The sequence below is a fragment of the Gossypium raimondii genome, chromosome 11 (genome assembly GCF_025698545.1).
Source record: "Gossypium raimondii isolate GPD5lz chromosome 11, ASM2569854v1, whole genome shotgun sequence".
NCBI lineage: Eukaryota > Viridiplantae > Streptophyta > Magnoliopsida > Malvales > Malvaceae > Gossypium > Gossypium raimondii.
Window position 1 is genome coordinate 160,315 of NC_068575.1, and position 68,585 is coordinate 228,899.

Here is a 68,585-nt window from a genome sequence, read left to right on the forward strand (position 1 = left end):
CTAAAAATCATACTTATAAAATGACCCATAAGTCAATCAGGGGCGGACTGCTTTATACCCTGAAATTCATAAAATCTTAAAATAATATACGGTAAAACTATAATTTTCCTCTAAAAAAAGGCTAGAATTTTATTTTCATTCTTTTGAAAACCATAAAGATATAAGCTAATATAATGGCAAAATTACATTTTAGTTCTCGTAAAAATATAGAACTCAATCTCAAGTCAACCCAAACAAATTTATGGCTTTGACATTCCATCCCAATAGTTGTATTGTTACATATATTTCAAATCTTGTACCAAAAAGCAAATTATTTCAAATCACATGTCCTATTTATATTTTTTAAAGTGTTACATAGCATGACATCCATGCATGACTTGTTAATGGTTTACCAACTAAATGAAGAAAGAAGAAGAAGCTAAACACGTTTACATGTCTAAACCCTAATAGGAATAACGAAAATTGAACAATATAGAAAGCCTTTATAAAATAAGGTATAAACATGATTTATCTATTAAGATTTTGTTTCAACCATAAGACACGTTACATCCTCAATAAGAACACTCAAATTTAGACTGTGAAAATAATCTTATTGTGAGAAACGATTACAAACTCGAAAAAAACTAATCTTCATAAAATAGAGTTGTTAAGAATAAATTTTGTAATTTTCAAGATGATGAAAGAAAAGAGTTGATATGTAGTTTGCCCTTCACCCTATCCAAAAGTACGTAGTTGTTACTTGAATTTTTTTTGGTACCTAGTCGATACCTGAAACTGTATTTCGTCACTCAGGTTGGTACCTCCACACTAATACCGTTAGTTTGTTCTGACATGAAATTGGTGGCCAATTCTATGGTGACACATGGTAGTTTCTTAATATGATATGTGATAGGCATAAATGAAAAAAATTAAAAATCTTTTTAAAAAGCATAATTTTTGGGACAAGTTGAAGTGCTAATTAAGTACTTTTGGACAAGTGCAGAGGGTAAACTATACATGTTAACTTTTATAAAAAAAATTAACATTGTTAATAAATTGGGGCAATGCGTATGACAGAATATAAGTTCGGGTACAAACTAGGTACTATAAAAAAAATTAGATACCAACTAGATAATTATGAACAATTGCATATTAACCCAAAAGAAAACTTCCAACTCATATTGGTCAAAAAAACAAGGACGAGAATTGAATAACCTTTTTTTCCCAAGGATGTTTAATAAACTCATTGGTATAGTGATAAGCCAATGTCAACGTACTCATCCATGCATCAGCTAAAAGAACGATGTTGATGGCATGCACGTTGAGATGTCCGACACAAGCCATGCATGCATGCACGATCATGTGGACATTGGGATTTGGTACGGTGTTTTGACGATGGAAGAAGATGAATGGAGGTAGCACATGCAAATCCTCTGTTCATATTAGAAAAGCAGATTTGTCGTGGATTCTGTTAGATCTGGTTGGTCGGTGATTGAGACATCTCTTTAGCTTCATCACCACCATTCCTACCCCTCAATATTACAACCTCAATATCATGAAAAACTTAAAACTTAACCATTTCCCCTTTTTTACAAAATTAATATCATGTCAGGATCGACCTGATTAAGCAACAAGTAAAAAAATAGTAGAATAAATTGATAAATTAAACACGTGGAAAAACCCTTTTAAAGATAATAATAAACTACGGGTAAAGATAATTTTACTATAATGACAAAAGAATAAAGAGTACAAAAGATGAAGATAAAAAACTAAACCTTGAAAAACCCGAAAACAAAGAACCCTCAAAACGTAAACACAAAATTCTCTAAATGTGTTATGAGTTCTAATCTCCAATGGGTGTATTTTCTAAGATTGTAAAATAACCTATTTATAAGCTAAATTAGTAAGTCAAATAAACTATGCTAATAAATGCTAAATATATTATACTAATAATTACTAAATCTTTTAGAAAGAAAATATATTTTTTTAACTTGACTTGCAAGCAATCTTTTAGAATTTGAGTCATACAACTCTAACATCTCCTAATTCTCAACAAAGAATCATGGGATCCAATCGAAGATTATCATGTAAAGACAAACACTGTATATGTGTAGAGATAAGAGATTACATAAAATATTGAACTAAATACGGGCATTGAAACATACCCTCCATCTCAATTTCATGATTTTTCGAATCTAAATAAAGTTTAGGGTGTAAAATTTAAATATACCATTATGTATATATCTTCTTTGCTCAATGTGGGATTAAAATTAACTTTTTAATGAAAACAATAAAGAAGTGAGCTATTGGAGCATTCTTAGCTCAACGTGGGATTAAAATTAATTTTATAAGGAAAATAGTGAAGAAGTTGCAAATTATGTTTTGGAGTAAATGTGAGACCAAAATTCACTTTTTAATGAAAATAGTGAAGAAATTTTCGATGTGAGATATGAGGCGTTCTCTAATCAATATTAGATTAAAATGAACTTTTAATGAAAACAAGAAAAAAGGGCACTTATTTATAGGATAAGTTAAGCATTAAAGTATTTTTTAGCTAGTATGGGACTAAATTTAAGGGATTAAAATTAATGTTTAATGGAAATAGTGAAGAAGCGAATTATGGTAGTATTCGCTAGTCAATGTGGGATTAAAACTAATATTTTAATGAAAATAATGGAGAAGTGAGCTATAAGAGTATTCTCTAGTCAATATGGGATCAAAATTAACTTTTTAGTGAAGAAGTAAATTATGGGAGTATTTCCTAGTCAATATGAGATTAAAATTAATTTTTAATGAAAATAGTAAAGAAGTGAATTATGGTAATATTCTCTAGTCGATGTACGATTAAAATTAACTTTTTAATAAAAATAGTGGAAAAGTTAGTTATGAGCGCATTTTCTAGTCAATGATTAAAATTAACTTTTTAATTTCTTAAATTATATCTAAAAGTATTTATCTTTTTTATCTTATTAATTTTGCTAAAGATATGTGACCCAAATTCTTGCTAAATAAAAATACAAGTGGCAAGATAAGGGGATCTACGAGGGCGAAGGCTGAGGGCCGGAAAATGCTTTTTCTATTTGATGTTAATTAGAATAAGGTGTTTCAACCTTATTGCATTATTTCTATTTGACTTTGATTAGAATATGATTTTATAAACCTATAAATAGACGTAGTCGTCTCTCCTCTTGTATCATTGCCTGGTTTTAGCTAAATCAGAACAGTGGTTTCAAAACCACAAATCCAAAGTCGTAAAATTATTTTAATATTATTTTTGGTGTTTACAGCATGTGAATTAATATGTGTGAAAGTTTCGTGTAAAAATTTTATCGTTTGTGTGCTCAATTTGATAAAAGGACTTAGTTGCGTAAAATGCAAAAGTGGCTAGCTATTTGTTAAAGTGCTACATTGTTATGGCTTTTATTATGTGGAGTCCTTATGTTGTAATTGACCATTAAATATTTGAGTGGACAAATATGGACAACCATTATATAGTTTCTAATTAAATACTTAAGGTTAAAATAGTAAAAAGTATAAAAACATGAAATAAAATAAAACAAAAACTAAAATGGCCATGCATTCATCTTTCTTGGCCGAAACATAAGAAGAAAATAAATCTTTGAATATTCGGCACCTTTGGAAGCTTGATTCGGATCAAGAAAAGAGGAAATCGGATTTGGATCGGGGGAAATCAAAAGTTCTTGATTAGTCGTTCCGGTTCGTTCGTCTCTATACGAGGTAAGTTCATAAGTGAATAAATGATGTTAAATTGAATGTATTTATTATGTACATAGCAGAATTGAATTGTATGTATAACTACATTGCCAATTTTAATTTAGCATGGAATAATTTATTACGAGCATGAATCGATCGAATTACGATGTCCGAAAGCCCCGTACAAACCTTAGGAATAATTAGGATACTTATGTCATGACATAGGACTCCGATATGTGATTTCGTGTAAGACCACGTCTGGGACGTTGGCATCGATTTGAGATTTATATGTAAGACCATGCATGGGACATTGGCATCATATATGATTTCGTGTAAGACCCTGTCTGGGATAGTGGCATCAATAGTTGATTACATGTAAGACCACGTCTGAGACGTTGACATCGTACGAGCTTTTTGAGTTATCTGAGTATCCTTATTGATTCTGAATGGTTTAACGGGCAATGTTGAGATAAGATCGAATGTGAAATTGAGTTAAATGGTTCAGGTACGTGCAAAGTTAAATGTTGATGAAAATAAGGTAAGTGTAGTACTTGTAATGATGATATAAAGTATGTATGATAAAAGAGTGATTTATATGTATATGAGATTGTTCATATTCGGCCTAGTTGAAATTATAATGCTAATGTTCATTTAATAATTTTATTTGCTTATGACTTACTAAGCTATTTAAGCTTACTATGTGTGTGGTCTTTAGTTGTTTTATAGATTTTGGAAGCTAGTTAAGAGCTCGGGGATCGTCAAGGAACTTTGTCACACTATCGATCACTTTTTCGGTATTTTATAAGTTTGAACTTTGAACCTATGACATCTATAGGCTAGATAATATGTTTGATCTTGAAGTATGTATATATTTAGCCATGCGAAAATGACTTGATTATAATGCTAATGATTGTGTAAATTTGGTCATGTGTTTTGGCAATGAGGTAAATGATGGATGCTTGTTGAGTTATAGTATGTAATATATTAGTAAGTAATATGCATGTCATATATGTGTGGTGTGCTTGGTATATGCTTACGGTTTAAAGTAATGATATGTATGGCTTATGATTGTTCATTATGGTAAGCTTGACATATTGGTATGGTTTGCATTTGTTGATTTTTATGATTCGGCTCAAACGAAGTAAACATGGTTGATGGATATATATTTCGGTTGTGGCTTAATATTGGCTTATTTGGAAGGTATGGTTTGTAATATGAATTATTTCAAGTTAGTAAGCTTAATATTGAGTATATATGTTTGTGATGTTTGTTATATGATTCGGTAAGGGGTAATGATAAGCATAATGTATATCCGGCCATTATTCTAATTTATTTTAGAAGTGTGTTTATGGCATATGTTATGGAATGGAATGGTATGATTATTGTGCTTATATTTGATGATTGAAATTATGACCATTTGGATAGTTAAAAATGTTAAGTTAATGGTTATAATCGGCTAGTCATAAGTAAAATAAGTGTGCATGCCAACAATATGATCATGTGTAGTTGGTTATTTAGATTCGGCTTGTGATGGTTAATAATGATCATGATTTGTAATGGCAAAGTTAGCTTAATATTGAATGGTAAATTTTCTGTGCTACTTTTAAATCTAAAGTTGAGAGCCGAAATAGGTGTGAAGGGAATTGGTTAGGTGAGTGCAATTTATGCATGATAATTAGCATGCGAATGGGGTGTACTATGGTTTGTATTTTGTGCTTTTATAATGGTTCATAGTGATAGGCTAAAATGCGCATTATTTATGTTACATTAAAGATATGTTCGACTATTTGGTAATGATACTAAGGTTGCATATGTGTTTGGACAATAATTGGTGTGTAATAATTTATTTGGTTTTTAACATATGCATATGCAGAGTTAAGGAATTGATATTTTTGATATTATTCAAAATAAATAGATATATTGGCATGTATTCGATATATATTTGAACGTCTTAATGTATGCACATGGAATTTGTCATGTATTAAGCTATGTTATAATTTGATTATTTGAATGCTATAAAGGAGATGTACATCTGATTCGTATAATTGAGTTTATATTACCTAAAACATGAATAGTAATGAATGACTCTCCTAAGCTATGCATTGTTCGGTAATGCCTAGTAACTCTAATCCGGCGACAAATACAGGTTAGGGGTGTTACATTTGACATAGAGAATTTTCTTCTCCTTTGCCTATGATTTTTCCCAAAAGGGTTTCCACATAAAATTTGTGTGTTCTATTTTTTCTCATTTTTCTTGCCATTATCGACATTCTATTTTTACAAATTTATTTATAAATTTAAAAAAATTCCATTGAGGATGTTATCAAAACTTAAGTATGTATCCTTTTCTTATTAATACATCTGAAAATTAAAAAATTATTAAACTTGAAAAAATAAATGGTAGTTCTAATTTTGCTTGAGCCAATAGAAATAGGGGCAATCTAAAAATATTTTAGCAGCATCAAAATTTAATTATAATTTTTTATAAATTAAAGTATAAATTTATTATGTATTAATTTATAATTTCATATTTTTAAGGACTGTTTTTTTTTTCATTTCTAGGGCCTAAAGTGCAAATTTACTATATTTTATTTTATAAGTTATTTATTTATAAAAGTATTAAATTGAAAATTTTTCATTTTAGTGTCTGAATAGAAAGATTATTATTTCCCTTTTATATAGTGTATATTATTATATATAAATAATATATAAATAATTCTAAACTATAAATTATTTCTCATAAATTTCTTTAAAGGAAGAAACTCTAGAGAGATTATGAAAAGAATGAAGAAATTTACTTTTATTTATAAGGTAAGCGTGAGCTATGAGATTGTTTTCTAATTGGCATAAGATTAACAATTGATTATATAAAGAATTGTCATATGTCAATAAAATTAGTATGCCATATGTCAAAAAATTAAACTATCCACATCAGCTAGGACCCTAAGGGTGGGTTTGGATGGACAGTGTGTTTATTTACGGTTAGTGTAAAAACAACAGTGGTGGTAATATTAAATACTATAACAATATTGTAGCGTGAGATAAAAAGTAAGCTAAACACATCGTACCGCACTTCATCGTCCATCCAAACCCACCCTATATATATATAATATAATATGCAAATAGAAAACATTAATAAATAAGAAAAATAAACATTTATTAAGTGGAGGAAAATAATATATATTTTTTATAAAGCAATAAGTGAAGGAACATGGTGGTGAGTTATATAGCCCTATAGATTGGAATGGGAAAGAGTTTTTAAGGAAAACAAGCAACCAAAACAATAATTCTAAACACATGTCAAGGAGTTGGGAAGGGATTTTTTTTTTCTTTTGTTTGTAAATTATTATTAATGTTATTATTATTTTTTTTAATAATATCTGTTTTTAATATAATATATAAAATTACTTATAACCCCTCTTCAACCCATATATAAGAGGATAATGCGCTTCAGCATAATATATTATGCCACATGGCACGATCATGATATGTTATATGGTAAAAAAATCCAAAAAATGGTTGTCGTTAATATGTAATAGTTGACTATTAATATTAATAGCTAAAGGGTTTAATTGATTAAAATTTTAATGTTTAGAGCTCAATTGAGTGTAAAAAATATATAAGAGTTTAATTGAATTTATTTTACAAAAATTTAGAGGCTTTAAAGATTCTTTTAGCATTATAAGAATAAAATATAGGCTTGAAAAATGAGGCCTATTTTCTAAATGGGTCGGGTCTCGGGTAAACTTTTGTTTGTTCGGGTTTAGCTCGGCCTGAATTTGAAAAAAAAATATGTTGTTTTGTTTTGTTGATATTTCTATTGTTTTGTTGTTGTGCTTTGTTGTTATTTTGCTACCATTTTGCTATCATATTGTTACTATTTTGATGTTGTTGTTTAGATATTATACAATTCTTATTTCATTGTTAATTTTTCTATTATTTACTTGTTGGGAAACATTTATTTTAATGTTTTTAGTGTATTTGATGTATTATATTTTTTAAATTTGTTTTATATAAAAATAATATTATAAAAAGTTAATACACGCAGGCTGAACCAAACTCGGGTTTTAGCACTTTTATCCGGGCCGAGCTTAGGCAAAATCTTAGACCCATTTTTCGGTTCTGAGCCTAAAAAATAGTCCTAAAATTCTGTTTAGACTCGGACCAACCTTGATTCGACCCATGATCACCTTTAATTATATTTCATGAAAGGAATACCATTTATACATTTGTATAAGAATAAATCACTACAATGTACAAATAGATATATTGATATTGTAATATATCTAAACTTACACCTGATAAAAAATTTAAAAACTCATCTATAATTTAAGTGAAGTAAGACTTGAACATGATATCTCACGATTCTCGTAATTTTAACTTGTTATACTATATGTCGACAATGGCAATAGGGATAATTGCAAAACAATAAAAAAATAATAATAACATACATATTTTACGTGAAAAACCATTATTAGAAAAAACCACGGGTAGAAGAAAAATTCACTAATGTTGAAAAACCACAATACAAGAGGTTTTCGACTACACACATTTTAAGGGTTAAACAACCGTATTATGACCAATGTCTAATAGAAGAAGTATAGTCCTATACGAATGCAATTTATGCCTCTCTATTTTATTTCTTTAACAAGTGAGTTGCACCTCGAATATTTCAAACTGGATCAAACGGGATTCGAGTCACACGACTTTATCATTAAACTATCATATTTACCATTGATAATTTAATTTTTTTTATAATCACATATGTTATAAGTGGTAATTTTTTTCAATTTCCTTTTAAAATAAAATTTGGTACGTCTCAATAATTAACCCACATTAATTATTTGCATTTAACTTTACTCATTTTAATAAAAGTCGATGAGTCCATTCCCAACTCACTAGTCGATAATAAAGATCACATGAAAAGGCTAAAAGATAGGGGTCTTTCAAAATAATTCCTCCAAAAAGCAGAGACCAACTAGTCACTTTTATTAAAAAATGGAAATTGCGTTTTGCTCCCTTCATTTAAAAATTGAAGTTTTAGTCCCTATGCATTAAATCATAGAATAAACTAGTAAAACTTTCATTAATTTCTATTGTTAAAAATTAGAATAACTAACAAAATAACTAAATAGTGCCACGTGGCGTGCCACGCGTATCTTTTGCTAACATATAATGATTGATTTTTAACAGTAGAAATGAATGAAATTTTTAACAGAAAAATCAATTACTCTCTGATACTCTTTGATCTAACGTAAATAAATTAATTTACCAAAATTCTTAGTAAAAGGAGCATAACACAATCTATTCTTACGTAGTGTCTGGTATGATGGAAAGTGATAACTTACCTAGGAATTTAATTAAATGCAAAGTGATCCTGACGTTTAGTATGTCAAATTTTTTATTTTTTTTTACTTTCTTTGCAAATTAACTTTCCATTGGGAATTATTTTCCCATAAACACGGCAATGTAATTTCCGTGACAAAATGTGAGAATGTTACTTTCCCATTTAAGATGAAAAGTAAAAAAGATATTAAAGACAAAAATAACCTTATTTTATTCTAGTTTCCAATATTAATCTATCAAATGATAAAAGAAAAGGTTATATCTTCTTCCCACTACTAACTCTTTTGTTATTTAAACTGATTATTTTTTATATACATATTTAATCATCTACATAAGCAGTGGCGAAGTAAGGGGGCTGACAGGGGCCTCAGTGAAAATTTCCTTTTAATCCCTTTATAATTTATAAATTTTTAAATTAGTATGGTAAAATTGTACTTTGACCCCACCAAAATGATAAGAATTTGATTTAATCTTTTAATAATTATAAAAATTATAGACTATTAAAATAGTAAAATTATATTTTTATTATTGTAAAAATATACAATTTAATTCCGCCAAAAAAAACGAAATTGATTAAGAAATTACATTAATTACATTTTTCATGGGGACCCCCAAAAATTAACTTCTTAGATTATGTTTTTCAACCCCTTTAGTTACCCCACCTTCATTTCGGCTCCTCAATAAGTACCCGCCCCACCCACCTCAACCATTACCATTCGCCCCCCAAACAAATTCAACACACCCGCCATTTCTCTCTCCCTTATCTTCCACACAATGGCTGCCCCCAAATTTTCCCTCGCTCTCCTCTGTTTCACTTCATTGCTACCATTTTTCACTTCGGTGAACGCAAAGATCCCCGGCGTTTACTCTACCGGCTCTTGGGAAACTGCCCACGCCACCTTTTACGGCGGCAGTGATGCTTCCGGCACAATGGGTATTTCACAAATTACACTCCCAAGTCCCCCATCAAAATCTCACATTTTCATGACCCTCCATTTGATTGTTTTTTTCTTTTGTTGTTTTTTAGGTGGTGCATGTGGGTACGGAAATCTGTACAGCCAAGGCTACGGTGTCAACACGGCGGCTTTGAGCACTGCGCTTTTCAACAATGGCCTTAGTTGTGGTGCTTGTTTTGAGATCAAATGTGCTAGTGACCCAAGGTGGTGTCACCCTGGTAGCCCTTCTATTTTCGTCACTGCCACTAACTTTTGCCCTCCGAACTTTGCTCTTCCAAGTGACAATGGCGGTTGGTGTAACCCTCCCCGTCCTCATTTTGATCTTGCCATGCCTATGTTCCTTAAAATTGCTGAGTACCGTGCTGGTATTGTCCCAGTCTCCTTTCGTAGGTGAGTCACTGTTCTCTCGCCATTGTTTCTTTTTTTTTTTCTTCATATAATTCCTGAAGTTGGTTGAAAGAGAAAAAAGGAAAATCGGGTTTCTATTTTCTTAGGAATCAAACAGACTTGTCACAGTTCTCCCGCCATTGTTCTCTTTCTCTCTTTTTTCTTTTCATACAATTCATTAAATTGGTTTATTTTGTGGGAGAAAATGTGCGGAAATGGGAAAAGGAAAAAGGAAAATTGGGTTTCTATTTTCTTAGGAACCAAACAGATTTTGGTATAATTATGAAAATTTGTTTTTGTTTTTTTCATCGTTTCCTTGGGAAGGCAAAAAAACGGGGGAACTCAAAAGAAGCGCCTTCTTGAGATTTCATTACCGCGGTCAGTTGAGTTTTAACGATATGACTAAAACACCCTTGCCTTTAAAGTACGCTTCAGCTCATAGTCATAGGTCTACTGAGTACTGATTTTTATTGGGTAGTATTGTAATTATAAGGTCCATTAAGAATTTTTTCCGGAAAATCCGAAAAAAGAACCCAAACGACAAAAATCACGACATCCCACGTTTGGGTTCGGCTACTCATAAATGCGGAGAAAAGGTTTTAAAGTTCTTTGGTTAAATTATGGTTTTGGCCCTTTCACTATATTCAGATTTGGAATTTAGTTCTTTATTTTTTATAATGTTAGGACATTATTAAAGTGTAAGTAACTTCTATGTACTTAATTAGAATAAAAAAAATTAACATTGAAACTAAACTAAGTAATTCAGTACCAAATTGAATATTGAAGTTAAACTCAGGTATCAAATAGTATATTAACCCATTTCTTTTTGCAGAGTGCCGTGCCGAAAGCACGGGGGAATAAGATTCACGGTCAACGGATTCCGTTACTTCAACTTGGTTTTAATCACCAACGTAGCCGGTGCAGGAGACCTCGTGAAGGTTAGTATCAAAGGAACCAAAACCGGTTGGATGAGCATGAGCCGTAACTGGGGCCAAAACTGGCAATCAAACGCCGTGCTGATCGGTCAGGCACTCTCTTTTAGAGTCACCGGCAGTGACAAACGCACTTCCACTTCATGGAATGTGGCACCACCTAATTGGCAGTTCGGCCAAACCTTCACCGGCAAGAATTTCCGTATTTGAAAAAAAAAAAACACAAGACAAGCCGTTTGAAATCAAACTTTTTTGTTCTTGGTTTCCCGCCTTCAATTTTCCTTTATTTTCCCGGAAAATCTGAAGTGGGGTAAAAGAAAGTGTTATTATTAGGATTTAGGGAAAGGAAACCTAAAAGCTTAGGTTATAAGTTTGTAAACTACGTGTGTGGCGTTAACTTTTTTTTACTGTTGTTTTTATTTGTGAATGAGCTGGTGGTAATAGTAAAAAAAATTCCAGCGAATGGTAAAAAAGCAAAGGTGTCGTGTTTAGGGCTGAAGTGGCTGCAGATTAAAGAAAGCACGTAGTACTAGTGGCCCGCAGCTCTTTTATTCTGTGTTTTTCATTCATAGTAATATCGACGCTACTTTTTATTATATAAATGTACTTATAAGTGTTATGAGATATCCAATTGTCAACTTGAAACCCGTTTATTGATCTGTGATCCAAGTTTGGGTTTCATCTTTTGGAGTCGTTAAGGGGCTCGTGAGGTGAGCTGGTAGGCTTGGTTCGCACATCCATGGATGTTCGTGAGTTGGGGCATAAGGACAAACAAATGAATTGATGAGCACCCAAATTAGCGAACACGTGTTAATATGCATGGAGTATACTTAAATTGTCAAATTCATGATCCGTGATTATACTATATAAATATATGATCTCCTTTACTAAGAGGACATTAGCAAAAACACTTAATAATAAGATTTTTTACTTTTATTTTTATTTTTAAAATTAAAAAAAAAGTAAAAAATGAAAAATTTTAAAAATAAAACATTAAGGACTAAATTTTAAATTTATAAAAAATACAAAAGGTAAATAAATTGAAGACGCAAAGGGGATGCGTAAAGTAGGGCTTTACAACACACAACCACGCATGTGATGTGAGAGTAGTATTACTATTAGTAGTATCACTGCCACTCCGGTACTGCCGCTGTCTATTTATGTTTTCCATCCTCCACCGTCATTACAAGTTTTCTCTCTCTTTTTTGGTTAAATTATTATTCGAGGCTTGAATTTGGTAATTATCTTCATATTGAGACCTAAACTTGATAAATGTTTTTATTTTAGGACTTAAATTTAGGGTTTTCGTGGAAATATGAATGATTAACTTGGACAAAAAAGTTTCAAGCCTTAACAAGAGAACAGTTGTCAAGTTCAAAGCTCAGTTGTCAAGTTCAAAGCTTAACTTGGGTATAAAAAAAAATTCAGGCTCTAATATAGGAAAAATTACCAAATTAAGACCTAATTTAGACAAAAAAAATTCAGACCACAATATACAAATAATTATGAAGTCTAAACCCAAAATTAATTTAATCCTTGAACTCAAGGAAAAAGCTTTCTCGATATATACATTTCTCAACCTTATTTATTGTCCTTGTAATTTAATTTTCGAGTATGATAAAATAATAAAAGTTTAATTAATAGCTATTGAAGTGTTGGATTAATGAGAAGAACTAATTGAATCTTAACTCGATTGGTATGAGCATTGTTGTCAGTGTAGGAGGTTGTGGGTTTGAGTGCGTTGAAGCGCATTATCCTCTCCTTTAAGGGTTAATCATTTCAAATGACTAAAAAAATTGCTTTCAAAGTTCTTCAACTTGTTTGGAGAATTGGTATTTTAGAATCTTCTGTTTTTATGGGTTTAGGGTTAGTGGACATATGCTTTTTTATCATGTTGTATGTCAAAGCACACCCTCTCTCTTCTAAACCCAAACTCTTTTTTCTTTATCGAAGTTGTAAGTATTTAAAATTTTGTTGATAATTAAGTACTGGAAGAGGTGAAGCCAGAAATTCTTTAAAGAAAGGTCGAGATTAAACTATATATTTTTATGGGAGCTAAGATACAACTTTCTCCTTGCATTAACTTATATCTTTATGGTTTTCAAATGAACCGTATTGAAATTCTAACATTTTTGGGAAGGGTCAACCTATAATTTTACCATATATTAACTTAAGATTTTATAAAATTTTAAAGGTCTAAAGAAACAATTTCCCATTTTAGGGGGGTCTCGGTCCCAAATTTAAACCTAAGCAACTCTTTTTCTTATCTTTGATCAAAATCATAATAATGTATATCTTTTTGTTAGCATGTTTTGCTTGCTGGGCAAGAAAATATTGAAGCCATGGTCCTAAATATCACAATGAAAGTAACCTTTGGCCATGTTTTAAATTGCACAAGCATCCCAATTTACTGACCTAACTTTATGCCATTATTTATAACTTGTTGTATAGATGCTTTTCTTTGAGGTAGCTCTCCTTTTCTTCTTTTAACTATCTTTCTTTCAAACCTTTTTATTTTCTTTTTACAAAGAAAAATTATCACATTGTATGTCTTTCTAGGTAAGGCCGGTGGAGCTAAGCCATGTTTGACATTCCAAGCTTGAAAAAAGAAATGGGTAAAAAGCATTTCTTTTATTAATTTTTTTAACGGTTTTGATCATATTTGTTTTTTATCCTCAACCCATAAATAGGAGGATAACGCATTTCAGCGCACTCGAACCCACATCCTTCTGCATCCAATGCCCATTATGTTCATTAGTAGAATTATGTTTTAATCATCCAACTATGAAAAGTTATAAAATGGGTCAACCGATTAATCGACTTTGTCTATTTTAATTATCAGCTTTTAAAATCGGCACAATGGCGATTTTAACTCTTAATATTTATACACCGTATCGATTTAGTTTTGACTCTGAAAAATCTAACCCTTCAACATTTACACTAGCTGATGATAGAAATATATGTAATATTTTTACAATGGAGTGAGGTTTGTAGAGGAAGAGATGGAAATGGAATATGTACCAAAAGAACAAGCATTGGGTTGCTTGATATTGAAGAATCCTCCATTTAGTTGATGACTGTCCACTTTGCATGAAACTTTCTGCCATTGCAAATTGGTTAAAGGTAAAGTGGCAACTTTTTAACAAATTCTGCGTACAAGAATTGCTGCCAGCCATAGAATTAAGATTATATAATTCTGAGAATATTGAGGGGGTTAAAATTAACAATGTACCAAAAAGGAAATATTGAGGCGGTTAAATGGGCCTGAACCGGGTTTAATCCAGGTCTTCTGTGAACGACGCCGTCTTTCATTTGTATTCGTGAATGACTGAAACTGAAAAACAAAAAGAACGCCGTCTGTGGGAATCGAACCCACGACCACGTGGTTAAAAGCCACGCGCTCTACCGGCTGAGCTAAGACGGCAACTTTGAGAATGAAACATAAGGGACAATATTCAAAAGGTTAAAACATGCTCCAAGTCCTCCTACCCTACTTTTAATCCCCACTTTTACTTCAAGGAATTTAATCAAGCTACATTTCTAAGTTAAAAATGCGAGTTTAATTATTAAAAATTGGTAAAATTCTTTTGCTAAATTCAAGTTCTTTACGAGAGAAAATACCTAGAAGATCTCGATCAAATTAATCTCCCTATTATTAAATGGATCAATTTAGTCTGTACTATTAAAATAATCAAATAAGTCCAATTTGAAATAGAGTTAACATTTATTAAATGTTTTGCAAATGAGACCGTTTGTTTTAAATTGAACTGCAATTGGAAAAAAATTCAAGAGTTTTTGTTATATAGAAAATGTTAACTTTATTACAATTTAGACTTTTTGATTATTTTTAATAGTACAGAGACAAAATTGATCTTTTAATAATATAGAGACTAATTTGATACAATCCTTATGATACAAGGGTCTCCTAAGCACTTTAACAGTTTATAAAAATGGTCAAGTTTCATCTTTGATCCTTCTAATATACTTACTATACAAAGTAAGGTCATCACGTGGCTCTCTCACCCATGCTTCCTTTCTTTTATTTCATTTTACAAAAAAATGGATAAATTTTACCTTTGATCCTCTAATATGCTTAAATTTAATATTTGATATAATTTAATCCCTATAATCTTTATAATATTATTAACTAGTCTATATAGTTAATATAGTTAGCTTTCAGTTAAAACATTACGTAATTATGTACAACATGGCTTCCCATTTCTTTTAGGTTTATGTTAGTGCTTACTTTTTTTTCTTACAGTTAAAAAGGTTAAATTTCAATTTTGATCCCTAGACTTAACTGCTACACTTTAATTTCTAATGTAATTTGGTCCATGTAGCTTTATAATGTTATTATTTAGTCCAAATAGTTAATAGTATTAATTTTCTATTAAAACATTATATGGTTATGTATAATTTGAATGCCTTGAGAATTTTAGTTTCTATTTCTTTAGGTTTGCCTTAGCCTTTACACTATGCTGAAATTTAGAATTTAATTCATATACATTATTTTTGACATAATTTGATTTTTTTACTTTTATAATGTCATTAGTTAGTGTAAATATTTAATATTGTTAACTAATTTAATCGAAATGTTGACGTCAAATTTTCTTAGGAACACTATTTCAAAAAAAAATTTACCATAACGAGTTTGAATAAATATTTTTAAGTAAAGAAAATCTATATAGAAATTTTTAATTTTTTTATTGTTACATAATTTCAAGTGATGTTTTTTAATTTTAAAATGTCACAAGATGAATTTAATATAAGAATTTTATTAGTGATAATGATTGGACCTAAACTTTTAAATCTAAAAAGTGAGGGTCTAAATTTTTGAAAATAAAAGTAGGGTTGAAATATATTTTAGCCTTCAAATTTATACACCATAATTTGATATAAACAAATAATCAACCCAACTGATACTAATAAATATTATTAATAAGACAGATTCAATGTCAATACCTCTATTACATGAATATTCAATTTATTTTAACAAATTATCATTTAGTTCTTCAAAGAAATCAACATAACTTTCATCTGATATTATGTTCTTCAAACAATGGATAAATCATATAATGCCAGCTATGCTTAGCCCTTAAACATTCACGTTATTGTGGGCTTAACTATGAAAAATACAACAACAAATAAAAAAACATGAAACAAGTTTGAGTTTATTTATTGCCTTAAAACTCTGTTTGAGCTGAACACGAAGTTTTCTTCACCGGCAACCGTCGAGTTCAACCGTCCGGCAGCCCAACCATTGTTTAGTGAACGAACGGCGGCTCGGGCAGGATCCCCTGTCACACGGCTTCCCTCGGTTTGGTTTTCCAATTCCGGGAGACCCTGTGATTTCCGCTCTTTTCTTTTCTTTCTTTCTTCGTCTCGTTCCTTCCTCAACCAGCTCTCCACTGTTCTCTACAAATTAAAAAAAAAAAAAAATGAAGTTATACGAGCTTCGTTCTTAACGAACGAGATTCCAGGTGTCTACCGGGATAACTAACCATTAGCGACGAATTGCTAATCTCCTTAACCTTATCCATCGGCATTGCTAATTGCAATTTCCCATGAGCAACGTAAACCTGAAACGAAAACAAAGGTTTCGCCGTATAAATTGTCTATTTTACAAATGCATTTCGAAAGGAAGTAAGTTCTTAGAAATGGAACTGAGACAGACAATATGTGATGGCCACTTCTCAAGACCGTCGAATATATGTGTTGCATAGATAATTGTGGCACCTCGCTCTTCGCATTCCTTCCTAAGGAAATTCAGAAGGTCAGCTCTTGCTAGCACATCAAGGTCGACCGTTATCTCATCAAGTAGAAGAACCTATACAAATGATGAAGCAACCTTCATGAACAATTTATACCGGACAAACATGAAAACAAGGTTTAAAAAAATAATCCCAAGTTCCTTGTGGACGGAAAGGAGGTCGAAGCTCTACGCAAGACCAGACAATGGAAGCATTGAAATTAAAATACCTTGAATGGCTTAAGGAGACCCATACAAATTTGGACACGTCTTCTTTGACCATCCGATACCTTGTGCATCCTCCACGAGAGATCAATATCTAATACCTATAGCAAAAACCAAGTCCAAGGATTTCTAAATCATGCATAAACTTGAAAATATGTTTAAATGACCATTTAAATGCCAAATTATTGTAGTATCTACAAATTTCCTTGAATCATTCATATGGTGAAATGCATACCTTAATTAGTTCATATCTTCTTTTGGGATCAATACCTGCAACTCCGAAAATCATTTTCTCAGCTGAAATGTCCATTTGAATTGGAACCTCGAATCCTGCAAAAGCAACATCACGTCTCCACTGCAAAAGGGAGAAATAAAACTCTCCTTTAGGTTAAATGATAAAATGCTAACAAAAACTAGTACGATCGATGAACGCATTGCATCACTTACAATCTATGTTGAACCCAGACTAGAGTGAGTGTTGGATCCTCAATTTCGTGTTAAAAAATTCCGACATTTGAAATATCGTAACACTATACCAGTGCCCAATTATGTGTCGAGTTTACGGGTCAGACATGTGTACTTTACCCTAAGGTTCAGCTAAGAAATGATCTTAACATAAACAAGTTTTCTTCATGCAAACTACAATTAAAGCATCAAAATGATTCAGAGCAACTAAAAATGAAAGCCAAAGAAATGAGTTTTTCCAGAAAAGTTCAGTTTCGGCTCCAATTATGTATCAATGAAATACGTTTCAGTTCATTCAACATTTCAAAAATAAATTGATCATAACTTCGTTATATTAGCAAAATCTTCTAAAATCATAGGCAAACAAAAAAGAAAAAAAAAAGGAAAAAGAAATGCGTAACTAACCTCTCCTCCAAGATAACAAAGATCACCGGAGGAAGCCAAAACGGTGTCGTGGAAAGCGGATCTTCCCAATACTCGAACCATGTGCGGCTCCACCATATGCTTCCCTCCCAGAATCTTCAATATCGTTGTTTTCCCTAACATTCATTGAAACAAATAAAAAAAAAAACTATAAAATTTGTGAATTCCATTATTATTTTCCCAATTTCTTCAATTTTCTCCGTTAATATCTACTGATTAACTAACCGGCGCCATTGGATCCGACGAGGAGACACCGATCGCCAGCGTTTAGGGTGAGAGAGAAACCGTCGATAAGAGGCTTGGATCCCGGCGGTGGATGACCGTCGATTCCAGGATACGTGAAGCTCAATCCGTTGATCTCCACCGTTGGTTTCGAACTCTCCATCACCGCCATTTCTCTTTGAGTAGGTGAGTTCTCCCCCCACCAAAAATTTTCAAATTTATAATCTCCACCGGATTTTCTTTAATTTACGAAAACGCCCTTTTTCTCGTACGTGGCGCCATCAGAGCCAAGCCTTGATGTAATTTTATACTTAAGAGTAAATTGCTTTGTGAAGAGAGGGCAAAAACGTCAACAAATTTCGAAATTAAAAAACAGAAAACGACCTTGCATTTGCAATTCCCAGATCAAAAACAGAAAATAGCTACTATTTAATTTCCAATTAACAAGTTTTAGGGTTTTGAATTTGATTTTCCTTTTACAATGGCTGCGATTTACAGTCTCTATATAATCAATAAATCGGGGGGTTTAATCTTCTATAAGGTATCACTAAGTTGAGATACTTCCTGTTTGTTTCTCGAGAATATTTACTCATTTTCTTTTGTTTTCTTTTTAAGGATTATGGATCAAAGGGACGCATGGATACGAATGATAGCTTGAGAGTAGCTAGTTTATGGCATTCGATGCACGCGATCTCACAGCAACTATCGCCTATCAATGGTTGTTCGGGAATTGAGCTACTTGAAGCTGATACATTTGATCTCCATTGTTTTCAATCCCTTACTGGTAAATTATATTTCCCGAAATATCAATTAGTATCATCTTGTTTTAATTTAATTACTGCGAAACTTTGAAGTGCGAAAGAAGAAAGGAAAAAACTGATTTATAGATCTGATTTTCTCACTAAGTTGGTAAGTTGTAGAAATTCGTGCAGCCATTGTTTGAATGCTTAGAAATGAAATTCGCCCCCCTTTTTTTTTTTTTTTCTAAAACATGGAATTAGGAATTCATATTAAGATAATGCAAATCTGTGAAATTTGCTCAAGACCATAGTGTACTAGAAATGTTGCCAATTAAATACTCTGAAAGTTAATGCCTTTCGAGTAATTGTTTATTCTTCAACTCGATGATAGGATATTAGAATGGAAAGAAATTCATTCACTGATTGTGGCATTAATCTTTGTTGCTCAGACTATTTATTTTTCTTAAAGTACCCACGTCCTAAGCATTTTCGAACATAGGTATTAGGTTATGATTTCAAGCGCTTTGGAAAAAAGGAACCCATCTTGTTAGAAAGGCCAATTAAGCTTTAGATCAGTTGGTATTGTTGTTATTGCAACAATCAAGAGCATATAGATTTGAGCACGCTTAAGCTCGTATTTTCCTTTAGTTTAAGGGTTTGGGGGGATTTATAGGTAAAAGAAGGCATTGTATCAAATATATATGTGTTAAAAGGATAAAGAATAAAATGATAAGCATGCTCTAGAGAAAACTAAAGAAAGACATCTATATCAAAAGATGTTGGATTGAACTTTAATATTTAGAGATTGTATTTTCGGAAAATTGGCATATTTGAAGACTTGATCACTTGTTTCTCTTTGGTGGTTTAGTGGCAATTTATGATGAATAAATCTCTTGTTCTTGCATTTGACTTGATCTTTTTTTTGGCAAACATAGGATGTAAAAAAATTTTAGGTACTCTTGCATATGTTGATTTGGTAAATATTTATATTTTTATAAAATACAGGGACGAAGTTCTTTGTGGTCTGCGAAACTGGAACACAGCACATGGAGGCTCTCTTGAAAGTCATCTATGAGCTCTACACGGATTATGTCTTGAAGAACCCCTTCTATGAGATGGAGATGCCTATACGTTGTGAACTCTTTGACATCAACCTGACACAGGCAATACAAAAGGATCGTGTTGCGCTGTTGGGACGATGAAACTGTCCTTGAACTGGTACCAAATCAAATTCCCACCTCCTATATTTGTACATTTTCGATGCCCGTCTGCTTTCTAGTTTGAATCAGCAATGTTAATGTTATGTCTATTAGACCCCTGCTCTCAATTCATGAATGCTGTGTGATTTACAGCATTGTTCAACTTTGAAAATGTCTCGTGTTTTGATCAAAGTGGTAGGAAAATGCATCATCATAACATTATAGTTTAAGCCTCCATCTTTGTTGCATGAAAAGCAATCTTCAATAGGAAAGCAACCCTTCACCTATAGTTCTTGATTAAGGACTTCATCTTTTTAGAAATATTAATGCCCTCTCTTATTGCAATATAATGTACTTCAAGTTGTGAGATAATGGGGCCAAAGCAATTTGCATTATTCTTGAGTCTGTCACTACAGAACTGTAGTAAAATGTACCTTTCCTATGTGCTCTTAGCATTACCCTGTTTTTACACAATGTTAGGACCATTTCAACCCATCACAATATACTGTTTTATGTCCTTTTCAATGCACATAAATGAAGGCATTATAGGTTGGTAATATGGACCATCCTTTCATTATTTTCACTTCCACCATTAAATCAAAAAGCAAAAGGTCTTCTTTCCTTAGGTTTTGATTTCCATCCAAAAACCACACACCTCAACGCCCCACCAATCACTCATTCAAATAGAAGTTTTGTGAGGGTGGGATCTTACAATCCTGCATAAAAATCTCAAGATATCATTGATATCCGGTTTATAGTTCAAAAAGATTAAATTTTTAGAGTTTGTAACTGTTCGAACTTAAATTCTTCCTTTGAAAATGCAATGTGTTTTATCATTGCATCATACAATTTTTAAATGGAAATATCTTTCATGTCCATTTTATGATCCATAAAAATTAATCTTTTTGAGGTTCGTGATTGTTTGAACCTGAATTCTTCTTTTAAAAGTACAATGTGCTTTCTCATTACACTCAATGCTTTTAAATGAAGATATCTTTTATATTCGTTTTATACTTTATAAAGATTAATCCTTTAAGATTTTGTGAATGTTTGAACTTAAATTTTTCCCTTAAAAGTGCAATGGTGCAATACTTGTTCCAAACATCTTTAGTCAAAGAGAAAGGAACTGCCATTCTTTCAATTGAAAACAAACTTTCTTAAATATCATAATACATTCTGACATAGCAGAAAAGCCACATTACACATAATTAAGAACCAAATCCTCATGAAGATTTGCTGATACATACTAAAGTAATAGAATTTATTTAGTTAAAATGACAAAGGCCACTCTGCTTCTCTTTGTTGTTCACTTCCCGCAAGTGCAAGGGTCGCATTTGCAGTTGTCTCCACACGGGCATCCACCCTCAACCCCAACTCCCATCTCAGATCCCTCAAAGTGCCTGCATGCATTCAAAAACACAAATCAAAATCTTTGTAATAAAAAATAATAATAATAACTTTACCCTGTTTTTATCTGTCAATGTATTTTAGAGGTCTTTATATTATACGGACCTGATCAAATTAGTCTCTCTACTATTAAATGATCAATCAATTTAGTTCATGTACTATTAAAAAGAATCAAATAATTTCAAATTAGAATATAGTTAAATTTATTGTTTAAAAATATCATTTATTGTTTAACAAAATTAATATTTTTAAATGAAATCTTTTATTTAGAATTGAACTACAATTGAAAAAATATTTTCACCATATTTTTGATATAGTAAATCTTAACTCTATTACATTTAGACTTACTAGATTGATCTATTTTATAATAGAGGGATTAATTTAATCCAATCCCTATAATATAGGGACCTCCCAGGTACTTTAACCATTTTTTTATCTCTATGTGATACTTACATTTTCTGAGTTGTCACACCAAGAACAATAGTCTCAGTTGTAGTCTTCTCTATTATGTCAGGGAACATACCGCATCTGCAATATCATCAATGGCAAAAGATAAACTTTAAAATAGACCCTTTTAAAGGAAAACAAAAATTTCTGAACTCAGTGGTTTAAACTTGGTTAAAATATGCCATAGGTTCCTATACTCTTCACAAATTTAAAATTTAGTCCCTGTGCTTTTATTTTTAGGAATTTAATCCTCTACCTTTGAGATTTTAAAATTTATGTCCAATTATTAACACTATGGAATTTATTTTGCTAAATTCAATTTGATTACAATGTCATTTTCTTAGTTACATAATTTTAACAATGTTAAACAGTTGAACTTGAATTTTGAAATCTAAAAAGTATAAGAAATATTGCTAAAAATAAAAGTATAGAGACTGAATTTCAAATTTATAAAAAGTACAGGGACTGATGGCATATTTTAACCCTTCTACTTTAAAGAGAGAAATTGATTATTACCCGTTACAGCCACTGCCACAATGGCAATCAGCGCCGCAGCCACATTTTCCTGAACAGCAAGACATTTTCAGTTTTGTTGTGAGAAAATAGAAACTGGAAAGATTTTCTTGTTGTAAATAGGATATGTTGTGAAGGAAAAATGGCCTTTGAATTTATAGGCCAGGAGAGACGAGGGATCTTTAATGTCAACCGTCCACGTGTCTTGATTTGGCAGTGATTTCCACTCGCCTTGATTGCGAGTGGAAGAAGAAAAACTTATCCTTTGAACGTAAGTGGAATGTAGTGGGGGAGGTAAGGTGAAGACGAAATGAAACACAAAGGTACATCTATCGCTGAATGAGGCTGAATAAGTCTTTATTTTAGTTGGTTTGAGTATTGTTGTCAATATAAGAAAACATAAGTTTAGCCAAAAATTAGAAGCCAAGACAGGGGATTAGCATTGACTTCGGGTCCCCTAAACTTCAATTTTTATAAAATCATAAATTAATATAATGGTAAAATTGCACTTTTATCTTTTCATAATGTTATATTCATTTTTGCCCCCTTAAAACAGTTTTCCAATTTCGTCCCTGCAAGGACATAGAAACCAAAATAGCCATCATAATTTTCAAAGGAAATAAAAATGAAGTGTTAGCATCACCACTGATCTCATAAAAAGCAGAAAGCAAAGTGACAACGAATAAATTTTATATTAAAAATAAACTAAAAAAGTTTTTACTTAAATAAGTTTAGATGCTAATGTAGATTATATTCTTGATTCTCTTATGCACCTTTAGTAAAAGTACTTTATTTTTGGCAAAATGGATGGTCGAGGCTTCTCTTCTGCTCTGTCTTTTCTTCAAAACTTCTTTTTTTTTTCCTTTTCCCAAAATGCAATCATGTTGCTAGAACTTTCAAACCACCATCGATGGTTCTCATTATATGTTCCTTTTCAAAATTAGTTAAACTGATTAGATCGAAATGAATGAAATCGGAACAATTAGATTTTAGCATAAATAAATCGGTTTCAACAGTTTAGTTGCTTGGTTTTCGATTTTAAATTTGCAAGCCAAATGAATCTATTAAATTTATAATGGGATGAAACTCAAAACTATACATGAACTTTAGTCTAATGTGTAATTTTATACATGAGGTTTTTATTTGATTCGAATCTCACAAATTATTAACACAATTATTGATATAATATCATTTTTAGTTTATATATTGCATACAAAACCAAGCTCAAATAATCAAATATTCAATACCAAGGCACTAAAATGAAAAATTTTGTTTTTAGCCCTCTAAAATCCAAAGATATAAATTAATAAATGGTGAAATTGCATTTTGATCTTTTTAAAATGATAAGAATTTTTAATTTAATATAGGGACTAAATTGATCAATTTGATTCATTAATATAAGGACTGAATTGATTCATTTGATAATAGTGGGACTAATTTGATCCAGTCCTTATGATACAGGGACCTTCCCGATACTTTAACCTATATTAAAACAAGTATTAATTACACAATCAAATCAAGTTTACAAAATTTCTTTTAACACTTGAGGCCATCATGTTGATGAACAAATTTCCTCCAAAAGATCATTGAAAATTTGCTCTTCAACCTCAAGACCTAAACATTCATGTTCAAATTGCAAACTCATCCACCCATCATTCCTCATTAGATCCCTACTCGCGACATAATCCAACGGTTTATCGTACCCAGTTTTGAAGCTCAAATACCAACTTATCGTCTCCCACACTTTCTCAAGCACATGTTGTCCCATAGGCATCGGATGAATGTGACATAATTGAGACAAAACTCGAGGGTAATAGTTATACGATCGTTCATAAACATCGATGAGGACCTCGTTGGTTAAATCGAACAATAGTGGGTGATTACAATAACTGACTTCTTCGTCTTCCATGGAACAATTGGGGTCACATATAATGCAGCCTTTAACTTCCTCGTACATCATGGGATCTAATGGTTGCTGGTCCGCATGCCATGCGCCGAGCGCTTCGGTTCCGCTGAATCCAGATAATTCAAGCACATCTTTCACGTATGTGAATTCGTGTTTGTTATGTATGTCTAACTCCTTTAAAGGTTCGAATTTCTTGAACTTGTATATGCCTACATCGGCAACCGTAGGGGTAATATCCTTGATTTCGGGTTGCAAGTCCAGTGTAAACTCGACTTCGTCTTTGGGAAGATCAAAGCTTTGCTTCAGCTCGATATCCGGTTCTAACCATCAACCATTCACAATTCATAAGGGAAATGTATAATTTTGAAATAAAAGTATCATAGAGGCTTCTGTATTAAAAGTTAAATTTCATTTTATCCACTCAATTAAAAAAATAGGTAAATTAGTCCCTCTACTTTAGTTCAAAGAGCATATTAGTTTTTTATGTTAAAAATTTCATCAATCTGTACAGTTAAAAATTGGCGTGGCTAACAGAATAACCAGGCAGTGAAACATGACATGTTACGTGTACATCATGTTGACGTACAAGGACTGGTTGTGAATAATAAAATTGGATGAAATTTTTAACAGAAGAACTAATTTGCTCTTTGGTTTAACGTAAATAAACTAATTTACCCATTTTTTGAATAAAGAAAGCAAAATGTAATCCGACTGAGTAATGTTCAATAGGACATGATAATATACCTTGTAATTTGGAACTTTCTACTGGTTCTTCCAGCTCTGTAATAGTCATGATTACGGGTTTACTGTCCGGTTCGATTTGTGTAACATCATCCTTTACGATCATCGAGTTCTCCAGTTCATCACCGGCTTTTTCCGCTTGAGATATCGGCTTTGAAGATATTGGAAATCCTTCCCTAACACCTATCGAACTATCTTTGTACTCAGCTTTTCCGAGTGTTTCTACTTCCGAGCTATACCCCAAAGACTCCGAAACTTTAGTTGGGACCTCGGAAGCCAATGCTTCATAGAGATAAGCTGAAGAATATAATTCGGGTGATGAAAGGAACCTTCTCATGTGCTTTTTCATAGTCCTACCACTCGAATCGATCGGTTCATCTCGTTTTTCATCCCTTTTCGACATGCTTTCCTCTCTACCTTCTTTATTAAAGCTAGATTCATAAAGCTGCGTGTACTTGTCGATAGCCTCGTTAAAAGATGTCCGTCTTTCAAGCCGCATACTTCCCCGTCGAGCCAAAGACGAAGAGAAAACCTTTCGTAACCGTGACGGCTCCTTGAAATGATCAACAATGTCCTTTGTCAAGTCCTTTGAAAACCCTTTTTGATGTGGGATTTTATGAAGAACAGCATCCATTGCTATCCTACGCCTCTCTTTTTTTCTCTCTTGTATTACATGTTTTATATTTTCTCTAAGGCTTTTAAACCTCTTCTTCACCATTTCGGATCGGTTCATCGCCGAACTCGAACCCATATCAGCCATTTCACCCTTTGTTTGGTTCAAATTATGTATCCCTTCAGCTCTATGATCAGCAGCTATCAGTGGCATTGATTTCCTACCTATATCTTCACCGGTTCCATCACGGTTCGAACTTTCCCCACACTGTTTCGACCCAGTTGAACCACTCGAACCCAATCCCTCCATTTGTGGCATCCCCATTTTAGCACTAATTGCTAAATGTTTATGAAAATGGTGAGCCAAAGGTGAATCAGGATCTTGTAATACTGTCAATAAAAACCCTTGGTTCATTTTAATTATATCTAAAGCATCCATTAAATACTTAGATTCATACCCTGGACCAATATCTTTGCCATGTTCTTCCAATGCTTTCTTCTTCGCTTCGAGTTCTTCGGGCGATAAAACCGCACTTTCGAGCAACTTCTTCATGTTTTGTTCTTCGACCCAACCTTTCCCGACACCATGTTCTTCGTCGTTTTCGTCACTCGTAACATGTTCTTCTGTGGATTTCGACACGGTTTGATCCTCGGAACCGCTTTCGTAACATATACCTTTGTTCTTGTCGGATGTTCGGGGACTACCTTGTTCTGTTTCGGGGAGAAGATCATCGATATGAGCATCGACATGTTGGTCCGTATCAGATTTAGTTTGTATAGGGTACGTCGAACATCGTTGATGCTTGCCTCGGCCTTTCCTTTTCGCTACTTCTTCGGTTATAAGTGCTTTTAATCGTGATTTCACTGATGTTTTAGATCCTGTGCTGGTTTGTTTCTTCTTTCCTTCAACCTGCAAGTTTCCAATTAAGCTTTAGGGATCTAATTAAAATTTTCAAAAACTTTAAGGGTTTAATTATTTTTTTTTTAAAATTTGAAGGGCTTAATAAGAATTTCTAAAATTTACAAGTCTTAATTAAAATTTTCAAAAATTTTAGGAGGCTTAATGAAAATTTTAATTAAATCCACTTAACTGATAGTCTTTGATAAGAGACGAAGCCAAAGGAGAAAGCAAGGGCCTTGGCCACTTGGTCAAATGAAAAAATATCATTGGTAGTCCCTCTAAAGCATTAGTTATTCACTTTAAGTCTTTTAATCATTCAAATATAATCTAAGCCCTTTTAGAATAAATTTTTAGCTTTGACCCCTCAAAATTTTAAAATTTTATCTCGGCCCTTAAGCAAAATCCTCAAAAATGGTAAAAATTCATTTTAGTCCCTCTAAATTTTATGAAATTATAAGTTTATACAATAGTAAAATTACACTTTAACCTCCTTAATATGATTAAATTTCAGTTTAAACCCTTTTAAATTTCTAAAACAATAAGTTAATACAATGATAAAATTGTAATTCGATCCCTTAAATTTAAAATTTAAATTTAGCCTCCTAACTTCGTTAACTCACCTTAGCGTTCGCTGCTTCACCTTTCTTGTGTTTTGACGTATCCTCAACATTTCCATTTGAGCCTTCTACTGCTTCATCTTTTGCATTTTCATCCCCTATGTATGAATGAACCATAAAACCTAGTTAGCATATACGATTTGTCGGATAATTTTCGGGTTTTGATCAAAACCGACTCGCCTAAAGCTTACCGGTGCCTTGTTTCTTGTTCAAAATCCGTTTCTTAATGAAGCGTCGATTCCAATGATGGTATTTAAGCACATGAAAAATGCCCCACATGCATCTAGGATTATGACTTTGTGGTATCGACATGTTTGAGCTGTTGGTTCGCAAGTTCTTCCCCATTGCTTGCTGATTTGTTTGCTTTTTACTTGACTTCTTTGGCAACGATTTTACGAGCTTTTTGACGTTCCTGATCTTTTCAATCCATCGAGGACGAGTTATTCTGCAAGCAGGGGTGAATTCAGGAATTGTGTGATGACCCGAGATAAAATTAAAAAAAAAAAAAAAAGTGGGTTGAAGCTAAAAGCTTTGTATCAAAATGACTTGAATTGAACTTTTAACTTTAACAAGGACCAAAAAAGTAAAATTTCCATTTAATGAAGAGATTAAAAGGGATTACATTGAATTATAATATTTGGAAGGGACTAAAGTTGTTAACCAAAGGGCATGCTATGCGGGAAGGAGAAAATTCTAGGTTTTTCGGTACCCCATTTTTCTAGCCAACAAGAGCTAAAAATTTTGTATTAAAATGGCTTAAATTGAAAATCTCATTTTTGGAGAATAATTTTCACTTAACAAGGAGGCAAAAAAAGGTTACATTAAATTATTATATTTAAAAGGGACCGAAATTGCAATTTTATCATTTAATCAAAGGAGAAAATTATTGGTTTTCGGGTACCCAAATTTTCTGGCCAACCAAATCTACAAATTTTGTATTAAAATGGTTTAAATCGAAATTTCCAACTTTTGAGAAAGGCCACTTTTCATCTAACAATGAGGCAAGAAAAGGGTTACATTAAATTATTGTATTTGGAAGGGACTAAAATCAAAATTTTACCATTTAACTAAAGCGGCGCTATGCCGTTGTCGAGTCAGTACCCAAATTTTCTGAAATTTTATATTAAAATGGCTTAAATCGAAATGTTTTGAGGAAGGCCAAAAATGAAAGATTTCCATTTAACAAAGAGGCAAAAGAGTGTTACATTAAATTATTTGTATATGAAGGGGACTAAATTTGCAGTTTTACCAAAGAGAAAAATCTGGGTTTTCCAGTACCCAACTTTTCCAGCCAGCCAAACAAAAAACATTAGCAAGGGAAAAAGAAACAGAAACAGAAACAGAAATAATCATTTCATGAAACTAAAATATACCTTTTGATAAGAGAATCATATAATAAACAAAACAAGCATTTGTTTTTCATCATCAGCCATGGTTCTATGAATTCAATAACAGGGAAAAAGGAACTTTTTGTGATTGCATGTTTGGTTAGAAGGAAAATAAGAGAAAAAAGAAAAGAAATGAAGGAAAGAAAATGAAGGAAATAAAAAGAAGAGATTCAAAGAATTTAAGGCAGCAATGTCGGGGGAAGTTTGTTTTAGTTTTTACGACTGTCTGGTTCTTAATTAAAAGTTTCTCCTTTTTATTAGTTTTCTACTTTTGGATCGTTCTTCTAACTAATTTAACTGCCAAACTTGCTTTTTTTGGGTAAATTACACTCAAAGTCATTAAACTTCAAAAAGTTACGAAATAGTCATTGAACTATCTGAATGTTTTCATTTAAGTCACTAGGCTATTATAATCGTTGTTGTGTGGCCTTTTTTTTTTCTGCACCAATTGAAAACTTTCATTCTCTTTCTCTTTTACAGTTTAATTTTTTTCACGAAACAACTTTGAAAGTCACAAATCTACAAACCAAAATCCAAATGGTTTTCTTTTCTGATCTTCGATATTCACCGTCAGGTCAACTTAGATCTAAGATATGTCCTTCTACTTGTTAACAGATATTGATCCATCGTACCCATCGTCGCTTGAAGTTCGCTAACTGGACTTAAAAAAACACTTAGTAGCCTAGTGACTTAAATGACCATTTTATAAGCTTTTGGAGTAGACACAATATTTAATTATGGTGATTAAAAAATGAAAACTTATTAAAATTAAGTACCTAGAATGAGTGTACATCAACATTGTTGAACCCTGATTAACGACGAGTCAGTGGACGTTAAAATGCAAAACAGTTTGTAATGATAGTGCCCTTGATTAATGGTGTAGTTTACCCAATATTAAAACTTAGTATTAATAATTCGGATTAAACATTTAGTTCACTTAATTAATCTTAACTGAATTGAATTAACCAAAAATCGTAAAAATATATTTTTATTGAATTTTAATTCAATTTAAAAAATTAAAAAATATTGTTGTTCAAAAATTAAATAAAATTAAATAATTAAATTCATGCCTAAAAGAACTCTTACTGTGTAAATATATTATACCATATTCCCTTTTTCGTATTTTAAAGATGACGACAATGAGAAGTACAAAACTCTAACATCTTTGCGATATAACAGAATGTCCACCGACATCAAAATAAAACCGTTGCTGCCACCACCCCCGTTAAGTTATTGCGTTGTGACACTTGCATCCCGAACTTCAAACCTAACGCGGCTCGCATACCCCCCAATGTGGTACTGAATTTTTCTGGAAGAGGTCATGAACTTCTTTGCTTCCTCCTAGGATTTCGCCAAAAATGTAGTGTTTAATTTTTTTTATATATAAAAAATTTATATTCCTTATATATACTGCAAAATTCAACTTCGTATGTCGAATTCTAAGACTGTTATCGTTAAAAACGATGATGAGGACGACCGATACAAAACTCCGACATCTCCAGGGCATAGAATATTGGTGATGATGGAATACCCGTCAACAACGAAAGGTCTAAAACAGAAACTAAAACGATCAATTTTGTCATCACTGCCACTAATTTATTATTCTAATGCACCATGTGGACTAGAGGTGATCATGGGTCGGGTCTAGACAAAATTTTAGGCCTGTTTTCTAGGCCCGGCCCGACCCGAAATATGGGCTTAAAAATTTGTCCAAGCCGGGCCCGGCCCATATTAAATATACATTTAATTAAAAATAAAAAATATATATTTAATATATAATTCGGGCCAGGCCCGGGCCAAAAAAGTTTTACCCGAGGCCCGGCCCATTTCTAAACGGGCCTCTTTTTTTGCCCAAACTCATATTTTGGGCCTATATTTTTACCCGAACCCTCCTATTTTTCAGACGGGCCGTCAGGTCGGGCCGGGTAGCCCAACCCATGATCACCTCTATGTTGGACTCGCGATTGTAACACAGCTCGCGCATGTTGTTTTTTGGTACGACTAGATTTCTTGAGTTTTTTTTTTTTTTACACAATGCCTAAAACTACCTATAGCTGCTCCCCAATCCATAATAAGAGAACAATGCACTTAAGCGCACTCAAACCGACATTCTTTTGCATTGACAACAATACTCGTGCCAATTAAGTTAAGACTCAATCGGCGAAGCAACATCATATTAATATTGTTGATGATATAAATATCATTCTTCACTTTGAATTATTTATATCTTAACTGTTGTAACTTATTAAAACATTTTAACATCGTTTGAGGGTTCTCAAAACTCTTGTTCGGGTCGGAGATAAAACCTCCATCGAAGATAATTTTCAAATTACATAAATATTAGAATAGTTTGTCATAACATAAAACTAACATTAAAGGACAAATCTCAAAACTATACATAAACTTTGGTTTAACATACAATTTTGATTTGATTCAATTCTCATATATTATTAACACAATTATCGATATAGAATCATGTTATGTTTATAAATTGATGCATTTATTTCTTCTAACGTATACATTTGAACCATAATCAAAATTTTACGTATATAATTGCACCAAATTGAAATTCATATATAATTTTAAGGACAAATATCTCAAAACTATACATGAACTTTTAAACATAAAATTAAAAAGATGACTAAAATTCTAATAAAAAATATACATCTAAAAAATACAATGCACGTTGTACTCTCAAAAGAGAGCTTGAGTTCGACCCGCAAACTCTAGACGGTAAAACATATATTGCTATCTTATGTATTAAAACGTGTTGAAAATAAACTATATGATTATAAATTAATATGGGTCGGACCTATTTCTTTTTTTACCATTTTTTTTAGCTTTTTTACTTTTTTTTATTAAAAAAAAAAGTATCTTTTGTCCCCCATCCTTCTATGTTTTACAAAAATGACTTCAATCTCCTTTGAAAGTGCAATGAGGTTTAGGTTAAACCTAAGAATGAATTTAAATAAAATTTTAACCGTGAAAGGATTATAGAGGTTTTTATATTAACAGTTAAATTGTATGTTATTCTCATTAAATTTTTTAATAACAACGAGGTTTTAATATTGTTGTTAAAGATGAAACCTTAAAATTTTGGTATTAGAGATTTGATTCTCACTTTATATAAATTAAGTGCAAGTTATGTGAGGTTATTTATAGTTATTCTTATTTGATTTTAGATATATTTCCAGTTATTAATTTGATTGTGATTTGTATTATGGAACCACTCAAAAATATGTAAATTGGTTATTTTTGTTAAAAATTTCATCCATTTGTACTATTAAAAACTAGTGTGATTAACAAAATAATTAGATCATTCTGATATATAAATATCAGTCTTTAACAGTAGAAATTGATGAAACTTTAATAAAAGGATTGATTTGCTCATTTTTTTGAGTAGAGAGAGCAAAATACAATTCAATTATTTTGGGATATTTAAGAAAAAAGTGAGGGGTATTTTGGTGAAATAGGAAAGGGTCTGCCATGCCATGGAGCCAAGAGCCTGGGACCTGAGCCCTTGGTCCCTCTTTTGTTACAGTGCCATGTTTTCTCCTTTCACTCGCCCCGGGACAAAATATTCCTCTTTCCCTTATGTCCCCTTCTATAGGTAAGAACATGTCTTGATCAAAATGCTACAACATTTGTCCCTTTCTCTTTTTTCTCTCTCAATTTTGAGTTTCAAATGTGAAAAAAAAAACCTCCTCTTTGGGTTCTGCATTAAAGAACCAACCTTTCTCCCTCCATTAATTTTCTCTTTTGCATTTTTCAAGTGAAAAATCTGATGGCACAAAGGGTATACTAATTTCATTCGTCTGTGTTTTATTTTATGCTTTTTTCATTTGTTTTTACAATATATATATATATATATGTAAATGCAGGAGGAACAAGGGTGGCCATTAGGGCTGGAGCCATTGAATGCAAGGATTGGGTTGGTGAGGAACCATGAATTCTCTGGTTCCATTTCCTTCACCACTTTGCTCACTGCTTCTTCCCCTACTTCTTGTTTTTCTTCTTCTTCGGACCTTGATACTGAGGTTAGTATTTCGATTTTGACCTGATTTTCATATATATATAAAGGATATATGAATGAAGAGCCATTTATGATAAAGATTTTCATTTAGTTCCCACTAGATTGGGTAAGAAACCAGCAAAAAGGAAGATGCGAGGAAGCTGTTGGATTGGATCCTTTAGCTGATTGATCAATGCCTAAGTGGGATCACTTTGGGGGTCCCTCGTGCATTTATATGAAACCATCTTTACATTTCCCTCTCATGTATGCATATGTGGTTCAAAAGTAGGTCAAATAGTAGCTTAAATGTGCGATATATGCCTATTTTTTTAATTGATTAAATAGTTTTTTTTCAAGATTTAAGGAAATAGACTGATTTTAGAGAGAACGTGCGAAAACACGTCCAACTGGGTGAGTTTTCCGCTGACATGTCGGGAAAACACATTCAGCTGAAAGCGTTTTCTAAAAAACTCGTTCACTTAGGTGCACTTTCTTTCATATGTCAGTAGAAAGCTTGTCCAGCTGGAGGAGCTTTCCTGTCGACTGTGCAAAAAACTCATTCAACTGGACGCGCTTTCACATACCCCTACAATCAACCTATTTTTGTAAATTTTGTAAAGAACGACATATTTGATCAATTAAAAAAACTTGGCATATATTACCTATTTAGCTCAAATAGAAGCATTATCCCGAAGTTTAAAATTAGAAATTTTGTATTAAAAGAGTTGGAAATAAAATTATAATTTTTTAATATCTTAAAATTTTAGATTGAGTAGTAAAACAATAGTGATAGGGTGTTGATGTTGTATTTTTAAATTTTAGATATTTTATATCTTAATTAAACTTTTATATTTTTCCTTTTGCCCAAGATTGGGCTTATATATATATAATATATTTTTTATTAATAATTTTAATTAAGTGTTTAATTCAGTTAATTAATTTTGAGTTGAATTTTGTATACTTTTATTTAGATTAAATTATTATTATTTAGATGTCAAAATGCAATTTTACCGATTTTTCTCGAGTCGAGTAACATAAGATAATTTTTGGACTAATATTTGTAAATGATTTGATTTCAGTCCACTGGTTCTTTCTTCCATGACAAAAGCATACCCTTAGGGACTCTCATAGGACTTTCAAGCTTTCTAGAGCTATCAAGTAGATCATCAACAAGGCAAAGAACTACACAATCCTCAACAAACCATAACAATGGTTACAAATCCAGGCCATGGCCGTTCTCATTATGTCCGAAGCTAACCACCGATGCTGTTTACACCAGCAACAAATCTCGGTCCCTCGGTCATTTCCTTGCAGTAGAAAGGCGAGCTGCGACGGGCAATATTGGCAGAAGGGATCGAACCAGTGTTGGAGAAAGACCTGTCGGAGATTTATCACCGGTAATGCTTAATACGGAACAGAATTCACTCTTTGTCAGTGACCGGATTGCTCCTCGTATTGATGGTCGGAAACCTGCAGATAGGGGACTGTTGGAACATGGTCATGGCTATGGAGTTCCTTTATTGCTTTCATGCTTGTGCAGACAACTCATGAAATGAGAGCTTCTTCACTGACTTTTTAATGGACTCTTTCAAACAAATAATCGATTAAATTTTTAAATTTCAAATTAAATAATTTATTGAGTGTTTGAATTAACTTGAATTAATATTTCGAGTTAGGGCGGATTTTGAAAAATATAATTTAAAATACTCAAATAATTTAAATAATTATTTTAGAACTCAAGCGATAAGTTACTTAACCGAAAGGAAGTTTACTTATCCCAAGACCAAAATTCGATCCGCAAGTTTACTTTTATAGTACTACATATGTAAGTGTGTGAGTTTGAGATTATATTATACACTTTCAACTCTCTTAATATTTACTTATTTATTTTAAGTATACTTTCAAGTCCCAAGTTAAATAAAATTTTATTATACTGAAATAAATTTATTTAATTTCCATTTGATAATTTTCTAATTTAAATTTGGTTGATAAAATAGAACTCATCAACTTGATTAATCTAAAAAAAATTCCACTCGATTCTACCAGACTCAATTTCATACTAAATGAATTTGTTATACTCATTCCCACACACCACCATCAAATTATCTATCACATCCCAGTAATGCTTGAATTTAACTCAAAATTCGAAACTTGATACTCAACTCGAACTCAATCTAACATCTGTTTTTAAGCTCAAGCTCAATTCAAGATAAAATTGACAACTTAAGCTGGTTTAAGCTCATTATCAATTTTTGTACTAAGCTCGAGCTCGGCTCGATAACCAAGTTTATGGTTTAAAATATATATTAAGGGCAGTGACATAATTTAACGATATAAAAATATGAAAAACTCGATAAGACTCGCGAGCCCTTTGAGTCAAATATTACTAAACTCTAACTGATATCTTGAATTGCTCGAGCTCAAACTTGACTCGATAATTACTAAATCGAGTACAAATTTTTTCGAATCAAAACTCAAATAGCTTACGAGCACTAATATCTCATTTAGACCGCTACTCGTACCTCTACAACCATTCTATATATAATAGGGCATCATTCAGATAAAACCCAAGCCAAAGCTCCCAACCCCTTCAATCAAAGTCGAAAGAGAGCTCAAAGAAACCTATTAAACCCTACTAAATCTCTCCAAAAAAATCTCTGCAAGCTCATAACACGTCGAAACTATATTCCCAATAGTTCATATCATTTATAGTGTGAACCACTTTCACCTTAACTACTCGTTGCACATCTTATAATTTGAACTGTCATTACAAATTACCTTCAACACTTTTATGTGGTAACAAAATCATATTAAAAAAAGTAAATAATAAAATTTCTACCAATTTCCTCAATTCTTCGACTTTTGATCAACTAGGTCCTAAAAAATCCAAAATATGAAACCCTCCAAGCCTCCCCAATGTTAAGGAACAAATCAAGAGATCTCACAAATGATGCAAAATAAATAATAATCCCATACTTCTTTTTTTCTCTAAATGAAATAACAATATACAAGTACCATGGATTTAGTTTTACATGTGTTTGTTAGAAGGCTAATGACTATAATGATTCTATTCATCTTCTCAACGTACCTTGTTTGACGGTATCCGCTTCAGAATTCCAGTAAAACGGTTTGCTTACTCCGCCGGATGCTTTGCAAGAGCTTGAAGACGAATGAATGGAAGAACTTTGCGAGAGGTTTCTACCTTCGGGTTGTTGGTAGCAATGCATTAACTTAAGAATGTAAGCATCGTCATGCAAACTGAATGGCGTGCTGCGAATAAAAGATGAAACGATAAGAAAAATACGAGCCTTGCCGCGGTAAAAATCGAAATTATAAAACAAAAGGTAAACTACACTAGTAGTCACCAACTATTCAAGTTCATCTTTTTTGGTCACCAGTTGGTTAACGGTGTCGGTGACAGCCTTCAAAATTAACATAATAACAACTTTAACCCTCAATATTTATACATTGTGTCAATTTAATCTTGATTTTAGAAAATTTTTAACCTTCAATATTTACACATTGTGTAATTTTATCTTTTTCATAGTTTTACTTTTCTTTATGATTCTTTTATCTAAAAAGATAAAAAAAAACATTTATCAGCTAAATTTGATTGAAAATATGCAAAAAAATGAAAACACCCAAAAACCAAAGATAATAATTTTCATTTTTTCTCATCCTTTTAAAGTTAACCCTCAATACCACAAAAAAAAAGTAAAACTACAAAATCAAGGACTAAATTACACATTACATAAATGTTGATGGTTAAATTTTTGGGTAAACTACCTAGTTGGTTACCCAACTTTTAAGACGCTTTCATTTTGAAAAACCCTTGCAATTCGATCACCCAACTTTTAAGGCGCTTTCATTTTAATCACTCAAGCATTAAATCTCTAACGACAGTTAACTGTACACGTCGAATCATGTTTATGCTTTTATTTTGGTCACACAACTTACTTTTATCTCATTGCCAAAATTCTTTTAATATTAAAATTTTAAATTTCAAAATATCAAAATAAATTGAATAGACTGTTAAGAAAATTTATCCATCGATATTATCAAACAATTTGTTTCTATAGTATTAAAATTAATTAATTGTTTGTTTTTGGTTTGGGTAAGGAAGTGATGAAAATTTATGAATTTTGTTTGAAATGGAAGCTAAAATTAATTAACTTGATTAATTTGAAGGATTTTCTTTACTTTTAGTTTAGTATAGAAGATTCAAATTATATAATCAAAAGAAAGTTGGGTTTTGTGGACAACTAATAAAGACAATAATTTTCATTGATAATTTTTAAAATGATTTTAAAACATGAAATTGTTGAAAATGTTTTATCTATTGATAATGTCAACCAATTCGCTACTACAATTTTGAATCTCAATATCTAAAATTTATATTTCAAAATAGAATTTTAAACAATGGGCTAAACAAGTACAATATGACAATTTTTGTATATTATTTTAGCTTCTACCTCTTTTTCACTTTAATCCTTGATTTTTTTTTTTACCCCAATGAATAGTTATAAAATATTTGTGATCAAAATGAAAGTGTAAACATGATATGCCGTGTATAATTAACCACCGTTAAATATTTAACACTTGAGTGACTAAAACGAAAGTGCCCTAAAAGTTGGGTGAGCAAATTGCAAGGATTTCATTTTGAGTGACTAAAATGAAAGCGCTCTAAAGTTGACCAACTAGGTAATTTACCCTAAGTTCTTTTAGAATCAAGACTAAATTGACATGATTTATAAATGTTGATGGTTGAAGTTGCTATTATGCCAATTTAAAAAACTATCACGGTTGGCCTAAAACAAAAAAAGAAATTTACTAATAATTGAGTGACTACTAATGTAATTTAGCGAAAAAAGACAATTGAAATAGTTAGGTCACTAGTAGTGTAGTTTACCCTAAAACAAAATGGATGTTATATGTGTTTTTCCATGGTGAAAATGAAGTATACTTGCCTGTTAAAATCAAGGTGTACCAGTTGCATATCTTCAGAAATCTCAATCTCAACAGTTGCATGCGGACTAGTCTGTAAATAGAGGAAACCAAACCGAATTTTAAAACACACACACAAAGAATGCACTAATTTTTTACCACTTGGAAAGATAGAAATACACATACTTGAACCAATATAAACGGCAACGTAAATCCTTCTTTAGGAGCTGTATTATTATTATTATTATTACTCTTGAGCATCCGCTGGTTTCGTTTGATTATGTTCCGGAGACCTGCAATCTTTTATATATATATATATATATTCATAGACACTTTAGGCATGGAATGCAGCTGATAAACCACTTCGAAGAACAAACGAAAATAAGTAAATAAATAGATAAAAAAAAAGAGGAAAAAAAAATCATTGATCAAATTTGCTATTAGACCCTATACTTTGTGTAAGTTATGGATTTAGTACCTGTAATTTAATTTGATCAATTTTAATCTATGTACTTTTCAAATTTGGAATTTTAATCATGAACAATTGATAGCAATTAAATTTGTTTGGTTAAATTATGCTATTAGCCATTTATTATGCGTAAAGTTATAGATTTAATCTATGTTCTCCAATTGGATCATTTTCAGCCGTTACATTTTTGAATTTTGAAATTTCAATCTTAATACAAATGAAAATCATTAAATTTATTAATTAGTTTTTGTGTAAATAATATATGAAAATAACAAGCTGACATGGCATTAAAAATGGGATAATATATTTAACGCATCAATTTTTTAAAGTAACGATACTTAATGAATTTAATAGTTACCATTTAATCAAAACTAAAATTTTCAAATTTTAAAAGTCCAGGGACTGAAAATGACCAAATTAATTTATAGGTGCTAAATCCACAACTTATGCGAAGTACAAGGTCTAATAGCAACATTTGACCAAAATCATTTCTGCACTGTCTTAAATGGCTTCTCAATAACTAAAGCACAAGCAGGTTTCTATTCATACCAACATGTCGTCTAATAGGTAATTAAAGGAGGGGTTAAAAAAACTTACTTGTTCTTCTAAATCTTTCAAATAAGCTGTTTTACGCGAGATGCTTGTCATTAGTTGAACATGTGCTGCCTACAAGCATTAAAAAGGAGGGTCAAACTATTTGATTTGTAGAACAATCTTCCCTCTTCTGAATTCATGTGTCCATGGACCTTTGGGTGTTTTATCAGAAAATGTTTGTTACATACAGTAATAATTGCTAGAAGATTTTATCTACCGTAAGTTCTTCTAAATCCTTTGTTTGCGTAGTAGAAAGTCCTTTCCACCTGATTTCTTTCTTCTCCCTCGTAATGATATCCATTGCCATAAGTACATTCAATGCGTCATACACACGTCGTCGAACGTTTTTCTCATGGAACTGAAAAAACCCCGAAATGTTCATTTGTTTTGCATATGTTTGATTAAAGAATAAGAACTTAAAAAATCATGGGAATTAAACCTCATCTAAAGATCCGGCAGTATTACTCTGAGTGGCAGCAAACTCTTCTATAATTTCGTCTGCAACCTGAAAATCATAAACCACTCAACTCAACTTGTGAAATTCATGCCCGATTAAGAAAAGGTTAAATCACCTTTTGGGGCCTGAACTTGATATTTATTCCCACATTAGGGCCTGAATTTTTTTTTGTCCAAGTTAGACCCTAAACTTGGCAAATGTTCTCACATTTGAGCTTGAACTTTTCCTTATCCAAGTTAGTCCTTGATATTTCCTTGAAAACCCTAAAGTTTAGGCCCCAATATGAGAACAATTGTCAAGTTTAAGGACTAACTTAGACAAAAAAGAGAGTCAAGCTCTAATGTGGGAATAGTTGCCTGGTTCAAGTCCCATTGTGAGAACAATTGCCAAGTTCAAAACTACTTGGACCAAAAAAAAAAGTTCAAACCCCAATGTGGAAATTGTTACCAAGTTCAGGCCCCAAATACTAATTTAACCCATTTAGAAAAGACAGCATATTCCATTTTTTTTAGGGCCATAACAAGTTCTCGAGTGATATATTACTTGAAAGATGCAATTCCAATTTTAAGAATGCAACATGAAACCATATAATCATGTTTATAGAAAGACATAGCGACCAAGTTACAACGTTTACAGGATATATAATTGTCATGATTAATCTCAAACCTACTCTAGCGTGATAACAATTACATAAAAATGAGAATAGGAACACCATATAACTTAAAAACTAATTACTACTCTAAAATTTTAATTATATATACATACCTCATGACTTAGTCAACTAAACAAATATTATAGCAGAAACATACCTCAGCATATGTGGTGCTCCCCTTACTCTCCAACTTCTTACAAACTGAAAAATTTGTTGGATTCAACCAAGATGACCATAGAATGCAAAATAAGTCATCAGAATTTCCATTGAGATAAGCAAAAGGTTACACACTGATATTTCCTATATTTCTCAAGGAATGTATCAAGGATTTGAGATATCATTAAAAATACCAATGAAAATAGATTACATCTAACTTAATATATAAGAAAGAAAAAAACTAACCCATGACACTGAACTGGCGCAGCCCACCACCAGGCATTCTTGATACCTTTTTCTTCGTTGTACTGATTATTCAGAAGGGAAAAATGAAAAAGAAAAAAAGGATATTACTAAATTGGGTCAAGAAGACAGCAAAGATGCTCGAGAATATAGAATATCACTCACTTGGTTCAAGTTCTTAAATATAGTAACTAAAACAGATAAATAAAGGTCAACTAAAACAACATCAAAGCAAAAATTTGTTCAAGCAATAGTACCCTATGCATAAAAGAATATGTTCTGAAAGAGAGTATTTCATGGCAAGTCTTGAGCAATAGGAATAATAGTTGGAGTTGAGAAAGCTTTTGAAGCTTATAGAGGTTGCTGCTAGTATTGCACATCTATTGACTCCAGGTGGTAATAATTGTGCCATAGCAAAAGTTTGGCAGGAGATCAGAAAAAAAGAAGGATAAAGTAGGATGGCATAGGCTCATACCCTATGCATATTCCTAAACAGTCCCTCATACCTTGGATGGCCATCCTTGCTAGGCTTCCTACTAAGGATAGGCTAATATCAAGAGGATTAAACATCGATGGTGCTTGTCAATTATGTTGCTGTAGAGAAGAATCTCGTAATCACCTATTCTTTGAGTGTGATTTTTCAAGGAGGGTCTGGGAGGTCACAGCATTGAAAGGGAAGTCTATGATCACAGTGGCTCTTAAATTGGCATGGAATGCTTACATCTACATATTTTGGAGACTGCAATGACAGGCAATTTAAAGGAGTCCAAGCATCGGAGAATGAAATCATCAAGTATATAAAAGATAGTGTACAGGCTAGAGTACAGGAGAAAAGAATATATAGAAATGATACTGTTAATGTCCAATTGTGTGTAGAATGGGGAATTTTCTGGCTGCTTACAGGGGTTTATGGTTTTGGTTGTAAACAGGATTTAAGAATCTGTGTTGTATAGGTTGAGTTGTTTTAGGAGCAATTTTGTTGATCTGCTCATTTGTATTGACTGTGAACTGTAGCAGACCTATCTGCTTCTTGGATAATAAAACAAATTTATCCCAAAAAGAAAACATCAAAGCAAGAAAAATAATTTAAAATCTCAGTCACTGGCTCAAGTTCTTATATATAGTTACTAAAACAGATATAACAAAAATCCAATTAAAGCAAGAGCAAATATTTGAAGTGTAAAATGTAATCACCCTTCAACAAGATCAGCATCCCCATTCTTTTGCTTGACCGCCAATCGATTCGTACGATAAGCACTCTCAGAAGTTGAAGCATTGGTTGGAGTAGCAACCGGACTCTGCTCACTATAAGTACTATCTTCTAAATGTAGGTCGTCCATCAAATTCAGCCACTAAACTTCCTCACCACAAAATAAGCTAAACCCAGAATTTATCAAAGCAAATACAAATCAATCAAAGCAAGAATTGGCTAAAAGCATTAACTTTGAAATAACATTGTCATTGTAAAGTTTTCAAATACAATGCTTCCCATTTTAACACAATACATGCCGATGACGAAGCTTTGCACAAATTTTAGGTTAACATCAATCAAAATTTGTGAAATTAAAATTACCCATAATGATTCTTATTCACATTGCTTAAACCTATAACAACCCTAAACATTATAAATCAAAATGCAATTAAACTTTAATACAAAAAATTTAAATGAAAAATAAATCGATACCAACCTGAGGAGTAATCAGTGAATTGAAGAATAAAAAGTAAAGGAAAAAAACCCTAAAAGAAATTAAATATAAAAAGCTTTTAAAATAAACAGAAAAAAAAATCGTCTTCCCGCTAAATATTAATCTTTGTTTTTTCCATGAATAGATCTATCGTGAAGCAAAAGCTTTTTTAAAGTTTCTGAATTACCCCTCACGTTTATTTGTGTTTACAAATTAGTCCACGGGTGGAACACGTGTCACAAACTGGTTAAGTTGCTAATTAGGCTTTTTCTGAATGGGGCATACCAAATCTAGCCGGACTTTTGGATCCAATAGCATTTAGTCAACCTTTCACAACATGTTTTCGGTTAAAATATGCTAATAGTCCCTATACTTTTTGTATATTTAAAATTTAGTTTTTTACTTTTATTTTCAAGAATTTAATCATTTTACTTTTCAGATTTAAAATTCATGTCAATTTGTTAACTTCCTTAAAATTATTCAGTTAAATTCATTAGCTTGATATTTTAAAATAAAAAATACTCACTTAATAATTATATAAAATAATAATAATAATGTTGTAATGAACTTGAATTTATATCCGAAAAGTAGGACGAGATTGAAAAGAAAAGGACAAAATTTCAAATGTGCAAAGAATACAAGGACTTATAACATATTTTAACTTTTTTCCATTAATTAGTTTTTCTAATAAGAAGTATCTTGTTATTTATATTTTACTATTTCCATTAAAAAACAAATGGGCTAATTCCACAAAACATCCTCAAACCATGGTGCAAATTCTAAATTAATCATTTAATTTCAAAACCTTCTAATCAACTCCGTATAGAGCAATATCATATCAATTAGGTAGATTGGTGTTAAATGGCCGCACAAATTCAATGTAAAATATATTTAAAACATGTGACTAAATTTGTAAACACGTATGTGCATACTGTATGGATAGCTCACGTTTGACATTTTTTAAAAAATCAAACAACTTTCGATTTTATTGTCTATTTTAACAAGTCTAACGGTAAATACACACATAATTACAATTTGATCTACCCGTTTTACTTGTTAGATTCCAATATCTAATGCCTAAACTGATAATTTAGATGATAATATACAATTGATACAATACCGATATTTTGAAGATTCAATTAAAACAGCTACATTCAAGAACCAATTCAAAATCTAGGCGGCAGCTTAGTATCGAACAAGAATCGAATATCGAATGACAACCAATGACCTCGAGAATCGGGACATTAAGCATCACATTACAAAAAATAACTATTTACATTGTTTTGATCTGAAATTTCCAGAATCAAGAAGTTGTACCAATAGTTTCTCAAGCCTCTTTGAACTTACAGTAGGTTTGACAGCATTTGGGTTCCCGTAAACTACACACGGATCTTTACCCGGGTTTGAACCTCCCACGCACCAACCCCCTGGGGTAAAACGACCGTACGATCTCCTCAACAATTCCTTGTCAATCTTATTGAGGGCTGAATCATCATCCTTGGCAAACTTCCGAGCAAAAGGTGCTCCACTTCGAACCATGTCGTCGAAATGTTCCAACGTCAAAGTCATCGGATGCTGCTTCGGAGGGTTATCCCATCGTATATAATGCAAGTCATGGTTCACGGTCGTGTTCTGGTAATCTTTGTGATTGCAAACTACGGTGTGGAAGTAACCTTCCGGGGACGATATGAAGTTCGTGTAGTACATAAGGAGGGTACGTGGAAGATTATCCCATCCCCATACACAGAATTCGAGAAACGATTTTGTCAGCACCACCCATTCTGATCCTGGAAATGTATATCAAAATATCGGGATGTAAACATAAATTTTCAACCCGTATCGTAACGAGTAGCTGACAATTGATATGCAACATGCAACACTCGTAAAGGATCTCGAAACAGTTTAAAGATTGCAAATTTATCCCTACTAATTCGTGTCTACTTAAACTCAATGAAAACCGTATGCAGCCATACACTCAACCACTAAGTATCGACTTATTCAAGACTTTTTGAACAAATATTTCAGAGAACAACGATGGAATATATGAAAGCATTACCCATGAATAACTTGAAAGAAGCAGGCAACGATCTTTTCTCCTTAGCCCAAAATACGCCAGATTTCTTCGAATGGTATAAACCCGGGTCTATAATGATTGGCCTTGCTCTTTGGTATCTGCAAACACAAAACGAAGTTACATTCGAAGAACACTATATAAACGACCATTACACCATATGGGAAGTGGAACGAAAAATGTATCGGCTCCTCACTCTTTCCAGCCAATGCTACTCGTGTGCTCGAGGAAATTGAGATCCCTAGGCAAGTACGAGAAGATGTGCACGATATCTGAAACAAAAATCAATAAGCAATCAGCAGGAAGCCAACCGGAGCATACAGGTAAAATCTAGGCTGCAAATGCAATTGCGGATGGAGATAAATGCTAATGCACAGCAGAAACCAACCCAGAACTATACAGGTAAACAGTTCCGTGCTCTATCACCATCAACCATTGATAATTTGGAACATTATAGTATGTCAAGAATGTTGCAACATTTTACACTCTGTTTCATACCGTTCAAGTCGGAATTATCGACCCAGAGCTTAACTCAATCGACACTAACATCAAAGGGTACTAGTTTCAAACCCTAACATCCGCAATTCATTTCCCAATATATCTGAATTATTCAAACCCGATCATACATTTCCGTCAACAAGTTAAAGCACATACTATAAGCAGTTGCTTTCGCCTTTTCGACAACAATTTCGGGCAAACAAATCCTACTTATTACTATAAATGTCAAGAATAGGGGTTTAAATGACACACTAGTGCTTGCAAATTATTCGTGTTTGACTCGAACTCGATCCGATAATTATCGAGCTGAACGTTACTATGTTTTACTCTGCTTTCATATCATTTAACTCCGAGTTACCGATCCAAGGATTAACTCAATTGAGTCTAACATCAACAGGACCAAGTTTCAAATCCAAAATCCACACTCATACATACATATATACATTTTCGTCAAATTACAATAAAAGAACTGGTTCTTACCATCTTGGGTCATAAGGGGATAATCATCTGCACTAAGGTTCACAAACCAATCCCAATCTTTAGCTTCCTTCAACAAAATCGCCACGGCATGAAGCGTAGCGGCAACCATAGTAGGCCCCTTATAAGTCACCAAATCAGCTTTTCCGATGACCATCACGTTCCCGAACTCCTTAATCACACCCTCCGCTTTCACATACTTAGCCAACTCAAACCGCTCCGAATCCGAAGCATCAAGATCCAAATGGACCAAATAGTAATTCCTCGGGTGATAAATCGCCTGCAACAACCTTTTAACGCGCGGCCCATCACCTTTCGTCCCCGATATGGAATAAGCAAATCTGGGTAACCTCGGTAACCGGCCGTAATCCCGTCCGGAGAAAGAAAATCTGGGTTCTTGAAAGGAAAATTCGGGTTCGAATGAAGTGGATTTATTTTGGGTGAAGGTTAATGAGAGAAGGAAAGTGAGTGAAATGATTGAGATTATGAGGATTGGCAGTAAAAGCCATGATCGATCTGAATAAGGAAAGTGAGTTCTTTTCATTAATTGAAAAAGAAAACAGGAGACTTTCGGACAAGAGAGCTAAAATTTAGGATGGTTTTGGAACTAGATCTAAGGTAAAAGAACATAAAATTATTGGATTTGGTGTCCGGTCAAGTTTGTACTGTGCTTGAAGAGGGAAAATAATTCCTTTTTAAATTAGAGTGAATTTAATTTAATTTGTCAAAAATAATATTTTTGTAAATTCACTCCCATCTTAATCAAATTATACGATATATTTATTATTATTTTATATCATATTTATAAAAAATATTATTTTAATTACCTACATAAAATAAAGACAAATAACATAATACAACTTAATTAATTTAATATAACACAAGATAAGAGATGCAATTTCATATATTATTGCAAATTTCATGTCTATACTTTATTCATTTCATCTTAAAAGCATATTTTAAATAAAATATTTTTTTTTTGATGAAAATGGTAAGATTTAGTTAATATTAATGAATGGTAACCAAATTTAATGTGTACCAAAAGCTTGAAGTGAGTGTACGTTTCACAATTTCTAAGCAACCAGCTCGCCTTGAAGATTCGATTTTAGAAAAGAACTTCATTATATATGTTTCAAACGCAACTAAAATAAAAAAGTAAAGAGCATTTCATAAACAGAAGTCTTAATATCTTTAGGAAGTTCAAAAGGGACCTGTTTCCAAAACACAACAATCACAGGTGCTACTGATAAAGAGTATCCCAAAAAAGGAACAAACCCTATAAAAGTTCATTTCAATCCGATTAGAAACCAAACAACAAAACCAAACGGTTTAAATCCCAAAAAACATAAGAGAACACAATAGAGAAACCAGATGAAGAAAATCAATGTTTTAGTCAACTTCCTCAATCTTAGGACCAGCACCACTTCCACCAGCCGTAACATCCTCATCCATGCCACCACCCATGTCACCGCCGGCACCCTGGTACATCTTAGCAATGATGGGGTTGCAAATACTCTCCAACTCCTTCATCTTGTCTTCAAATTCATCGGATTCGGCGAGTTGGTTGCTGTCTAGCCATTGAATGGCTTGTTCAATAGCATCTTCAATCTTCTTTTTATCAGCTGCTGGGAGTTTGGCACCAATCTTTTCGTCCTTAACTGTGTTCCTCATATTGTATGCATAGTTTTCCAATGCATTCTTTGCCTCGACCTTCTTTTTATGTTCTTCATCTTCGGATTTGTATTTCTCTGCTTCTTGAACCATCTTTTCAATTTCTTCTTTGGAGAGTCGGCCCTTGTCGTTTGTGATGGTGATTTTGTTCTTTTGTCCAGTGGTTTTGTCTTCGGCAGAGACGTTTAAGATACCATTAGCATCGATATCAAAGCAGACAGTGATCTGTGGGACACCTCTAGGAGCAGGAGGGATGCCAGAGAGCTCAAATTTACCGAGCAAGTTGTTGTCTCTGGTCCTTGTTCTTTCACCTTCGTAGACTTGGATCAACACTCCAGGTTGGTTGTCGGAGTAGGTTGAGAAGACTTGTTCTTTTTTGGTTGGAATGGTGGTGTTCCTTGGAATCAAAACGGTCATAACACCACCAGCGGTTTCCAAACCGAGAGACAATGGGGTGACATCCAAGAGCAAGAGATCTTGCACTTTCTCATTACCTTCACCACTCAATATAGCAGCTTGGACTGCAGCACCGTATGCAACGGCCTCATCAGGGTTGATGCTCTTGCAAAGCTCCTTCCCATTGAAGAAATCTTGTAAAAGTTGTTGGACCTTTGGAATTCTAGTGGAACCACCAACAAGAACGACATCATGGACAGTGCTCTTGTCCATCTTAGCATCCCTCAAACATTTCTCAACTGGTTCCATACACTTCCTGAATAGATCCATGTTAAGTTCTTCAAACCTGGCACGGGTAATGGTAGAGTAAAAATCGATACCCTCATACAAGGAGTCAATTTCGATGGTTGTTTGAGCAGTGGATGATAAAGTTCTCTTCGCCCTTTCACAAGCAGTCCTCAACCTCCTAAGAGCCCTGGGATTACCACTAATGTCCTTCTTGTTCTTTCTTTTAAACTCTTGCACAAAGTGGTTCACCATTCTGTTATCAAAATCTTCACCTCCAAGATGAGTGTCACCAGCAGTGGCTTTCACTTCAAATATACCCTCTTCAATGGTAAGAAGAGAGACATCAAAAGTACCACCACCAAGATCAAAGATCAAGACATTCTTTTCGCCGACACTGGTAGCTTTCTTGTCGAGACCATAAGCAATGGCAGCAGCCGTGGGCTCGTTGATAATACGCATGACATTAAGTCCAGCAATGACACCAGCATCCTTTGTTGCTTGACGCTGAGAGTCATTGAAGTAAGCAGGGACGGTAACTACGGCGTTTTTAATTGTAGACCCAAGGTAAGCCTCAGCAATTTCACGCATCTTAATGAGCACCATTGAAGAGATCTCCTCAGCAGCAAATTGCTTCTCTTCACCCTTGTATGTAACACAAATCATTGGCTTGTCACCAGGCCCAGGAATGACCTTGAAGGGCCACAATTTAGTGTCACTCTGAACAGAAGCATCACTGAATCTACGTCCAATCAATCTCTTTGCATCTGTAAAGGTAAAAACAAATCAATTCACCAAAATAAAATTCAATCTATAATCAATATGAATGATTCTTTACTTTCATATTAAGCAATATATATTGCGTATAGTGCAATTTTGCGTATTTGAACAAAGATAAACAGAAAAAAAGTGCGGGTTGAAACGATGATACGTGAATATGATTATAAAAAACAATGGCTAACTCCTTTAACTGGCTATAATAAGATTGAAAAGTACAGTATTAACAGATCTAACAAAAAGCCAAAAGTCTTCGTTCAAAATATAGTCAACAACATCGAGTAGATTCAAAAGAAAGTTTAACAGATCTGAACAAGAATCTAAGCTCAAGCTACAGCAGTTCTTAGTAAATCTTAGAAATCTTAACTCGTAAACTTCAGCATAGATCCAAACGTAAACAAATCTAGATCCAAGCCAAATATTTTCACCTTAGCATAGATCTAAAGAAAACAAATCTTGATCAACTCTAGATACAGGATCTCTAAAAGCAAAGAGAACAGATACAAAGCTTACCGAAGACGGTGTTGATGGGGTTCATAGCAACCTGGTTCTTCGCAGCATCACCTATCAAACGCTCGGTGTCGGTAAAACCAACATAAGACGGCGTCGTTCTGTTACCTTGATCGTTAGCGATGATTTCAACACGATCATGTTGCCAAACACCGACGCATGAATAAGTAGTTCCGAGATCGATACCGATCGCTGGACCTTCTCCTTTACCGGCCATCACTATTTTCTTTTGTTGTGTCGACAAAAAAGAATATAAAGAACGAAAAAAAAAACAATAACTAAAAGAGAGAAAACAGCTACTACAAAGAACAGCTAGGGTTTTCAAGAGGACGAGAAAAGAAGAAAAGAGTTCGTTTATATAGAGGTTTTTTCAAATACTGGTTTTCGAGAATGTTCTGGAGTCTACGAGCCGTTCGATCTTTTGGACATTATTTGACGGTTCCAGATCTTTCGGCCGATCTTTATACGGTTGTTTCTATATACTGCGATCAAAATTAACCACTTGATTTCTGCCACGTCATTAGATGTCGGGCCATTTCGTTACGGCTCTTCTTATTGGACCGTCACTATCATGGAATATTCTATGTAAAAAAAAGAGAGAAAAGAAGTCATAATCAATTACTTTTCCTCCTTTCTTCATTTAGAAGGATACTTGAAATTTAATTTATTATATTTTTTATTGAATTAATTTTTGTTTTAATTAATAAGATATGTATTAATTTAAATATAAGTGGATTTCATCTAAATTTATTTAAATTTAAATATATTTTAATTTTTAATTTATCATATTTTTTATTGAATTGATTCTGATTTTAATTAATAAATATTATACTTGTCATTTACTCCCGACGTTGTTTGCATGGCATGTTATTTTTCCTCACGTGAAAGCACAAAGGAAATTACGAAGAAATTTGCTAAAAGAAAAAGGAAGTTACAAAGAAAATGCTGGATTGTGAATGGAGTAATATACCAAATATTAATTACAAAATGATAATTGTTCAAAATCGAAAGTCCAGATAGAAGGAAATAATGTTCTGATGTAGAAAATAGAGAAAAAAATTCCCTCAAATGAAGCGTATGAGGTTACTTAAACAATGTATATTTCGCATTGAATAATCGAGTTGAATCTCGAGTCAAGTTCTTATATATTTTTTATAGTTGTATAATAATAATTGAAAATTAAAACCAAAATGTAAATTTAGTTAAACATAGGTGATTATTTTTGTACCTATTTACTTCAATAATTAATTTTTCAAGATATTTAATTAAAATATAATTAAATGAAAAATATTTTTTTCTAATCTTATATATCATACACTTTGTATTTGAGTCTTTTATTTAAATTCGTTTTGATTTAGATGTAAATTATCAATCAAATCGTGCTTTATGTGATTTATTTGATAAAATAATATAAAATAAAAACAAACAAACCACATTCACAAAAGAAATCATTCAATGTTAAAAATAAAGTCAATTTATGTCATTAATCCCTGTACTATGCATAAATTACAAATTTAATTTAACTACTTTTAAAATTTTGAATTCTAAAAACATATGTTAAATTCTATTCTTTTCAAGATCTTATACAACAAACGATATTATCACATATCAACTTGTTATTTTCACATAATACTTGTAAAAGAGCCACGATATTTTAATTAACAAATATACCGACTATCCTTTGAGTTAAAATTGAAATTTTAAAATTCAAAAAAAAACATAAAACTAAAAATAATCAAACTGAAGCACTTGGATTAAATCGAAAAAATATAGAAACTAAAATTGACCGAATTATAATGCAGAAACTAAATCCATGAATTAGATATGATACAGAGATTAATAGCAGAATTTAACCATAAAACAATTACAATACTATGTCAAAATTCATAAAAGTTTAATTATAGTCAATTTAAAGGATTAAATTCCACCATTCAACAAGCATATAACACAACATGAGTAAATGGTAGTATCAAGCAACACATAAATGCATAACCATAATAACAAACTAAAGAGGCATTGCAAGTGTCTTTTTGTTAGATTCAGTCATGCAAAATCGAACTAAACTACCACCATTATACGGAAAATGACCTGTTTTTACCTGGACGGAGGCCATCCTTGCAGGGTAGTTCGTGTTGCTGGTGAGTAAAAATAACATGTATGTCAACTTATCTCTGATAATAACTTTTCGAGGCCTTCCTTTGTGAGAGGAATGTACAAGCAATCCTGTCCATCTGAATGCCTTTTGGTCTTAACTAGCTCATGATCTTTGAACTCAGTCAAGTGGGCGTTTAGCGTTACCTGGCTGCTTACGAGGAACCGCTCTCGAGAGATGGAGTACAGATTATCTATTGCCATTCCTAAGGTTAAAAGATACGGTTTAAAATCGTAAGACATAAAATGACAGAACGAGAGTACAAGACTCCAAATCCGAAACAAGTCATTTACCTTCATCATCGGGATGAGACAGTTGATATTCGGCGAGGATCCGGAACACACTTTGAGCGTTCGGGGTTAAACTCTGTAAAACGATCAAAGCTGTTTTGGCACTCTGTTTACTACTGCCGTGTGCGAGAATCAAAGGTAAAAAGAGCCCCTCGACCTTGTACGGTGCAAACGTAGGAACATGATACCAGTACCAGTTAAATTGTGCATGAACCATCTTCTTGTCCCACACTAAAATCGAAACCATTCAGAATTGAGTCAATTACATGAAAATCATAACCTCTCTACAATGCTAAATAACATCCTTTGAAAAATAACATAAGAGTACTACCCAAGACACGACCAAATTCCGGTGGTTGCCTAATTGAGTCTAAAAAGAGGACATCTCATTTATTGGGTTTGTTTCAACCTGGCATTAAAGGAGAGGCCTTCAAGCAAGAACTCGAGGTCCGGGATTAGTTCAAAGACTATAATAAAACATATACAATATTTCAAAGTTATATAACGAATTCGAGGTCCAGAAATAGTGAAAAATATTCAATATTTGTTATATAACAAATGACTGCAGCCACCCTATCCGACTTTTCTGTCTACCATTAAAGCAAACAAAACTATTACGATAAACACTACATTGAAATATTACTGATGAAGCAGAACAGGATTGAGTCGATTACACGAAAACATGTAATGCTCTACAATGCTAATTATCTCAGCATTCCTTTCAAGAAGGGAATTTATAACACCTATTCAAAAATAACATAAGAGTATTACTAAGAGACCCCTCCAAGCTCCCAAGAGTGGTCCTTTTCTCCGGTAATTCCCTAATCGGGTCTATGAAGAACACATTTCCGTTTACTAGGTTTGATTTGTTCGAGACTAGAATGGAACCTATTCAATATTCGAAAGCTATATAAAAATGACCCCGACCACCATATCCAACCTTTTATTTCTCTCGTTAAAGCATACAAAACTATTGCTATGGAATGTACATCAAATATTACCAAATTCTTTCACATATCCTAGAAAAAGACAGCATTACCGAGAGCACATCCGGCCAAAAAGAATACGGAAATGAGAAGTTGAAACTCTAAGATGTTATCGACTTCTATCCCTAGCCTACGAAGCATTGAGGTCGATACTCAAAACAGACAAGTTAGCTAGTTAACCTATCTATTAACTGAATATCGAAACAAGAGTTTACTTACAAAGTGGTGCATTCACATGGTCAATAGAGGCAACAACACGGATATAAGAACAAGAAGCAAGTCGTGCAAGATATTGTTGAGTTTCGGTATCTCTTAACCCAGGTCCATCGATATTGTTAACAACAACACATATGAAACTATCCTTCTCATCCATCTCAGGTCCATCTAAAAACACCAAAAGATCATCCATAGATCGAGAACTAAACGGCTGTTGAACTTTAGGCAAACTCCCGGATGAAACCTTCCGTTTCAATTTTAATTGTTCCCATAGAATCTCAGCCAAGGCTATTATAACCTACATCCAAACAATTTGAGTGTTCAATAAAAGCAAAATGAGAGCTCAAAAGAACCTTCATGGGAAAAAATAGGTGAATGTACCTAAGAGGTCCCTGTATTATAGTAGGGACATGATCAAATTAGTCCCTCTACTATTAAATGGATCAATTCAGTCCCTATCCTATAAAAAGAATCAAATAGTCCATTTTCCAATTTGGCCATATTTTGATTCTTTTTAATACGATAGGAACTAACTTGGTCCCTTTAATGTTATGTGATGAAAACAGCACCTGTTTTATATTGATTGATTGAAGGTAACCATTAATTACAACAACAGAATGCTCTGCCAAAGCGGTTGACGCAAAATCTTCAATCAATGATTTCTTTGATCCAAATCCATACATTAGAAGACCAAAACCACATCTGCAAATAAATAAAAGCAAAACATACACACAATAAGTACTGGAAAATTAAGCCAATACTAACTTTCAAGGTAACACTTTGGAATAAAAATAAATAAGTAAAGGTCTAATTATGAATTTTATCCCCTTAATTTACAAAACCTGATAAGTTAGTCCAATTGGATAACATTAGTAAACCTTACTGTTAAATTACTAGCTTGAATATCAACACTTCAATATTTAATATGCAAGGAATTATCAAAATCAACATTTCAATAATTTATATGCAAGAAATTAACAAAATCAATCTTACAACAGTTAATGTGAAACAAATTAGCAAAAATCAACTATTCATAGTTCATATATTTACCGACAATAAGGCTAAATCTTCAATTTCTATAACGATTTATATGCAACAAATTACAAAAATCAATGGTTCAAGTTCATGTATTTACCAAAAATCAGACTAATTTTTCAATATTTATAACAACTTATATGCAACAAATTAGCAAAAATAAATGGTTCAAGTTCATGCATTTACCAACAACCAGACTAAATTTTCAATTTTTATAACAACTTATGTGCAACAAATTAGAAAAAATCAACAGTTCAAGTTCGTGCATTCACCAACAACCAGACCAAATTTTCAACTTTTATAAAGTAGAAGGATCAAATTCTAACAAATTAAAGCAAGAGACCAACTTCCCACACTTTTCATAGTGACGAAATTGAGAATTAGACCATTAAGAAAATAAGAGTTTTAAACTACCTCAGATCAAAAACCCATTTTGGGTAACATTAGTAGAACATTTCAATATTTAATATATAAGGAGATATAAAATATCATCATTTCAACAATTTACATACAAAAATTAGCAAAAATTAACAGTTCAATTTCATGTATAATTTATTTACCAAAAACCGGACCAACTTTTCAATTTTTATAACATTTTATATGCAACAAATTAGCACAAATTAACAATTCAAGTTCATATATTCACCAAAAACCAGACTAAATTTTCAATTTTTGTAAAATAAGAGGATGGAAGTCTAACAAAGTAAAGCTTCCAATGAAATTCAGACTTACACCATTGAGTAAATAAGAGTTTTAAACTATAAAAGATCAAAACAAATTAGCAAAAACCAACTGTTCAAGTGCATGTATGCGCCAAAAACAGGATCAAATTTCCAATTTTTGCAAATTAAGAGGATCAAATTCTAACAAATTAAAGTTTCCAGTGAAACTCAAAATTACACCATTAAGTAAATAAGAGTTTTAAATTACCTGAGATCAAAAACCCATTTTGGGTATAAACTTTTGTAACTATTTATTAAATCTGCAACGTCGTTTTGATGCTTTGGTTCAATATTAGCTGAAGCTTCTCTAAGTTCCTGCAATTTTAAAACAACAAAATTTAAAAGAAAAAAAAAAACAAAAGCTTTTTTCGAGATGGGGATTCAATGAGGCAAAATACCTGTTCGTCAACGACGTTGATATCACTGAGTTTACGAGCAGATTTCTTCCCAGAACTGCCCATTTCTTTTGCTAAGAAATAGTTTCTTGAGAATCCAAATTCCTCTTCCTCCGCCACGTTAAAATCCATTTTCTGAAGATTATTCGTTCAAACAAAAAAATATTTGCAAAGATAATCGAAAATGAAAATGAAAATAAAATCGAGAGTTTAAGCCCCCCAAAAAAATGCAAATTTGAGGACGCGAAATGTAACTGAAGTTGCCCTAGTGGTGTCTCTTAATCTCAAGTCTTTTGCCGCCATTTTTCATTTTCAGGGTACAGTACCGGGAAGTTACTTGGTATTTTGGGCTCTATTTTTCTTTTTATACCACCGGCCCATTTCCTTCTACCTATTTTCTCTTTTGTATACCATTAAGGTAAAATATGATCCCCTTATATCTTGTCTAGTCGTCCGATTCGAGTTATAAGGTATTACAATAATAAAATTTTAATATTGCTCATAATTTAATAAAAATAATTAAATAATTTATTTGTAATCATTTTCCAAAAGTGAAAACAATGATCACAAGGCCGTGTGACAGAACTCAACTCGTATGGTTCAAGAACATGTCGTATGGCCAAACCATGTAATAAACTATGCCTGTGTAAATAATAAATTGATTGAGATTTTAGCCCAAAATTTTTTGTTTTTGAAAAAGTGTTTTTCAATGAATTTATCTTTTTATCCCCCATTTAAGTTTTTTATTTTACATTACAATGTTTAAAATTGTCATTTTATCTTCCTATAATCACTTTTTGACAGTAATGATAAATAAAGGTGATTATGGACTGAGCCAGGTTTCAATAGAATTTACTATGATAAGACAAATTAAAAATATGGTAAAGTAACTTTTTCAGCAATCGCATTCCCAGCAACCACATTTCATTTGAGTCATAACATAAGAAAGCACCGAGTGCTACCTAAATAAAATTTGGACAGGAATTTAAATGGTAAAAGTACCATGGAGGTCCTTTTATTAGGTATCATATTGCATTTTGCCCTCCCTACTCAAAACATGAGCAAACTAGTCTCTATACATTAGATTAAAGAACAAATTGATTTTCCTGTTAAAAACTTCACCCATATATACTATTAAAAATTGATGCGGTTGACGGAATGACCATATAACGACAAGTGGTATACCGCATGCACCTCATATTGACATAGAGGAACCAATTTTTAACAACAGAAATATATGAAAATTTTAACAGAAGCGTTAGTTTATTATTTGATCTAATGTAAAAAGGCTACTCTTTTTTTAATAGATGAGGCAAAATATAAATTGACTCTTAATACGAGGACCTCCATGATACTTTTACTGATTTTATGAAAATATACCATGGCATTTGATAGATTCTTTTTAGTTAAATTTTTTTTAAATTATTAAAATAGTCTAATAAATCACAATGAAATGATAAAGCATTTATATTTAAGTTTTAAATTTACATTACCTTCATATTTTATATTAGAGTAACTTTTATTAGATACGTTCAAAGGTTTAGCTATTCACTTAAGTTGGAAGTTGTCTAAATGAACTCGAACAAAAACATAAATAAGCCCGTTTAAAATATGTAGTTTGGACTCCAATATTAAAAGCTCTAGTTTGTCCAGACTCAACCTATTTTCAAATTTGTAATGTTTTTTTTATGTATTATTTATTTTATATCGTATGAAAAATTAAATATATTATATTACAATGTAAAGATAAAAAATATTATGTTTAAAAATTAATAAAAGATATATTAATTACTAAATATTAAATAAAAATAATTATTTACAAGAACAAATTATAATACAAGCTTAAATTAGCCATTTACTAACATCTACATACTTAGGCAAAATTTGATGTTGATTTTCAAAGGTCAGATCCAACATTGGAAAAATACTTATGGTATTGATATCATGGACCCAAATTGAACCTGATCCGACCACGGAAACCTTTACTCTTACCCCTTAACAACAAAAATATTACTGTTTGTTTACTTTGTGTTTTGGGATTAAGATTTTGTATAATTTTTTTTATACATTTCTTAAAATTAGAATGAGCACAATTTCCATTAACCCGCAACTATATACATGTCAAAAGTGTGGAAAAAAGTATCATGAAAGCCCCTGTATTAGGAGTTAAAATAAAATTTGCTCCATTCAGTAAAAAAAAAACAAATAAATTAGTTCTTATACATTAAATTAAATAGCAAATTGATTATTTTATTAAAAACTTCATCAATTTGTTCTGTTAAAAACTAGCGTAACTAACGAAATAACCAAGCAGTGATACATGACATGCCACGTATACCTCATGTTGTATAAAGACAGTTTTTAACCATACAAATTGATAGAATTTTTAACAGAATGACCAATTTACTCTCTGATATAATGGATAAAAACTAATTTGCCCATTTTTTTTTTAGTAGAGAAGCAAAATACAATCCAACTCTTAACACTAAAACCTCTATGACACATTTACCGTCACGTGTTCAAGCCGTTTTGCATTTAAAATAATTTTTGGTTCAAATTGCTCTAGATTCGAATAAATTCAAATTATCGATTTTTTATAAATAAATCAATAAATTGGAATAGATTATCATTATAAAAAACCATTGCATAATGCTCTATACAAAGTAATTTGTTGAAATATACATCCACAATAAAAGGATGCATGAAAGAGCTTATTTATTTACGAACCATATTAAAGAACAGAAAAAAATAAAAGCATAGATTTCCCCATGATGTGAATAAGAAGACATACTCATAGAGCCTCTGCCACAGAGTAGTACATTCCGGTCGACGACTGTGTTAAAAAACCGCTGCCACAATAAGGGTCCGGCTTGTCAACGTTGAAATTGTCGATCTCATTAACTACTCTATCTTCAACCACCAGTTCTTTAAACCACCTGTAAGAACTTTCGCTGCTTCTGCGAATTTGTTTGACGCCTTTCCCGCCGACGTTACCTCGCGTCGACTTGGTGCCTTTCAACCCTTTCCTTCCTATTTTCTTTTTGTCGTTGTTGTTCCTCTTCAACTTGTGTTGCCTTTTGTTTCTAATCATATGCAATAGCGATGTCGGTGGAGGATCGTACACATTGGGTGCCCATGTCACACTGCGTTTCTTCGGTAATATTCCCTGTTTCGCTCGGCTACCTTTGAGGGCAGACACTAGCTTCATGGGAGTCTGTTAAAAGGTGAAACAAGTTAACAAACCAAGTTTACATGACAGGATCATCTCACCATTCTAGCTTAACCCGAATCGTTACATTTAATCCGACCCAATATCATACCCCATTCACCGGTTATATGCAACTATTCAAGTTAAACTCTAGTGTGTCTAATGGATATGACACGTTACATTATATTTTAAAATAATGGCCACATCATTAAATTAAGCTCAATTCATAAAGTTAACAAACCAAGTTACATGGTATGATCATCTAACCATTGTAGCTTATTAACTCGAATTGTTACATTTAATCTAACCAGATCTCATACCCCATTCACCGATTACATGCAACTATTCAAGTTAAAACTCTAGTGGGTCGAGTGAATAAGACACGTTACATTATATTTTAAACTAATGCCAATTTGTTTTATTTGCTCAACTCATAAAGTTGACAAGCCAAGTTACATGGCATGATCATCTGGTCATTGTAGCTTAACTCGAGTAGTTACATTTGACCCGACCCGATTCATACTCCATTCACAGATTATATACAACTATTCAAGTAAATATGGCGCGTTACATTATATTTTAAACTAATGCCACACTGTTTTATTTGCTCAACTCATAAAGTTGACAAACCAAGTTATATGGCATGATCATCTGGTCATTGTAGCTTAACTCGAGTAGTTACATTTGACCTGACTTGATTCATACTCCATTCACTGATTACATGCAACTATTCAAGTGAATATAACACGTTACATTATATTTTAAACTAATGCTACATCATTTAATTAAGCTCAACTCATAAAGTTGACAAACCAAGTTACATGGCATGATCATCTAACCATTGTAGCGTAACTCAAATGTATACATTTAACTCGACCTGATGTTACACACCATTCATAAGTTAAACGCAACGATTCAAGTTAAACTCCAATGGATCGGGTGAAAATGTCACATATACAGTACTTTTACTCACTAAACATTCTCAGACAAAGAAACAAAGCATGATACGCCCTCAGACAACATCCTCCGCAATGTAGTTACAGGCAAAGAAATTAAGAAACAAAGCAACAAAAGCCACTTACAGGCAAGGAAACAAAGCAAGAGGGAGGAGCTTGCGAGGAACCCTCAGACAACATCCTCCGCAATGTAGTTACAAATTCATCTGCTTCAAGACACCCAAAGGACGGTAGCGACGGACATTTGCTTATGCCCTTTTGAGGATATTTGCTTTCATGTCCATTTCCAAGTAACTCATCCACATCACTAGCATAATACGCATCGAATTCAGTATCGTATTCATACAAGCAAGCACGAACTTTAGCCCGCATTAAGTCGCTAAGATCGTCGACCACTCGAGAACTCGATACATCCACCATTATCAAAATTAAACTTGTGGAAAAACCCAATCCATCATTACTGTTTTTAAATGAAAAACACACATATGTTCCTAATATATAAGTAATTAAGGTTATTTTAACATTGAAATATTCTAAACTAATAAACTAAAGAAAAAGAAACGCAAAAATGTTTCTGGGATTCATTCCTTAAAAAGAAATATTCACATAGTATTTCCATATGATGGTGCAATAAATTATAGAGAAAATAAAACAAAAATACCTCTCGAGTCCCTCCCACTTTCAACATTGAGCAAATTTATCCCTCCAAAAATGGAGCAATTTAATCCTATGATTTTCTAAAGTGAGCAATTAGAGACTAATAATCCTGGCGATTTGCTGCAGCTAAATTTATTAGATTGGAATCAGATTAACAGAAGGGCTAAATTTGTTAAATTAGAACCAATTTAATAGAAGGTATAAACTTTGAAGACTAAATTGTGATTAATTGTCCTTAATTACTCAATTTCAAAATTTATAAGGATTAAATTGCCCTGGTTTCTTTAGAGGGACCAATTTGGTAAAGTCAAAATTGGGAATGACAAGAGAATTTTTTACCAGAAAATAATAAATTTAATAAGAAAATAATCATCTAGATGCCAAATCATAAAAAATTAAGAATATACCTTGTTAAAACAGCTGCAATTAATTCAAAACCTTAAGAAAAACTCCGATAATTAAAAAGCAACCCCCCAGTTCACGATCGAATCAAACCTCCGGTTATTCTTTTTTAACAAGAACAAATTTCCTTTAAATCGGTAAAAAAAATAGAAAAGAAAATGGGGAATAGAAAAAAGAAAGATTGGGATAAAATTATTAACTAAGGTTACCATGCCGATCACTCTTTGAAAGATGTTTCAAACAATGGGAGTAAGAACCAGCATGGGAAGGAGTTAAAAAAGGGATCAAAGGTAAACAAATCGAATCAAAGGGTAACGAAGGCATATTATCAGTTTATGCTCTTCGAAACCCCTTAATGTTTTAAGGAAAATCCAATTTTTTTTCTTTTTTTTTAATCAGTCGATCGAGATTTGGGGAAGAATTAAAAACCCTAATCGGAAAGAAAGGGAAAAAAGGCGATGATGGCCGACGATGAGATTAGCAGAGGATATGGAAGGGGTAAATGGATGAGCTTTTACTACTAAAATTATATATGTGGAAATTAAAAATCTTGTTATTTTATATCCAATTAGAAACTTACACGTGTTTATCATAGAATTGTAAAGGGATTAATTTAAGTAAATTTTTAAAATGTTACAAAATAGTCATTAAATTATTTAAAAGTTTTAATTTAAATCATTGAATTATTCGAAAATTTTTATTTAAGTCGTCGGATTGTTAAGTTGTTGTTTTTTTATAAAGCTGGCCAGCAAGTTTCCAGTGATGATTTAACAATTGGTACGGTGGATCGATATCCATTAACAAATAGAAGAACATATCTTAGCTTCAAGTCAATCTTAAGGTCGGAAAAAAAGTTATTTGGATTATGGTTCACAAATTCGTGATATTTAAAGATATTCCATGAAGAAAATTGAACTGCGGAAGAGAAGGAGAATGAAATCTTTCAATTCGTATAGAAAATGCGAATAGAGAAAGTCATAGTGTTTTTAATAGCTCGATGATATAAATAAAACCTTCCGAACAATTAAGTGATAATTTTGTAACTTTTTGAAGTTGAGTGACTGAAATGTAACAAATTTGTAACCTTGAATGTAGTTTACCTATTAATTTATAGGGTGCAATACACATTAAACCCTTATACTTTTAGATATTTGAAATATAATCCTTATATTTTTAGAATTTAAAATACAAATTCAATTATTAACACTATTAAAATTATTATACTAAATCATTTTCAAACTTACTAACAGTAATATATGATTAGAGGCTTTTATCATGTATGAAATTAGTTTATCTGAACTTATACCTTTCTTAATGAAAATTTTAAACAAATATTTTAATATTTACATCACACAATTCTATATTTAAGTTTCAAAAACTATAAAATTAAATTTTTAAAAATACTTAAGTTTGTTCCTTAAATATTAAAGTTCTAACTTATATTTATATTTAAACTGATTGAGTTTTAGCTCAATTGGTGTTGGCATTATTGTTAGTGCAAGAGAATGTGAGTTCGAATGCTTTGAAATGTATTTTCTTCTTATTTAAGGGTTAAAAAGTATATGATACGAATCTATTGAACCCTATACATATAACATGTCACATGTAATTAGCTTAATATTCCATCAACCATATCAATTTTTAACAATAAAATGTATAAAAATTTGATAAAAATCATTTTGATCTTTGATCTAACGTGTATAAATTATTTTAGTTATTTTTGAATAAATACAATCTAACTCTAAATACAAAACCTCTATAATACATTTACCTATAACATGTCTGCAAGATAAGTTTAAGGTGAGCTTTAATCTTTTATAATCCAACAATACATTATTCAATTATACAAATTATCAGAAATCTCCTAAAGATTTTATGTAATTACACAAAACATTACTTAATTATGGAAAGCTCAAGAAACTCTTTTAGAATTTTCAAACATATATATATATATATATAAAAGAGAGACTATTTTATGCTACATTTCTAGCTATTTATATTTTATAAAATATCGTGTCCAATACATATTTCAGCATAAATATGAGAATATGAACCAATTGAGTCTTAACTCGATTGGCATAGGCATTGTTGTCAATACAAGAGAACCTAAATTTGAATGTGCTGAAACACATTATACTCCTATTTATGGATTGGGAGAAGCTATGGATAGTTCTAGACTCTAGGCATTATGTCAAAAAGAGCAGATATAATCAAAACCTATAGTGAGATTATTAAATATATATATAGAATATGAACCTCCAACAATATTCCAAATAATGCAAATCTTAAAAAAAAAAAAAATTACCCGTATTGGAAACATATTCATAGACCACATTTATATCTAACTTCCAAGTAACATAGGTAAATAACAGATTATAGTAAACTCATAAATGAAAATTAAAATTTAAAAGAAGAACTGCTTGAAAATAATTAGGTCTCCTCATACAAAGGAAAACATGTTCTGTTCTGTTGTGTTCTGTTCAATCTTTTAACTGAGTGAGCCATTGAGTGATGGCCTTCCCCCTATTGAAACCCGAAACCCCCCAGAGAAAAAGGACGGAAACTTCGAGTCTAGATCCTGCCAAGTTCAAATGGAGAAAAGAAAATGAATCGATATGACATTCATTCACTGCAAATTGCTAATAGAACGTTACTATGAGGACTGAAATGGGAGACAATAGCAAACTTACAACTACACACTCGAATGTGAGTAAACGTGCCGTGAACATAGACATCATTTTTCGATACTTATTGGCATACTACAAGTACGGACATGGTTTAAACCAAACTAAAATCGAACTAGTTGATATAAAAAATAGACCCTCTGTTTCCTAAGGTCCAAGAACTGATATGGGAACCTAAGATGATTTCAGGAATATATACCTAGTTTTGTGATACTTACCAACAAAGTACGAGAACAGACATAGTTTAAACCAAACTAAGGTCGAACAAGCCGATCTCGAAACAACATTAAATAAACCCGACCCTCTGTTTCTTCATTCAAAACTTCAAGAATAAGACATCATACACTAATTATGCAATCATGTGAGATGAAATTAATTAAACTTTTTATTTTTGAGCTATAATTAAAACAAATACACGAAATGACACGAAAACATACGGTAGACACCTTCATTGTGAATACTAGCATGAAAAGAAAAAGGTTCAATTCATCATGGCAAGTGACTCATATCATTCCATAACCAGCAGCAAGTTCACTCTCAGTATAGTTAAAATGAGGTTAAATTCTGCTATTAGTCCCTATACAATGCATAAATTGTATATCTAGTGCCTATCCTTTTCGGATTTTGATACTTTAATTTGATCATTTTTAGTCCATGTATAGACCAAATGGTAGCTATTAAATTCGCTAAGTTCTACTATTTCCAAAATCTTAGGTGGCAAATATATTATCACATTAGTAATGAGTAATGACATACCAACTTTCTATTTCCATATATTACTAAAAACAGCAGTTAATGGATATAATGGTTAGTATAAGAACTAGGAATGATCAAATTGAACATCGTCATAGCAACAATGAGTCAATGAGTTTAATTGCTACCATTTGAGTCAAGACTGGAATTTTAAAATTCAAAAAGTACAAGGGCTTAATCGACAACTAGCACATAGCACAAGGAGTAACAGCAGAATTTGACCTTATAATTTCATGAATTCCCAAATCTGATACTTGATCAAAAACCCATTTCTAAAGGTTATACAAACACACATGCATAGCAAGGAAAATCACAAACCAAAAAAACAAAAAAATATCATAAATGGTAACAAAATTCTATTAAGAAAAAGCATTTAATTTTATACAAACCTTGGAGACCCAGCATTGATATTCCTATGAAGAATCCGACCCGAACCCGAATCGGCACCTCCATCAATCAACTCCCTCAACCCTAAATTCCCAATTTTCTCCTCTTCCTCCTCCTCCTTTTCGGCCTCCTTTTCTTTCTCTTCATTAACAACAGTCTTCCCTTGCAATCTCTCAAAGTAATTCCCGTAAATATATTCGGGACTATACCCATTCTCTTCATCAAACAACATTATATGACCATGCCACTCCCATACTCTATAATCCGACCCATTCTCCTGGTGAAAAGTGATGCAAATATGATGGTCATTGATGTTAACAGCTTGACCGGAGTTAGGTTTCAAAGGGTCGGTTTTACCCGACAAGATGACCCGAATGATCTCTTTTTCGAGCTTGGATTCTTCCTTGGCGAGTTGGGTTTTGTCGGCATCGTCGGAATCGGAGTCCGATAAGTTGGCGGCGTCGAGGAGAAGGTCTTCGAGGGATTGGGTGAGGAAAGAATTTGTTATGGTATTGGGTGGGGGGCGGATTTGAAGCCTTCCCATTAGGGTTTGCAGTAAAAGGTTATCGAAATTGTTGGTGTTGGTGAAAGAGCTCATCGTTTTATTTTTTTTCTTCGTTTCCGTTTAGGATTTTTGCTGAGGAATTTGGATTAGGGTTTTGGAGAAAAGAGGGTTTAGGGTTTTTGTGGGGCTGAGAAGAAGGGGTTTGGTGGAGATTTTTTTCAGGGATTGGTACGGTTTTCTGTGGGTGTTCTTTTTTTCTGTGGTTTCGATTTTCTGTTAAGTAACTGAGGATTGAAATTTTAAGATTTACTAAAAAAGGGTAAATTATTAAAATAATTACTTTTTTTTTGCTTCAGTTTATATTTTAGTCACTTATGTTTAAAATGTTATGTTTTAGTCACTTACGTTATCGTTTTGTTACGAAATGATAACGTAAGTGACTAAAACATAACATTTCAAACATAAATGACTAAAATATAACCTGAGGCAAACAAAAGTGACTATTTTGGTAGTTTACCCAATCAATTATTTAATTCTTAAATTATGATTTTTCGCTTTTATCACCCAACTATAAAAAGTTATAAAATAGTCACTTAACTATTCGATTTTATCTTTTTGGTTAACAGTTGGTTAACGTGAAAATGGAAAACTAAAAATCTAAGATAGCTAGTTAAACAAAAAAAACTAATAGTTGGGTAATCATTTTATAATTTTGGATATTTTATTTTTTAAATAGATGATTTATTTTTAAAATAAAAATATTATGAAAATCCAATAATCAAACTAAATCGTACCAAATCAGATTATCATAAAAGGTTCAAAAATATATAAAAATTTAATCAAACTAAACCGAACTCAACCATAGGTTGAGTTCGTTAAACTGATTTTCTTGTATCTTCTCTTCTTTTGAGTTTTTGGATAAGATTTTACTAGATGTGTCAATTATGATTTGAATGCAATCTAACCCAATTCGATTTGATCATTAAAAGTTAACAATCCAACGCGATTCAACCCAAACTTGAATTACCAAAAAAAAAAAAGGAAAAAATAATGTATAGTGACTCAAAATCAATTCCACCCACTCATTTGACAAGTTTAAAAATGTTTGTTGGTGTATTTTAATAAAAGCAATTAATGAGTTTACTTGACAAATTTAATATATATTTAAGATTTTTTAAGCAAATGTTAATTTTAGTGAAACTTCTACCTTTTAATTTGTATACAAGTTAGCAAGATGTGCTAGGTGATTCAACTCAATCATTAAATAATAGACTTAACTTACTCGTGCTAATCGTATTTGTTATTTCGAGTTTTGTCTTATGCTTATAATTCACTAAAAGAATAATCTTAACTTATTATAGACACTTATACCAAATTAACTATCATACCCTACTTGGTTGAACCAACTTAACTTATTAATGTAACTACCTCATTTACACCCTTAATTCGGTACATTTTACTTTATATATTATACGATTTTAAGATATTCATGTACAAGGATAAAGTTAGAAATTTTTTAGAGATCCGAAATTAAATTGTAATTTTTACGATAACAAAAATACAATTTCACCAATAATTTTTAAGGGTTAAATCAAATTTTGATCATTTTTAAGAAGCTAGAGTACAATTTTATCTTTACTAATTTAAAATTTTTATTTAAAGAACCTAAATAGAATTTTTTTCATTTTAGGGGGCAATGGTAGGGGTGTGCATAATTCGGGTAAAACCGAAAAAATTCGGTTAACCGACCGAATTCGGTTAATCGGTCGGTTAACCGAATTTTTTCGGTCGGGGGTCGGTTAATTTTTTTATGATTTTTCGGTTAACGGTTAATTCGGTTCGAAACCGGTCGGTTAACCGAAAATTTTCGTTAACCGAAAAAATTAATAAATAAAATTATCCAACCCAACCCAAACTCAATTACCCAACCCAATAAAACTAAAACTAAAGTTTACCCAATTACCCAATCCAATAAAACTAAAACTAAAAGACAACCCAATTTACTAAAGTCTAAAACCCAATTTACTTTAATAATTTATAAATTTTTAAATTTTAAAATAAAAATAAAAAATTCGGTAATTCGGTATTTTTCAGAATTCGTTAATTCGGTTAATTCGGTAATTCCGTAATTGGTAATTTTAACCAAAAATAAAAATACATAATTTTCGGTTAATTTGGTTAACCGACCTTATTAACCGAAAAAATTTCGGTTCGGTTAAATTTTTTTAAAAAAAAATCGGTTCGGTTAAAGGTTAAAATTTTTGGAAGGTCGGTTAATTCGGTTATAGTAATTTCGGGTCGGTTAACCGGTCGGTTAACCGAATGAACACCCCTAGGCAATGGCACCTAGCTACACCCTGTTCATGTATTCATATTATTATTTCGATAATAGATTAAAGTACTTGAGAGGTCCTAATATTATACGGACCTGATCAAATTAGTCCATTTATTATTAAATGGATCTATACTATTAAAAATTCTAAATTGTAACAAAATTAACATTTACTGTATAAAAATTGTCTTAAAAATTTATTTTTTTCCAGTTGCAATTCAATTCCAAACAAAAGATTTCATTTACGAATCATAAAAACTTTAAAAACATTAACTCTATTCCAAATTTTTAAATGGTAAATATTAACCCTATTCCAAATTAGTGTTATTTAATTTTTTTTTAATAGTAAAGGGAATAAATTGAACCAATTAGTAATAAAAGGACTAATTTAAACAGCTCCATAGAATAAAGGGACCTCTCATGTATTCACCCTTATAGGGTATCCAAAATTATCTAATCTAAATTTTCACAAATATGGAGTCAACCAATGCATAATCATATAAACAATAAACAATCATTTCAAACTTAGTGTGAGTTTCGATGAGTGGTACGGTGCGTTTAAATTACTTTTTGTCTCAATGCTACAGTATCTAACCTCACCACCATCCGCACATAAACGAACCACTCATTTCAAACCTAGGAAATGAAGATGTTTAATTTCTAGTAACCATGAAAATGACACAATGAACAGGGTTTCCTTGAATGTTGAACCTTTCATCCGTACAATCCGGTAAGTCCTATCCATTAGTCGACAACCGGTGTTTTGTATTTTGGGTCTAAACGAACGAATCGATACATACCATTCATGCAGAAGTCGACTCAGTTTCTGCTGCAGATGCTGCAGCCCGCTTCTTGGCGAAGTATTCATTGGCTCGCGCGAGGTTCTTTGCAACCGATGGCTTAACCCACTTCTTCCGGCCAGGCAATACAGTCAGCGAGGAACCAGCTGCCTCGAGCTTTTCCTTGGCAGATGCCGAGAACGCACGGGCCTTGAAGTTCAGTTTTACGTTCAGCTCCCCGTCGCCAAGAATCTAATAGAACACGATGCATAGTCAAATAACAATGAACCCTTTCAGTTTATAAACAACATTATGGCCATTTATACTGTTTTGACAGAGAATATTCAAGAAATCACCAAAGAAACACAGGACATGCGAATACAACAGGGTACACCATGCGTGCAGGGGACGTAAAAGAAAACCGACGCGATACAAGCATATCAAGCCCTGAAATTAGAAGATACATCTTCTTTGAGATAGATTGCTTCGATTGCACAGTTATTTCCGATATTAATCGAGACTCAAGAACGAAGAACGATACTCGATTTATCAAGAGAACATTTTTTTCTTATAGGGCTATCAAACTTACACATGAACTTAAATGCTCGGCCTAATCCCTAAATCTGAGATCATACGTACCTTTAAAGGGAGCTTTCTGTCTCTTCCAGATGGATTAATCAAACCCCTTTTCGTCAAAGTCTCCAACGACACCTCGTCGCCGTCTCGAAATCCTGCTGTTTCTATGTCTTTCAAGTTAACCGGAATGTATTTAGGCAATCCCGCATGCATACCTGGTCCGAGAAACGACAATGGAAGAATCGAATTGTCAGTAAGATCCTTGAACAGTTTACGAAATATTCTAATCGAATCCTCAAAGTATAAGTATTAATATGTTAATTAATGTCAAAGCTAGCGGCGAGACAGAGAGAAGAACTTGATTAATACAATACCGATTCAATTAAAAACTTGTTGAACTTTGCACCAATTTAGAATCAGGATTATATAGCTTAGGTACTTTTTGTGCAATTAAACCTATACTTTGTCCCACAGATTGCAATTAACCAACAAATTTCTTAATTCCAACCCCAATAACCACAATCTCAAAATAGGGTTGTATTCTAGACGAAAACTCGAAATTTGGAGCTAGATACTTAGCTTAAATTTGATCAAATATTTGATTTTAAGTACGAGATTAATTCGAGTATGTTCGATAATTAAGTTTAGAATTAATAGTATATATTAAAAGCAATATCATAATTTAATAATATAAAAATATGAAAAAGTTAAGTAAAACTTATAAATTATTTGTGTCTAAATATTACTAAGCTCGAATTGAACTTAACCGACAGTTTTGAGTTGC

The 68,585-nt window shown here is 32.2% G+C and overlaps 13 protein-coding genes and 1 non-coding gene across 17 annotated transcripts in view; 3 read left to right on the forward strand and 11 right to left on the reverse strand.

Annotated features, from left to right (window-relative positions):
* Window positions 1-9,732: 9,732 nt before the first annotated feature.
* Window positions 9,733-11,938, forward strand: LOC105761828 (expansin-A6). Of its 2 annotated transcripts, XM_012579769.2 has the most exons (3): window positions 9,734-9,973; window positions 10,067-10,385; window positions 11,215-11,938. In XM_012579769.2, the coding sequence occupies exons 1-3, from the start codon at window positions 9,814-9,816 to the stop codon at window positions 11,522-11,524; spliced, it is 789 nt and encodes a 262-aa protein (XP_012435223.1). In that variant the 5' UTR covers window positions 9,734-9,813; the 3' UTR covers window positions 11,525-11,938. The 2 variants fall into 2 exon arrangements, with proteins under 2 accessions (XP_052480469.1, XP_012435223.1); XM_052624509.1 differs by having other exon boundaries at window positions 9,733-10,385.
* Window positions 11,939-14,665: 2,727 nt separating this feature from the next.
* Window positions 14,666-14,738, reverse strand: TRNAK-UUU (transfer RNA lysine (anticodon UUU)). The gene has a single exon. It is a non-coding gene; the product is annotated as a tRNA-Lys (tRNA).
* Window positions 14,739-16,218: 1,480 nt separating this feature from the next.
* LOC105761826 (ABC transporter I family member 20) lies at window positions 16,219-18,592 on the reverse strand. Its single transcript, XM_012579766.2, has 7 exons — window positions 18,402-18,592; window positions 18,159-18,292; window positions 17,524-17,643; window positions 17,294-17,389; window positions 16,989-17,141; window positions 16,816-16,893; window positions 16,219-16,729 (listed from the first exon to the last, which is right to left on the reverse strand). The coding sequence occupies exons 1-7, from the start codon at window positions 18,568-18,570 to the stop codon at window positions 16,490-16,492; spliced, it is 990 nt and encodes a 329-aa protein (XP_012435220.1). The 5' UTR covers window positions 18,571-18,592; the 3' UTR covers window positions 16,219-16,489.
* Window positions 18,593-18,772: 180 nt separating this feature from the next.
* LOC105761830 (uncharacterized) lies at window positions 18,773-20,509 on the forward strand. The gene is made up of 3 exons (XM_012579771.2): window positions 18,773-18,939; window positions 19,014-19,182; window positions 20,144-20,509. Exons 1-3 carry the CDS (start codon window positions 18,880-18,882, stop codon window positions 20,338-20,340), a joined length of 426 nt encoding a protein of 141 aa, XP_012435225.1. The 5' UTR covers window positions 18,773-18,879; the 3' UTR covers window positions 20,341-20,509.
* Window positions 20,510-21,443: 934 nt separating this feature from the next.
* On the reverse strand, window positions 21,444-22,872 carry LOC105761832 (metallothionein-like protein type 2). Its single transcript, XM_012579772.2, has 3 exons — window positions 22,708-22,872; window positions 22,198-22,272; window positions 21,444-21,737 (listed from the first exon to the last, which is right to left on the reverse strand). Exons 1-3 carry the CDS (start codon window positions 22,770-22,772, stop codon window positions 21,644-21,646), a joined length of 234 nt encoding a protein of 77 aa, XP_012435226.1. The 5' UTR covers window positions 22,773-22,872; the 3' UTR covers window positions 21,444-21,643.
* Window positions 22,873-24,170: 1,298 nt separating this feature from the next.
* LOC105761825 (uncharacterized) lies at window positions 24,171-27,826 on the reverse strand. Its single transcript, XM_012579765.2, has 4 exons — window positions 27,673-27,826; window positions 27,485-27,579; window positions 25,355-26,873; window positions 24,171-24,930 (listed from the first exon to the last, which is right to left on the reverse strand). Exons 1-4 carry the CDS (start codon window positions 27,824-27,826, stop codon window positions 24,257-24,259), a joined length of 2,442 nt encoding a protein of 813 aa, XP_012435219.2. The 3' UTR covers window positions 24,171-24,256.
* A 4,693-nt stretch (window positions 27,827-32,519) lies between these two features.
* LOC105761829 (uncharacterized protein At3g17950) lies at window positions 32,520-34,534 on the forward strand. Its single transcript, XM_012579770.2, has 3 exons — window positions 32,520-32,665; window positions 32,751-32,906; window positions 33,961-34,534. Exons 1-3 carry the CDS (start codon window positions 32,654-32,656, stop codon window positions 34,435-34,437), a joined length of 645 nt encoding a protein of 214 aa, XP_012435224.1. The 5' UTR covers window positions 32,520-32,653; the 3' UTR covers window positions 34,438-34,534.
* Window positions 34,535-35,800: 1,266 nt separating this feature from the next.
* LOC105761827 (transcription factor-like protein DPA) lies at window positions 35,801-42,229 on the reverse strand. Its single transcript, XM_012579767.2, has 10 exons — window positions 42,085-42,229; window positions 41,591-41,773; window positions 40,400-40,461; window positions 40,155-40,198; window positions 39,328-39,393; window positions 39,106-39,246; window positions 38,892-38,960; window positions 38,012-38,125; window positions 37,849-37,919; window positions 35,801-36,151 (listed from the first exon to the last, which is right to left on the reverse strand). Exons 2-10 carry the CDS (start codon window positions 41,734-41,736, stop codon window positions 35,953-35,955), a joined length of 912 nt encoding a protein of 303 aa, XP_012435221.1. The 5' UTR covers window positions 41,737-41,773; window positions 42,085-42,229; the 3' UTR covers window positions 35,801-35,952.
* A 1,037-nt stretch (window positions 42,230-43,266) lies between these two features.
* Window positions 43,267-45,789, reverse strand: LOC105761824 (beta-glucuronosyltransferase GlcAT14C). Its single transcript, XM_012579763.2, has 4 exons — window positions 45,131-45,789; window positions 44,349-44,424; window positions 44,138-44,253; window positions 43,267-43,868 (listed from the first exon to the last, which is right to left on the reverse strand). Exons 1-4 carry the CDS (start codon window positions 45,669-45,671, stop codon window positions 43,351-43,353), a joined length of 1,251 nt encoding a protein of 416 aa, XP_012435217.1. The 5' UTR covers window positions 45,672-45,789; the 3' UTR covers window positions 43,267-43,350.
* Window positions 45,790-46,292: 503 nt separating this feature from the next.
* On the reverse strand, window positions 46,293-49,097 carry LOC105761823 (heat shock cognate 70 kDa protein 2). Its single transcript, XM_012579762.2, has 2 exons — window positions 48,770-49,097; window positions 46,293-48,246 (listed from the first exon to the last, which is right to left on the reverse strand). Exons 1-2 carry the CDS (start codon window positions 48,981-48,983, stop codon window positions 46,517-46,519), a joined length of 1,944 nt encoding a protein of 647 aa, XP_012435216.1. The 5' UTR covers window positions 48,984-49,097; the 3' UTR covers window positions 46,293-46,516.
* Window positions 49,098-50,594: 1,497 nt separating this feature from the next.
* LOC105761821 (origin of replication complex subunit 2) lies at window positions 50,595-54,873 on the reverse strand. Its single transcript, XM_012579760.2, has 6 exons — window positions 54,566-54,873; window positions 54,376-54,482; window positions 52,980-53,112; window positions 52,414-52,708; window positions 51,212-51,439; window positions 50,595-51,123 (listed from the first exon to the last, which is right to left on the reverse strand). Exons 1-6 carry the CDS (start codon window positions 54,692-54,694, stop codon window positions 50,927-50,929), a joined length of 1,089 nt encoding a protein of 362 aa, XP_012435214.1. The 5' UTR covers window positions 54,695-54,873; the 3' UTR covers window positions 50,595-50,926.
* Window positions 54,874-57,163: 2,290 nt separating this feature from the next.
* Window positions 57,164-60,295, reverse strand: LOC105761819 (hypothetical protein). Of its 2 annotated transcripts, XM_012579758.2 has the most exons (3): window positions 59,791-60,295; window positions 58,853-59,186; window positions 57,164-57,776 (listed from the first exon to the last, which is right to left on the reverse strand). In XM_012579758.2, exons 2-3 carry the CDS (start codon window positions 59,144-59,146, stop codon window positions 57,354-57,356), a joined length of 717 nt encoding a protein of 238 aa, XP_012435212.1. In that variant the 5' UTR covers window positions 59,147-59,186; window positions 59,791-60,295; the 3' UTR covers window positions 57,164-57,353. The 2 variants fall into 2 exon arrangements, with proteins under 2 accessions (XP_012435212.1, XP_052479033.1); XM_052623073.1 differs by having other exon boundaries at window positions 58,853-60,295.
* Window positions 60,296-62,093: 1,798 nt separating this feature from the next.
* LOC105761820 (hypothetical protein) lies at window positions 62,094-64,386 on the reverse strand. The gene is made up of 2 exons (XM_012579759.2): window positions 63,612-64,386; window positions 62,094-62,363 (listed from the first exon to the last, which is right to left on the reverse strand). The coding sequence occupies exons 1-2, from the start codon at window positions 64,205-64,207 to the stop codon at window positions 62,357-62,359; spliced, it is 603 nt and encodes a 200-aa protein (XP_012435213.1). The 5' UTR covers window positions 64,208-64,386; the 3' UTR covers window positions 62,094-62,356.
* A 2,535-nt stretch (window positions 64,387-66,921) lies between these two features.
* Window positions 66,922-68,585, reverse strand: part of LOC105761818 (50S ribosomal protein L15, chloroplastic) — a 2,457-nt gene continuing 793 nt past the window's right edge. Inside the window, exons 3-5 of one of the 2 annotated variants that reach the window (XM_012579757.2) lie at window positions 67,865-68,016; window positions 67,582-67,672; window positions 66,922-67,477 (exon numbers count right to left, since the gene is read on the reverse strand). In XM_012579757.2, the coding sequence (XP_012435211.1) occupies window positions 67,347-67,477; window positions 67,582-67,672; window positions 67,865-68,016 (374 nt within the window). In that variant the 3' untranslated portion in view covers window positions 66,922-67,346. The remainder of the gene's footprint in view (window positions 67,478-67,581; window positions 67,673-67,864; window positions 68,017-68,585) is intronic. The other variant, XM_012579756.2, reaches the window with a different exon arrangement.

Bases quoted from the DNA above. Each gene is read 5' to 3' on its own strand.
- LOC105761828 (XM_052624509.1), top strand. From the start codon at position 9,814: ATGGCTGCCCCCAAATTTTCCCTCGCTCTCCTCTGTTTCACTTCATTG. The intron at 10,386-11,214 runs GTGAGTCACTGT...TTCTTTTTGCAG, and splicing joins GTCCCAGTCTCCTTTCGTAG to AGTGCCGTGCCGAAAGCACG.
- LOC105761826 (XM_012579766.2), bottom strand. From the start codon at position 18,570: ATGGCGGTGATGGAGAGTTCGAAACCAACGGTGGAGATCAACGGATTG. The intron at 17,390-17,523 runs GTATGCATTTCA...TTTTTGCTATAG, and splicing joins GAAGATATGAACTAATTAAG to GTATTAGATATTGATCTCTC. The intron at 17,142-17,293 runs GTATTTTAATTT...TCATTTGTATAG, and splicing joins GTCTCCTTAAGCCATTCAAG to GTTCTTCTACTTGATGAGAT.
- LOC105761830 (XM_012579771.2), top strand. From the start codon at position 18,880: ATGGCTGCGATTTACAGTCTCTATATAATCAATAAATCGGGGGGTTTA. The intron at 18,940-19,013 runs GTATCACTAAGT...TTTCTTTTTAAG, and splicing joins GGGGTTTAATCTTCTATAAG to GATTATGGATCAAAGGGACG. The intron at 19,183-20,143 runs GTAAATTATATT...TATAAAATACAG, and splicing joins TTGTTTTCAATCCCTTACTG to GGACGAAGTTCTTTGTGGTC.
- LOC105761832 (XM_012579772.2), bottom strand. From the start codon at position 22,772: ATGTCTTGCTGTTCAGGAAAATGTGGCTGCGGCGCTGATTGCCATTGT. The intron at 22,273-22,707 runs GTAATAATCAAT...ATGATATTGCAG, and splicing joins TGTGGCAGTGGCTGTAACGG to ATGCGGTATGTTCCCTGACA. The intron at 21,738-22,197 runs GTAAGTATCACA...GAATGCATGCAG, and splicing joins GGTGTGACAACTCAGAAAAT to GCACTTTGAGGGATCTGAGA.
- LOC105761825 (XM_012579765.2), bottom strand. From the start codon at position 27,826: ATGGGGAAGAACTTGCGAACCAACAGCTCAAACATGTCGATACCACAA. The intron at 27,580-27,672 runs GTAAGCTTTAGG...ATTCATACATAG, and splicing joins GAACAAGAAACAAGGCACCG to GGGATGAAAATGCAAAAGAT. The intron at 24,931-25,354 runs GTATATTATCAT...GTTGATGGTTAG, and splicing joins AGAAAGTTCCAAATTACAAG to AACCGGATATCGAGCTGAAG.
- LOC105761829 (XM_012579770.2), top strand. The intron at 32,907-33,960 runs GTTAGTATTTCG...ATTTGATTTCAG, and splicing joins CTTCGGACCTTGATACTGAG to TCCACTGGTTCTTTCTTCCA.
- LOC105761827 (XM_012579767.2), bottom strand. From the start codon at position 41,736: ATGGACGACCTACATTTAGAAGATAGTACTTATAGTGAGCAGAGTCCG. The intron at 40,462-41,590 runs GTGATTACATTT...CTGAATAATCAG, and splicing joins GATGCTGATCTTGTTGAAGG to TACAACGAAGAAAAAGGTAT. The intron at 38,126-38,891 runs GTAAGTTTTTTT...TATATATAAAAG, and splicing joins TGAAAGATTTAGAAGAACAA to ATTGCAGGTCTCCGGAACAT.
- LOC105761824 (XM_012579763.2), bottom strand. From the start codon at position 45,671: ATGAAAAGAACTCACTTTCCTTATTCAGATCGATCATGGCTTTTACTG. The intron at 44,254-44,348 runs GTGAGGAGCCGA...TTGTGTTTGCAG, and splicing joins AGTAGCATTGGCTGGAAAGA to ATACCAAAGAGCAAGGCCAA. The intron at 43,869-44,137 runs GTAATGCTTTCA...ATACATTTCCAG, and splicing joins TTCTTTCAAGTTATTCATGG to GATCAGAATGGGTGGTGCTG.
- LOC105761823 (XM_012579762.2), bottom strand. From the start codon at position 48,983: ATGGCCGGTAAAGGAGAAGGTCCAGCGATCGGTATCGATCTCGGAACT. The intron at 48,247-48,769 runs GTAAGCTTTGTA...TTACCTTTACAG, and splicing joins CCCCATCAACACCGTCTTCG to ATGCAAAGAGATTGATTGGA.
- LOC105761821 (XM_012579760.2), bottom strand. From the start codon at position 54,694: ATGGATTTTAACGTGGCGGAGGAAGAGGAATTTGGATTCTCAAGAAAC. The intron at 53,113-54,375 runs GTAATTTAAAAC...ATTTATTTGCAG, and splicing joins AAATGGGTTTTTGATCTCAG to ATGTGGTTTTGGTCTTCTAA. The intron at 51,440-52,413 runs GTAAGTAAACTC...TTTCGATTTTAG, and splicing joins CCATGTGAATGCACCACTTT to TGTGGGACAAGAAGATGGTT.
- LOC105761819 (XM_012579758.2), bottom strand. From the start codon at position 59,146: ATGGTGGATGTATCGAGTTCTCGAGTGGTCGACGATCTTAGCGACTTA. The intron at 57,777-58,852 runs GTAAGTGGCTTT...ACCTTTTAACAG, and splicing joins CTTGCTTTGTTTCCTTGCCT to ACTCCCATGAAGCTAGTGTC.
- LOC105761820 (XM_012579759.2), bottom strand. From the start codon at position 64,207: ATGAGCTCTTTCACCAACACCAACAATTTCGATAACCTTTTACTGCAA.